We start from the raw sequence: 69,489 nt of genomic DNA, 5'->3' as shown, positions 1-69,489 counted from the left end.
GCACTCAGATTCATCTGAATACTAAATAATCATAAAACAATACAGGCTTTTCATAACACAAATAAGCGACTACCTTTTTGAGAAATACTATACAAGATATTTTCAAAAAATGAATACCTTAGAGTTCTGTAGTTAATGTCTTTTTAGCAAAACTGCTGCAGATTGTAGCACAGTTCAAGACATATGAACATTCACTATCATGTTTAATGCCACAAGAAATGGTTTACTGAAGTTGTGATTTTCTATCAAACACCACAGAAGACAGCAGTATTAATTAACCTTACACATCAGGTGTGAATACATTCCTAATGCTTTGCTTAAAGTTACTCTATACTACTGTAAGTGTTTTGCTATAACTCAATTAAAAATCAAACAAATCACATTTATACTGAAAATACACTCCACTTCAAACACCAACAGAAAAAGCAGTCTGATTCAGCAACTTTTAAACAGTCACATATCAAACATTTCTCATCACAGCTGGCATGACCATAACATTACAAATGCATTGATATTTTTGAACAATTTAAAATGTTTCCACTGAATCCAGAAAAAACAAAAGCATACATTCCCTACGTTTTATAACACCAAAACAATTAATTCAATTAGCATTTTAAAGCATTATATAACATCCCCAAATATGGTGTAAAGATAATTCCAGAAGCCTTTCAGAGCACATTCCTGGTAAAGAACATTACAGCTTCTACTTCTAATGAAGAAATACATGTTAAAAGCATCACATTACAGTCTTAAAATAACTGGGGCTGATTTATCAGGTAATCAAGTTGTTCAAAGGGCATATCTCCATTTTATCTGGACATCAGCAAATTCATTTATCAAAAGTATTTCACTTACCAGTGTTATACTGTGTTAATGCATACATGCACAGCAATTCAGTATTTTACAAGTGAAAACAAAAAACGTCTTTCATGAATACATTTTTCAATCATAAAAATTCAATTCAGTTTCAAAATGCGTTCAGTTCAACACTGTCAGATTATAATTTTCGATCTAAAAAAATCGTACATTTCTATTGGACAGTAGTTGTAGATACAACTCCCATTATATTGATAAGTGCCATAAATTTTAAATTAAATCACGATTGCAAAGAATTTATTAATACCTCACTCACCTCTCTCCTCCACACTCCACCTACACATATCCCAGTAAAAAAACACCAGTTACCCCTAGTCCGCACCCAAAAATGTAAAAACTAAAATTACAATAATCTCGACAATCTAATTAAAATGCACTCATCTTAAAATCACGTCATTTAATACTTAACTCGTTTCGAAATTATGTGCTTTGCAATATTAAAACTGAATGACCTTATCAGCAACACTAATTATTGAAATTAAAGTTAATAATACTCAAAATTTCCGCAAAATGCTGGAAAACCGCTACGCTTATGTACGCATGCTTCACAAGCGCATACTGTCGTCATAATGGGAATTTCAGGTGCGGAACTGAATCGACTCTACCGCGCCCGTGCATATAGGATTGTATAAATGACATGTTGCATAAAAGGAACGGAATCAGGATCCTGCACACTACCTCACTCGGTGGTATGGTCCACGCATTACCAATGAGCCTCACACACGCTTTCAGAATACCAAATGCAGTAGGCCGTCACCATAGTAAGGGGTTCATAGCACTTCCACGCCTGCCATGCCTTTTTCGAATCTGGGCCCAGGCCATCATTACTACACTTATACACACAGGCGTTGTACGTTGCACAGAAACAGGACAATCGCATGCAGTATCGCGTTTTACATTTCATCGTAAGGACTTTTTCCTGGCAACGCGTTTTCGATCGCCATACTTTTCCATACGTTGCGTAATTGTTTGTTTTCAAAGGCTTTTGTAGTTCGTTTCGACAGGCCTATCTTTAGATATGCTAAAGTCAAACTTTTTTTTATAACACCACGAAGATCCATTTAAAATTTGCCCCTTCCAAAACTGCTTCGTAAGATCACAGACGTATTGAAGGTGGGGTCTTATAAATCGTCGTAATAATCTACTTTGTGCAGGAGAGGAACAGATGTAGAACACAGCTGAGGTCACGTGGACTGAAACGGAGGCCTGAATATTCACCGTGAGGTCACGCAATGTGCAGCCTTCAACAGCCATCATTATTGCCATCTCTGGTTATATTTTTATCTACCTCACGCTGGCAACAGTAACATGCAAGAAAACTGCACATACATTCACACGGACAGTATATACAGATTTTACTGTATATTTTACTGTATAAAAGCGCGTCTGGCTCTTTGTCCTTAATGAATAGACTATAGTAACAAACAGTGCTTTGGAATATAAACCACGAATCACTATTGCAAAACCATTAATATCGAAACGTGAAAAACGTCTATTTCTATTACCAACATATTATCATATCATTCTAATTTATTTACTGCCATCGTTCTAATTTATTTAACTCTTTCAGTCATCCAGTCAATGACAACCTTACGTAAACCAAAGTGCAACTAAGTTTTTTATTAGAATGGATTTTCTCATCCATCACCCGTTCATGCAGCTACTTCAGAACTGTGAAATCGTTCCTTTATTTAACGTAAAGGTCTACAATCATGAAATAAAAAATCTGCGCAATAGACAGTCGTAATAGCAGAAGGACAGGGCCACAAAATGAAACCGTAAACACGATTTGGTTATTTTAGAAAATGGTCAAGTATTCTCATGTGCACATTGAAAAAGCAAGTTAGATCTGAATACATTATACATTAAACATTTAATATGTGCTTGTATGGGTGTGAAGATAAAGTTGAAAAAAAAATCTTAAGAAATCAAAAATAACTTTAAAGCGACACAATACTTTTTTCGTAATGGATTCAAAGAAAAATAAAAACGACAGAAATTACTAGAAATAAACACACGTTCCTTTGGTATTTCAACTATTTTCCATAGTGGAAAATAGAGTAACATTTCTAGAAATATACACAAGGCGTTAAAACAGGAAGTGTTCAGTTGAGGTTATTTTGCTCTTTCAAAATGAAATAAAAAATGGATGAAAATGAAAGTGATTTTAAAATGCATACGTTTGTTACAAAATGATGAACATTTTCAGGCCTTTAAATGACGTTACAGTGACAGCATTGTACATGTAAATATTAAAAGAACAAAAATACCCAATGTGCCACTTTATCTCCTGCCGTACATTACCCTTTGAAAGACAGGCTCGACATACACTGACTGAGCACTTTGTCAGAAACAGAAAACAACAGAGCAATATCATTACCTTAGTTTTTTGGGAACAGAGTAGTCTACCTCAATCACCTTCCCGTGTAATTCAACTTTTCCTGTGAGGGGGGAAAAATAAAAAAGCTATAACACTGTCAAGGGGTGGTAAATATTACAAATCTCGCTATGGGCGGACCACATATTCTCGATCTGCGCCAAGCACCTTTAGATAATCATTTATTTTTAGTTTGCAATGTTCTTAAAACTGACATATTAAGGAACTTAACTACATTGACCAGTTAGGAGGAAACAGAGGAAACCCACCAAACCTTTAAAAAAATTACAATCTGTCAAAGATAGGACAGTTTCTTGTTTTTATTTCACCCGCCGAGAGTACAGCTCGTGGTGGTAGCTGGATAAAATACACATTTATATGAAAATGTAAATTAAATTTCAGAAAAGCAGCGCCAAAAGAGCCTGATGAGCTCTTATTTAAAAACTCACAATGAGGATCGGGCAGCCATGCTTTCCACTCCCACAAACCACTTAGCTAGTTGTGGAGAAAGGGTTTTTTTTTTTAATAGAAAAAATATATTGTAAGATCTTAAAGGTAGATCTTAAAGAGTTCAGAGATAGACTCTGCTCTTCGATATCTCGCAGGCTCGTCTTCCTTCCGATGTCTTTTAAACGCTGGGCTTTCATTGAACTGTGTGTGAGGTTCTAAAATGCATTTTCCTTTTCGGAGCGACTGTGTAGAAGTGGCCTGGCGCAGGAGTCTCACCTCGTCCCCCCAGCTACCTGTTTATTAGCACTTTCCCCTGGACCCCTATCACCTACCTACAGGACACCTCGTAAAAACATACCTAGGCATCATAGGAACGTGGATTTGACACATTCTTTTCGGTTACTTTCGTCGAGTCTTTTCAATAAAATCAAGACAAAAAATAACTGAAAAATAATTATGCCTACTCGAGCATCAGACCACCCCATACTTTCGGTGGGCGATTGCTAAGCAACACCCTTCAAAATCCAAATCACTTTACATCTCTAGGTTTTGTGCGTTAACTACTGCGCGACGGGTGTACGTGTTAACATGGAATACACTGGTGAGTGGATATAGTCTTGAAATTGAGGACAGTTGGAGAGTTACTAGCCATCTCAACTCGTGCACTGATGTAACGTTGCGCGTACGCCATCCCGAGCTGAATCCTGTTAAGATTCCCAATAACGTTACTTCTCTTTTTCAAGAATTGTTTCCACATTTTCATCTTACGAGACAAAGTGGTGTCTGCCGCTACCGGGGGATCTCTGAAGTTTAAGATGTACGTACCTGACAAAGTCTCAATAGCTTTTATTGCCCAGTTTTGGTCGGGAAAATCCACGAAGGCATAGCCGGATTTGAGCAGAACCTGGTCGGTCAGGGGAAGCTTCCTCTCGCCAAAGAGCTGCTTCAAGTCCTCGACGGTGACCGACGGGCTCAGATTCCCGATGTACAGTTTGTTCATGATCCAAAAGAAATGCTAATGTGAACATAAAACTGGAAGAAAAAAATCCAAAAGAAAATGCAAAAATAAAATAAAAAGAAAAGAAAAAATGCAAAAAAAACCCCAGCAATCACCGCCCCCCGATCAGTCGACCCCCGGCTCCAACTCTGCTCCTGGTCAAACACTTTTGACTGGGGTGGAAAAAAGTGTCGTTGCGACGCTATTCTGGAACCTACAAGCACCGCCTCTAAATAAAATCTGCTTTAAAAATATCAGAAAATTTGTTTGCCTACCGGACGTGTTTATGGACGACAGCATCAGTGCTCAGAACGAACTGACATGTAGGTGCCAAGCGGCACCAAGATCACCCACCCATGAATCAAGAGGTGGGATGTGGGAGTCAGCAAGGTCGTTCATTCAGACCCTTTAAATAGTAGCAGTAGTGTAGCGCTAATGGGAGGGTACAGTACTTATTCTGGAGTAGTGTTTCCTAGTCTTGGTCTTGGGGACCTAGCGTGTTTGCTGTATTTTATCCCAACTGAGCTCAATTAAACTGGTTCGACCGAGCTGTTAATTGAATACTGATCCGGCTTTCGTATGTCTTGATAGTTATCTATTAGGCCTATTCCTAAAAATCAAAACAAATACAATAATAATAATGAATTTAGCTATATAGGAGACCTGCTCATGCTGATAAAAATGTCTGTCTCGAGTTTTGTTCAATTGTGCCTCGTGACGAAATTAATAATCTGAATACATTGAAGATATTTAATTATCCTATCAAATTAAAGGCCATACAACTAACTAAGCCTAATCAACTGATGCCAGTGCCTATATTTGTGTAAACAGCAGTTATGAATAAAAATAAGTAGCCTACAATAATAGATTGAACTATAAATTTTACGAAGGAGTTACGGGGCACGGCCATAACGGGCGGTAAACCTGACCAATTCAGTCAAACCAAGTTACTTTAGTTCGCCTAAAATGAAAACTAGCATGCACGGTGGATCCCTTGAGGCAGGATTTACGTATAAATTTATATTGAAACGTTTCAAAATTGCCATCCGATCACAATTGGTAAATGGAGAGAAACGACATTACTACGTCTCTCTCCTCCCGAAAACACACAGCTACGATATTGGGGGTGAGAAAATACAACATTTGTTTTAATTCCAGAAATTGCAGGTAACCGTCGACGCAAACCGGCATTCCGGACATGTCTTTGAGAGCGCAGGCCTTGCGGCACCATGTATACAGTTTGGGGAGGAAGGGGGGGGGGACTCCATTTGCCATGATCTTCCCTGCCTGTCATGGCAGCGTACCTCTCCCTGTGCGCCTTTCTCGTCGTACGTAGAAGGGTGGGTTGATTGAAGGATACGGAGGTGGGGTTCCCCGTTTGACTAAGCCCTCCACCATTTACTCCCAGAAGACAAGCGGGCCTTCTCGACGCGAGAAGAACACGCCCCCGTAAATGGCAGAGGAATTGACAGACGGGTGAAGGAAGTCGTATACTGCTGGAGTGTGAGGGGACTGTAGGTTTCAGCAAGGTGGATAAATAGTATATTAAGAGATCGCCAGAGCTGTTAAGTTAGTAGCTCTAGAAGAAATTCAGTTTTACCAAATATGCATATTAGGCGTCAGAATTTATTAAATAATAAAGGCACTAATTATTTAAATTCATCTTCTTCAAAGGCATAAACAAAATTGGAGGGCGAAATATTGTCTGCACAAAATGCACGCGATACGCCTACTTTCTAAAATGAATTTAAGAGTCGTCTGTTTCTTATATCAATGCACTGAATAATCGTTAAGCCTTATCTTAATCCTTTGTCATTTTATTTCTTTCCCCAAGGTAATCTGACTAATTGCAGAATGTTCGAGAGTCAAACATATTTAGACTACATTTGCGCGGATGTCGTTTCAATAAAATGGCGGCGCCGTGGGCCTCAGAATTGACCTGCAAATGGAGCTTGCAGCAGGGAATCGCCGCACCCTCCGCATACTGTTAACATATCGCTAACACATTACGTTTTACGCGTAGATTCCTGTAGGAATTGCACGATGTTTGAATCTTCCAGACTGGCCGCATCCTTTCACTATCCGGCTATTTAAATAAATGTATTTTACTCCGATGCTGCACAGTGAGTTGAAATGTGAAACTTACTAAGATTAACGATTTTAATGACAACTCAGTTTTTTAAACATGACAAATCCATTTCCTTACTTGAATATAATAAATCTGTAGGACTACATGGAAATCTTCATGCTCTTAATCGCACAGGTCTTTGGTAAGGATAAATATTAAAGAACAGGGATAACAGATATGTGTAGTTTGGCCCCTGTATTGCATAAACCCAAATATGAGCATGTAGGGATTTCATAGTAGTCAGAAACCATACAGTTCAACCAGTTGTATAATGAATATTCAGACCTGTACACCCTTACCTGCTTACACAGCTCTAAAAGAAAATGACATGCAATTTAGTCATTATTGTTTCTGATGTAATTGTCACTCTACCACTGCAGGCCATATGCATAATTGCTGTTGTACTTGTTTTATGTACCTTTGCAATCTTTGGCACTTCATTTAAGAGAGTATTCAGAACTTTTCTACAACACCGAATAGCCACTATGTGAACATGGGGCTAATGCAGAAGTCAAAATGATCTTCCTTTTAAAGTTTGAGACTCCAGCAGATTTATATTTACCTATCCCCCCAAACATTTTGTTGCCTCTTGCTTATTAAGACCTTGACATATATAGGTACATAACACACTCTTATGTCATCAGTCTTAGGTATTGGAGGCAGTTTCTGTTATTACTCTGAAGAATGGGGATGTACATGCCAGATCCCAGGGTGCTTCATAATAATCAGTGGCCTTCCCAGCTCTCTTCCTCAAGTCTAGTATACCTTACCTTCAAGCTGTCACTCCATAGCTGGTCCCACTCATCACCCCTCTGCAGGGAGATGCCAGTTGGTGCTTTTCTGAGCAGCGTGACACTGCATTTCCTGTGCTCCACATCTGAGGTCCCTCTGTGGCCGGCCAAATGACTGCTGCATATTCTCACCCACCACCATCAGCTGAGTGAGCAGTTACACCTTCACTTGTGGCATTCACCTGTGTCCACATACACAGCCCAAAGCCACTCCCACCCCCAAACGCTTTCAAAAAGGGAGGTGCTGTGATGAATTTGACCTCATCTGCCGCTTCCCACTTACCAGTATCTGGAGAGTTTTAATACAGGTTGGCGTGCTTTACATTGCAACTTCTAGGCCACAGCTGATAATTAAAGTGTTCCATCTTTTGACACTTGCTGTGTGAAACATTTATGAAGGCAGGTAGGACTGAACATTCATAGTTACCCCAGTAACATGCACGGTACTGGGGCTATTAACAAGACCACCTTGACAAGCAAGCATGGAGGACAGTCTCTAATTTAAGATGTATGACAGTATCACCTGTTGCAAGGTCCAGTCTTGCTTTTAGTTTCAAAGCCAGGTGATATAACCTCTTTTCCTAGCATTCCTGGCTAGGAGCTACTGTTTCACCCACAATAAAACAAGTCTGAGTAAATCCTTGTGAGGAGCAAAGCTGATGCATGTTCTGTATTCTTCAGGCAGATTAGGAGTGCATTGACTTATGGCATGCTCCATTTATAAGTCTGGGCACTCATACAATGCAGTGCCTTTTCAAGCAAGCTTGTGTTTCAGTGGGGCAACAAAACACTCATTGATGAAGCAAGCCAGTATGAATCTTCTGATCACTTTGGGGAACTAACTTAACAGGTGCAAACACTCAAAATACTATACTGGCATGTGTCATTACATTAATTACCTCATTACCCCTTACCTAGACCGACTTCCAAATAAGTGCATCACAATGCTATGAGTAGTTATCGAAAAGTACTACAAGAACGTAACGTTATTGGTATATGTAGTTGCTACATACTGATTAATTAATTCCATTAATTCCAAATCTTCAAAAAAATATATGACTTCAGTACAAGAGAGTAGCAGCTCTAAACACCATTTACATTATCTGCCTGTAGTCTCACCTGGTGGTTCCGTAGAAAATACTTAAGTTTGTGGTGGCAAAACATTTTTCGATAAATGGGAGCAGGAGCCAGGGCTCTTACCACTGCCAAGTCTTTTACAAGCTTGTTACTGTTGACTAAAAGTGGTGTTTATTTTCTTCAACCAAATCAGTCATCATCCTAGTAAACAAGAAATGCAGAAGGATATACAGGAAGTGAATACACCACCACACTTCTGCCAGCATTAGGACAACTTGCCACATATTCTTTTGGATTGAGGCAGGGAGGAGGGTCTACTTTACTCTGACAGCACTAACAGGAAAAGGAGATGCCAGACCAGCGATTTGACTGCAAAATACCACTAACACCTACTGAAAAAGTGAGGGGAACCAGGTCAAAAAAAAAAAAGCAAAACAAGGCACTTGAAAAGAAAAGGGAACACAAGATAGTGTAAAGAAGCAGTTTATTGCTTGAATACTGCTGACTTAAAAGCATACACACACTGTACTGGTCTAGACGAGCACCGCACTTTTACTGCCCTGACCAGAAGCTTGTCGTTTACAAAACAAAAAGGGGGTACTTGCATACATTTACCAATAAAAATGGGGGAGAAAAATACAGCACAGAATGCATCAAATAGATAAACACAGCACATCTACAACCGGGGCAAAAGTCCTGTTGTCAGGTACATACACTAAACGAAGTCAATCCTTACCCAATGTGACCCTTCCCCCTAACCCAACCTCTGCCACCCCACTGAGTACAAACATCTTCAGAGAAGGAAGCTCCTTACGTTGATCTCTTCAGTAATGACCTGCGGAAAGAAAAAACTCATCACACACCAAGGCCTAACAATCAGGATATCCTTTTCATTCAAAATAGCAACATTCTGACTGTATTATTGGGACACTGCAGCAGTGGAGCAATACCAGAACCACTGATCAGCTATACTGGTTTCAACTTACACTTAAGCTGTGTCAGCAGAAATGCTCTACGACATTCCCTCCCCCTCATGAAATTACAAATTAATGTAACTTAAATTTAACGGTTATCCTCAAATAAATTACCAGTCATTAATTACACTTTCCTTGCGATTTCCCCTGCTACGGTATAGCGATCTGTACCTGCGCTCGCAAATAAATCCTTCAGTAAATTTGCACTGAGCGAACTGATGTTTTTAATCACATCAGGTGGTGAGATTAATTCAGCTGTAATGGACACAATGCTATGGCATGAGCCCCTCCCATTACTGAAGACACCCATGCCAAAACCATGATGCATCTAATGACTCTCAGCTGTGCAGCACACAGGACTGCTCCATCAGTGCCACAGCTAGGTACAAGACAGATAACCAAGAGGCCAAACAGAAAGCCAGCAGAAGGATGGGCTGAAACACAGAACTGTATCTGTGGGGGATGGGCTGCGCATGCCTGTGAGCTGTACTTACGGGGGGAGTAGGAGCGCGACCGGGATCTGGATCGGTACGCCCCTCGACTGTAGTATGGAGAGGGGGATCTGCGCCTGCAATCACATTATTACATACAGCTCAGCACTTCAGCAGATAAAGTCCCGATCAAACTCGGGAAGAAAGGCAATTAAACAGGTTTGTGTTGTTGCTTAGCAACGTTACATGCAAGAGGCCCTGCTAAAATAGAGAGGCTGACCGGCATCAAATAATATTGTCTTAACACACACGACTGACACACCAGACAGGAATTTCTAATCAACCAAATTGAAGAGTAAAAGAACTGCAACAAGGAAATTAGTCACCGGACTCCAACTAAGAAATGAGTCACCGGATTAAATCTGTTTGGTACTCAAAGCACCCATCACAGAGCGCACATAAAACTTCCAGGTTCAAGTGCTGGCCTGTTTAGTTGACTCACCTGTAAGATCTGTAGTAGTCGCGGTCGTCATAGCGATCGTAGCCCCGGTCGTACCCTCGGTCATAGTAATCCCGTGAGTAGCGCCGGCTGACGCTGGGGCCTCCCGCACCACCGCTGCACAGAGGAATCATGGGTAGGGTGAGAGGGGCAGCACTGGACATGGACACTCAACTGACAATTTTTACACCTTGCACAGCCTGTACTTTCCTTTAGGCCTTGCAAGAATTTAAGTGCTTTTTTCTTCTGCTTACCTTCAAAGAAACAACAGTACCATCCCACCCACACGGCAAATGCCTGTAATTAGTATTCTTCACAAAACTTTCACTATTCTTCACTACACTTTTACCTACTGTAATAGGGGGGGGAAAAATATTCATCAACCTCAAGTGATCCAGGGACAGACATGACAAACGCAGAGAAATGAAGTTTACGAAGTGTGGCGCTTCTTTTTAAAACTCCTGCGAAAGTAAAAAGAGGACCCACTATGTTGGCCGTCCCATGTAGATGCCCGGCGTGGGGGTGTGCGGCCTCTTTGTGATTGAGAAGTCAACTCTGATCCGCCGACCGTCAAGTTCCATGCCGTTGGCACGCTCCTTAGCCTGAAAACAAACAATGCTTTGCGGTAAACACCAACGCTGAACCCAGGGGAAAAAAACTCAACTCCAAACTGAAAGGGAGAGGGGGAAAGAAGCCTCACCTCTTTGGAATCCTCTCTGTTCTCGAAGTAGACGAAGGCGAAACCCCGGGAGCGCCGGGACTGCTGGTCGTACACGATGCTGACGTCGGTGAGCGGGCCATACTTGGAGAACACCTCCCTCAGGTCCCTCTCGGTGGTGTACAGGCTGAGGCCGAACACACCCAGGCAACAGTTTGGGTCCGGGTTGGCCTATCGGGTGATGTAAATGCAGGTATTTACATGACTGACCTTTTCAAAATCACATATTCCAAACATTCCTCTATGCCGGGAGCCTTGCACCATCAGTGTGAGAGCAAACCAGTGTGCTAAAACTCACTGCCTTATGGGGAAAACAGTTTCAAGACCACTTCCATTTACACATTACAATCAAATACCAAACGCCAATACACCAAGATATTCAGATAGCACACTACAGCGTGTTCTGACAGCTGCCTTATTTCTGAAAGCTGACTGGGAAGAGGAGTTAGGGTTTTGGCAATAACTTTCCTTCCTTATAGCCTGGATATTGAAATGTCTAAGCTGGGGCAGGAAACTGTAAAATGGAAAAATCTGTCACCATCATAAGTTAAGTCTCTGCTGAGAGCTTTTCAATAACGCTTTTGTGGACATATTAGCCAACTAAACTGTACACCGACTAGGTAAATTAATCCAAATAACCTGTCAAAGTTGATACTTAAATGAAAGATCCAACTTTTCCCTTGACATGAACGTTGGATTTGCAATTCAATGTGTGCAGTGGCTGTTTAGATTGATCACTCTGGACTACACAAAACGATTTATTTGGCAGAAAATGAATCATGTACCTTAAGATTCAGTACACCTACTAAGCCCAAGAAAGCATAATGGTGGTGGGCATCATAATTCCACTAGTAACAATTTATGATAAATAGAAGAGCACCTTTATAGACTGAAACTGATGAAGACTTACAATAAATGGATAGTGTTTTTTGCACACACATTTGTTTGACTCAGTCCGAGTTAACTACAACAGGCTGGTCTGATGCCAACATCCATCTGACTTCCCTGCAATTAACATTCCAAGCAACTTCGGCTCATGAAGCAAATGTCGCAAGCAAACATTACCAAGCTATGTAGCTTGAAATACCTTATTGTTCAGCGGTCAATGATACTCTGAGCACGAAACTGAATCAGATTACTATCAAACGTGGTTGCCCAGCTGGGCAACTACTGATCAGTTTTTGGTCGCGCATATGGACAATATGGTTGCTGTGTTCTAACGCTGTCCAACCATCTGCAGCGGTAAACTGCTGACAAGTAAATGCTCACCTGGATCTGTTTCAGCTACAAATAGTCAAATTCAGCTGCAATTTTGATTGTCCTTTTTTCACAGTAGTACACGTGCCTCCAAACTTAAGCAATGAAATATGCAACTCCAGATTGTTTTGGGGGAAGAAAAGTGGAGATCAAGTTCAAATCTCCTTTACAATACAAATCAAGGTGGCAAATGCCTATAACACTGCATTCTGTTTATTACTATTCAGACTTTTTTGGCCATCAGTCTACATGAAGGGAACAATACAAATACAACAATGCCTGAACCAAGCTGAGGGCAAGACAGCTGGCTAGCCACCTAGCTAGAAATAAAACCAGGTTAGTGAGCTAAACAAAATTAGTTCGCTTTGTCACAATGCAGACCAAACCGCCTCTCTTGCTGAGGCAAACCATTGGCACACTTCCTAGCTAGCTTGTTGGCTTTCTCTGGCTAGCTTTGTTAAACTGTAGATGCAACAATTCAACCTCAAAATTACTAATGCAAAGCAATCAACGTGGTACTAATGTCCTAACAAAACGGATTTGAATAGCAAGATATACAGAATAAAATAAGTGTAGCTGGCAAGTACTTGTTAATCACTTGATAAGGCTGAGTTGGTCAGTGGAGCCGTGTTTCATTGAAATTTAGAGTGACACACAGCACAGAGGTATTCTTGAGACATTTTGGCTACTCCAATCACAGTGCTCATGCACTGCTTGGCAGCCATACTATCAATTACAAACTCACTAGATTAAAGGGTTACAAGAATTTTGCATATGCGATTCATAAAGTCTTATGAATGCCACAGTTTTTTTTGGATGAAAATACATACTATCGTGTTTTAAGGAAGACAGGGAGGAGATTTTTTTGGTTTCCTGCAAAGAGATAATATTGTAAAAATGAGCCACCATTGTGGTTTTTACAGAATGTGACTAAACAATATTGCTTTGTTATAGAACTAGCTAGCTATGAAACTGTGGTTGGCCAGCTGTAACAAGTATATCTTCCCATTCATTAGTTCAGAGGTTAGTTTCACAACATTGGCTATCTAGTCAATCTATGACACATATTAGCAAGTCACATTAAAACAGCTTTCATTTTCAGAAATAGGATTATATTGCCATTTCTTTCTTTTAATCCAGATCTATACTTTAGAACGAATTCTATACCAACACACAACATACGGTATTGAGAAAGTCAGATAAAACAGTCAAATTAAAAATCATAACTGGCACTTCCCGAATGGTACTGGAACAGCACTGCAAGCAAACAGACAAGACTTTTCACACAGAAGCACTAAGGGGATGATGAAAGCCCATTCTAAACATGCTAGTCCGAATCTGTGACCGACCTTTTAAGCAGGGCGACAACGACAAGACAAGTTCACACTTGTCAAACGTATTAGCCAGACCTTGATCATCAAGTCACAGAGCAACCACAGAATTCTCTTGAAATGTCAGCCTGACCACTGAACTTTACTCGCTATATCTAAATTAGAGACCTACCAAAGTCATCTGGTATGCTTTGGTAGGCTCTACCGAAGACAATTTCATAAATCCCTTGAAGAGGTGGGAAGCAAACACGGGTAAGAATCGGAACTGACCGCTGCGGTCAGCCGCACTGCGTCAGCCGTACTGCAGGCAGCCGCACCGCATCAGCATGCATTAACCCTTTCGCGCGCAATTTTCTGCTGTGTAGCATGCATGTGTGTTACGTTACATGGTTTTATGTTTTCATTAACGTTAAGCTTCACAGTTTTCACCGCCACGTGTGCTATACTTTAACGTTAAATCACCGTTTCCTGTTTCCAATCTACTGCTCGAATTGCACCGGCTTGACCATCCGCACTAAACGGCTAATCACACCGGTGTGACCGTACACGCGTTAAGCACAGGTGAGAGGGGGAGGAGGGAGGGAGGGCGGCGTGTTTTGGGGTAGGGTGGGGGCGGGGACACTCACCCTGTTGCCGATGTGGCGGCGGCGGTTGGACATGGGCGAGTGGCTGTGGCTGCGGCGGCGCCGGTAGTCCCCGCTGTAGGAGCGGGAGCGGGACCGGCGGCGGTGCGAGCGGGACCGGGACCGCGAGTAGTGCCGGCGCGAGCTGCGGTGGGAGCGAGACCTGCAGGGGGCGACAGAGGAAAAAACCGGGGGGGGTACAGGGGGGGACGTTCAGCGAAACTCCGCACCCGTCCTGTCCGGCGCGCACACACAAGCAAACCCCGAGTCATGAGCTCATTTTTAAAGTGTGCAATTTCAGCTGTGGTTTGGCAGCGCTGCGGTACTGGCTGACATTTAAACAGCTAAAGCCGGGGCCAGCTGTAGAGACAACTTGCAGCAGAAGCCCTAACCTGGCTGGAGAGTTGGGGTATAAGGAAGAAAGACCACTTAAAGATAGAAAAAAAATGGCAGAGTCTGTTGTAATGTTGGTACAATTTTTTTTAAATTTACTAATCACCCTCCAGCCCTTTCTCACCTTACCCCAGACTACTAATTTACTTTCAGGGCCACTGACACACACAAACTACATTTGCAGAAGACACTGACTTCAGATTAGGCGCTCCAGTGAAAATCCATCTGAACTGTCTCTCTCAAGCCTTAAACTCCCATCTCTAACAAGCATCTCATGTCCCCAGCACCACAGCGCGCGCACACACGCGCGCACACACACACACACACAAGATCCCTTAAACGCAGGCAAATGCACTTCGAAGGGGAGCCTCTCACCTGGACTTGGACCTGGAGCGGGACCGGGACTTGGAGCGGGAGTGGCGGGACCCCTCCTTGGATGGAGCCGGAGACTGGGCCGGGGAACGACTGGCCGACTTCCCCGACCCCCTTGGGCTCACACTCCTGGAGGCGGAGCGGGACTCCTAGACCAACCACACCGATATTAATGTCAGGCTCCAAACAGCAGAGAGCCAGGAGCCAGCATGTTCTTCAAATCTCATGTCTTCAAATTCTACTTCATATTACTGTACACCACTTACAGGCTTATCCCATATAAGCTTATTGAATGCTAATAAATTGATCCAACTGCACAGGGTTTTTTTTTTCTTATAAAATCACAACTATAAACAGTATACCAGATGAATTATCTTAAGGCCTGCAATATTTGTGCCAAATGAAACTGTATACTGTAAGAGTATATAATTTTGATCATTTTGCAAAAGGCAATATGGATCAGTGAGTCGATTTCACTCATTTAATATCTTAACATGAAGTACCCTGTGTATGGGTGTTAGATCAGATAAATGCATGCACGCTTACACAGAGAAAGCATACTGGGACATAAACAGACTAGGAATTACTTAGCGCAGTGATCTTATCCCCGATTACTTCTGATCTTAACTTCATAACTTCATAACTTCAAAAACATTCCTTTTCTTCTTTCTTCAGTTTCAAATTTCTGACTTCATTCCTCTTCCCCCATTTCTCACACTGCCAATACACTCTACATGTGGGAACTTCTTTTTCCTCCTCACAATTAGCATGCATTCTCAATTCAGCTTCACACTTCACATTATTCTCATTAAAAACTTGACATTTGACTTCTTCCGCATTTTCCTTCTTCCAACCTTAACCTTAACAAAAAAAGAAAAGGATGAAGAATGTATTTATAAAACTACACAGTCATAAAAAATTGCATCCCCAAGAGCCAGTTATCCTTAAAGCTCCATACGAGCCTGAATAATACAAACAGATTTGGAAAAACAGGTCAAATGAAAACAATGCTGGCAAAACATACAATACTACAAATCCCAAATAATGAGCTAAAACATGGCAATGAAGAAAAGAATTAAATGTCACACTTCAAAGAGGATATTAAATGCTGTGGTCATATTGAGTCCCTCAGGTTATGATGCATGTGCATCCAATTTTTACGGTAATAAGTCTGATTAAACGTTTTATTTCTATTCTAATTCAGTGCATCTCTTCACTGTGAAATTGATAAACCCCCTAATAAGGAAGAAAAGGCTCTTGCTTTGACCATGAAAGCTGATAGATTAGACATGTCTGAAATGGTTCTAACATGGGATTGGCCTCTGAAGACCATGTCGCATCTTCACGTCAATGACCGAGAGACGAAAACTTCAGTTGCTTTGGCATCATGACGCTTCGGGTACTCAAAATGACCATTAAAAAAGCCACTTCTGGACAAAAACCAATCCCCTCTGAATCTGAAAACCAATATAATTAGTTAATCATGACAGTAAAATGTGTTTTAGCCATCACAAATAGGTTGTGAGTTTTTAAAATAAAGGAACTTCAAGGGCAAGGAAACTTTTCTCATCAAGTTCCAATTTCAAGTGTCAACACATTATGCATTACCTGTAACTGAAACAGGCAACAGTTGGCATGAAATACACGAAATTTCATAAGTACATTCTAATCATAGTATTGACCAAGGCTTTTTAAGCGCTGGTCTTCCACCCCATTCAAGACTCGCTGCTTAGTTATTCTACAATACCTGAATCTATCATACTAGCTACAGCCATGATGACCCTAGTACTGTACTAGAAACCTGTGTGATCGCATTCCCCATTACAAATCCAGATTGATAACATACAGGAATATTTTATGGACAGGGGAATGCATTTCCCTTCCTAGACTGCAAACAAGGGCCCTTGAACCAATACATAAATTAACCCTTTTATCTTGCCAGTCAGATTAAATGGCATAATGAGCCTGTATCAGTTAAAGGGAATGCTGTGAAGGTATCATGCCCTTTCAAAAAACTAATTTAACATTTATCTAAAGACTGCCAAACATTTAGTTTGACCTTCTACTGCAGTACAGATATGAGATGTAAGTATTGTTAGCTATATTAACTTAGAGAAAAGGCAGCTATACACATTTTAACTACCACTAATACACAAACAAAATATTTTAATTACTGATCATAACGGCTACCCACCATATTTTGCACAAAAGCTTTAGTATTACTTGTGTTTACTTTAATACTTATGTTGTGTATGATTGCGCGTGCCTTTCTAACCATGCGTTTACATAGTGAGGGCCTAGCTAGGTTTTAACGGGGCTCAGCACAATACGGTGTTTGTGAAAAGGTCCGGTATTTACCACGCCGACCATTCTTCACTTACAAAATCTGCAAAATGGGGGGATAAAACATAACATAATGATCAAATACAGAATTAGACTGAAATCAATGTTCTGATGCACCTTTTATACGGGCGTAGTTCAATGAGTCGCTTGCTGACACGCAACGTTGCGTCAACATCAAGGCCCTGTTTTCAGTTTCACCAAAAACAAATGACAATCGACGATTATAATCGATAATCAAAGTCTTTAGCACCTTTCAATTGAAACCGTCCCAATTTTTTTATTAGTTTTCCCCATATGGCTTCTAGCAAATGGTTGATTGTTATCCACGGTTTTCACGTGGTGCAGTTAGGACAGCGTAACCATAAAGTGGCTCACCCGTCAGACCAAAATACGAAGTTTCTGTTTTGTCTTTGGTACTACAAAAATGCACATGTAGGTTGTATTAAACCATGATAGAAATCAGAAAAAATAAACGCTAGACAGAGCAGCGCACGATTTAGCTGACCAGCTAAATCAGCGAACTCGACGGCCTGGGCTTTTTTAAGTTGCTGGCTACCTGAAAGTTTAATTCAAATACAAATAGTAGAATACAATTAAGAAATAACGAGTGTTACACTGCTATACTACCTAGGCATGCTGCTATTGCAATCTCTTGGGCTGGATCTGTTAGCTAGCCGAATAGCTACCTACACACACTGGCATTGCTTTGTAGTAGCCCCGCAACGACTTGGTTCGGATCGACTAAATATCTTTGAAATGCGTGTTCTTGACCCACTGGGTGTTCATTCTCGCTGTTCGTGGCCATTTTTTTTTACCCGGACCGTGAAAAACACAACGTGTACAGACAGTGAGGAGTAGCTCATGTTAGTTGGTACCTAGATAGCCAGCTAATGCTAATATTGCGTGTAGCGATTGGTTAGCTCGCCTTGGTATTGTTGGGGGTGGGAGGTTATTTACTGGTAATTGGTTTCTAGCTCAAACGCCATTTCGGATAAATTGACTCAGCTCACAAAAGTTAATTAGTCAAACTTAATCTTATCTTTCAGTTAGCTAAAAATACGCCCAATCCGCACTTCCTAGCAATGAACAAAGCAGGTCCGAGCATTGGAATGGCTGGCCGAAACCCAGCGCGAGCTCCCGTGACCGACGGCTGATCCGACCAATCAAAATGAAAGGGAAAAAAACTGGCTCGAGCCGATGAGTCTCGGGCCTGAAGACAGAAATGGCGGCGGCAGAGCATTCGCAAAGGAAAACTAACGACAAACCCTCCTGCTAGCTGCCTTCACACAATCAATACACTCGAAATCCTCTTCATCGAATGCTTCATTTTACGCACCCGCTCAACGAAATCCTTCTCGTTGTCGCTCATATCCTCTTGCGTGAGATTATTTACAATTAGTCTAAATTACAGCGAGACTGCCGTTCTCGAGCTGTCTCCTCGTTGCTTTCTCTTCCACACTGACGTAATGCGTCTGCTGCGGAAGTGACGGGTTAAAATGAATAAAACGCGCGCTGCATCCCGGATATACCCCGCCTTGCACGCTGAGCGTGAGAGCTGTGCATTGGAACTCCTGTGCGTCCAATTGCAAGGCGCTGCACTTATCTGATCACGTGTAGCTATTACTGTATTTCCGCTTTGAAAATGATTAGTCTGATTCTGCATGCGCAGACTGCTGTTTTTGTATTGGATTCCGTTGGAAAAAGTGTCCAACTGCAAATTATGTCACGTTCTTCAGTTTCCCACCCGCTGCATTTCTTTTAGAGTAGATAATTGAAGCGTGACTGATTCCACACGTGGATATTTGACTGTTTGCCTTTAGTTTATGTACTGAAATGAAAGCGACCCCAACAATCACATTTCAGAATAATTGCTATGAACAGGGTTGAGAAAGTTTGGTTTACTGTGCCAGTCACAGGCTTGCAGCATTGTTAGGCTACCATTATGCGAAATACGCGGAACATCTGTGAGACGTTTCCTGTTGGGTTTTAGATGCAACCAAACTAGATCGTTTTACATTTCGCTAATAGAGTCTAGACAACCATGTGCCTGGCCTCTCAGCCCTAGATGCTGCACCCTGACCCAGGTCACCACACAAACATTCAGTGAGCTTCATATCTGGCAAGTGGTGACATCCTGACATAAGCAGTCTGCAAGAAAGACGTTAAATGGTCAGCATAAAGACCTGAGTTCTACAGATGTCTCTGAACTAGTTATTGGTAAGTCATAAATAAACACTGAATCTCCAGAAAAAAATGCCTGACTTACTTAGGAATGGCAGCTACAAAACTGCTTTTAATTACATTATTTTCTTAGCAGACACTCATCCAGAGCAGTTTACATAGGTTACATATTGCATACTTTATATGGCTAGAGTATGGTTAGAGTGCAATAGCAGCACCCAACAAGGGAATTGACTCCACAGCCTTTGGGCTATAAGCCCTGGTCTTTCCCACAACTAACAAACCACCAACCCAAAGTATGTGCAGGCACATACAGAAGCATATGTGTACATATACATGTATTTTTGGCCTGTATGAGGACACATATTTTCTTGCTGGAATGCAGTGAATGAGGTCTCAGGAATTTAATATTATGAATACCAGTTTTACTTATCATGCTCTTATCCAGAGCAATTTAAAAAGTCATTATGGCAGGATACTGAGTGGGTCAGTCAGTCGTCAGACACGCTTCCTACCCGGATGTCATGCTACCAGTGGGAGTTTCTACCAGTTGGTCTGGAGAGGTGCTGCATCAACCTCTTGTAACCCTTTGACAGGAGTTCCCCAGGGGTCTGTACTTGGCCATCTTCTGTTTTCACTGTACACAAGCTCACTCAGTTTCCCATAGTTTTTCATACCATTGTTATACTGGTGGCATTTAATGGTTTTCTCTTTACCCACCTCTGACACTTAAATCCCATCAATCTTGGCTTGCCAGGCTGATGTCTCATTGTGGTTGTCTAATCATCACCTGAGGTTTAACCCAGCACAGACTGAGCTTCTCCACATCCCAGCTAAGTCCTTGTGCTTCTGGTCCCTAACCATCACCCTAAAAAAAAACATTAGAGCATTTTGTACTTGCTCTTTGTGATTTGCTCTGAAGAGGAGTTTCTGCTACGTGACAAAATGTAAATTTAAACATAGATGATAAGATGAAAAAGTGCAAACTACCATTGAACAACAGTAAAAAAAAAACACTACACAAAACAAGTGTGAGGCTAGCTGTAGTTTGCAATATGTACATACGTCACACAATACAATATGGTTAGTTTATCAGCACTCTTTCAAACAAATCACCATACAACAGTAATAATCGAAACAACAGTCACAGTGCAGTATATTAGCTGCATCAGCTTTCTACATAGTCAAGAACAGCAAGAACAGCATCACCAGCAATTAGCATCACCTTTAAAAACATCCAAGAGCATTTGTATTTTTACAGTAAACTTTGTCAACATGTTGTGTTTATGGTATTTCTCATAGGGTAGACTACATTCCAAATGAAAGGTCCCCACACTGTCACTATGCCTGCATATTTATGGGTGTGGTCACATAGCCATGCAACTGTCAAGCTTAAGCTTGAACTGTGGTGAACACAGGGCCCCTGTGTAGTCTGCAAACAATGACTGTGCAGCTGACTCCTCACAGTTGCACTGTTGATCTGGGTATGTTCCAGCCTGATGGCTTTGATGCTGTGGAACTGGCAAAAAAAAAAAAAAAAAAACCTCAGACATTTGAACTTCTCACAAAAACATACTTGCACATATTACCAGCCCACTCTCCATTACAGCAAAAGCTTCATTGCTGGCTTGTCTGTGGATGAAGAACACACGACCAGCCTATGGGCCTTGCAAACCGCAAAGAAAAATATGTGTTCTGTTCAGCCTAGGGGTGTTTCATGGTGCCACAGCAATACTTTAGCTTCCTGAACCATGTTTGCATCCATACTTAACCTGGGCTATTGCCAGACTAATGGCTGGGGTGGTTATGGGGTGAATGAGTCATCTTGGAGCTCAGATGCCATTCATTCAAGGCTCAAGTACTTTCATCTGAAAGCAAAGATGTTCCTAAAACTTTAACATTTTAGTTACTACATTAAACAATATATTTTTTCCATTCACAAGTTACAAACATCAATCCTAGACTTTCAAGATACTTCAAAAGAAAGCTATCTATAGCCAAATTAAATTCTTAGTTATCACCTTTAGTGGAGCATACTAATATTATCTTACCACAGTGTGTACAATAAGAAATCAATCCTGTAATTCTGAAAGTATTGCTTTGGGTACAGGGTTCAATAAGTAATTCACTATTTTCCTTTGAAAAAGGGGCTAACATCTATGAATGAAAAGTTTACCAACAAATAAATGTAACACAAAGACATTCAGAATTATTTGCTGTAAATTATACTGTTTGTATTGTAATGTGCAATGTATTCCAAAGTTTCTGGTCACACAACTCAATCTGCATTGGGCAATCACTCAGTTCTCCAGATGTATCCCTGCTACGAGAAAACATTAATAAACACTTAAACTCAAGGGGAAAAGCCTGCATGACTTGCTTAGAAATTAAGGCTATAAAAATGCTTTACATTATTTTCTTGGCAGTCACTCTCATCCACAGCAACTTACATACGGTACATATCACACATGTTATAAGGCTAGATTACGGCTAAGTACTTCCTGACCCAACAGCAGCACCGTGTGTGGGAATGAACTCAGCTGTCTTTGTGTTACAAGCCCTGGTCCTTCCCACAACTCACAAACCATCAACCCAGGATACATGCAGACATTTACATAAACCTGTATATAAACATACTTGTACATACACATATATTCTCGCCAGTAAAACACATCACCTCTATATTTTCCCACATTTCCTTGAGATGTTGAATTGAAGTAAAAACCATGCCTGTCCAAACCAGATTTGTGGTTTGAGGAGGCATTTTATGACGTGTTCTTTAAAAGGACTGTATTTACAAATAGCTCCATGGCTAGGGCACGTTGATTGACCTTCGCTTGCAAAGTGCCACAAATTTCCCCCGGCCACATCCAGCCACCCACGGGCAGCTTCTTTTTTGAGGCCACTTCACACAGGTTCTGTTTGCTGATCTGGAGGCCACTTTGTGAAGTGACGATATGCGGGAGCGCAGTTGGTGCCCCGTGACTCATCAGCCTTTCTTGTTGAAGGTTAACCAGCGCTGGGATGTCTGCTTTCTTCCGCAGGGTCATTGCGGCACTTGTCCTGTCAAGAGGCAGTTGTATTCTGGGATGAGGGTGCACGTGGGCGGCTCTCCCAGATGCCCAGCCATCATGTGACTCTATCATGAATCAGGGCCACAGACGTCTGAGTGCACTGCCGGACATGTTGTTTCCTTCAACATTTTTTTCGGTGAGCGTAAACAGTTTGGCTTAACTTTAGCTTGTGTGACCACAATGATGAAAGCAGAATTCGCTGTGTCATGATGGTGTGATTTTAATCACTGGTATTAGGTCATCAAAGTGCACCGGGTGACAGTGAGTCACGCATATTGATATTTACAGAAATTTCAGAGCAGTTCCGCGCAATGTGAGTGTGTTACAAAGGGACATTACAGTAATTTCTGTCATGCATATTAGCCATTGGGTGGTTTGCATCCCATGTAAATTCTTCACTTCCATCCTTATTTCGGTAAAACCTGAGTTAATCTGCTTAGCCACTCTCAACAACGGCTGAAGATAAAAGAGGCAGTCTTCTTCAAAACCTCTCTAACAAAAAAGTTTATGTCTGGGCTAATTACTCAGTGACGCCATATGTCATTATTGAGATTTTACGGTAATTCATGGATTAAATGATGTAATGCCGTTTTCTCTAAAAACACTGTTCAGCAAGGGCCACAATTTTCTTTAGATGGATACTGTATTGTCTGGACCGTTGTGCATTAACACTTAAACATGCAGAAAAATGGCCTAATTTGGTGTTTTCTTTATTATTTACAAAAATATGACAAAGGAAATTTCTGCATGAATACATACAAACATGACACTGACTCCCAAGAAAAAGGTTCACTCAGAGTGGGAGTCCAAGTCTTGCATACACTGTCTATACATCACATACAGTATATGGTACACTGATCTCCCAACAAAGGTGTAATACTAACAGGAAATCAACATACTTAATATGACTTTACTTATATATTGAAGAGACAAATTTATACAAGAGAAATATTGTCACTTTCAAATAAATTAAAGATTTCATTTTTAAGACATTCCTGTTTAAAACAAAACAAAAAAAAAAAAACATGGCCCTATCTCTATAATAATGCTGAATGCAAAGGAATCATCCACCAATTCTGTAACTGTACCATGTTCAGGTTTGTTTTTACTTTGTCATCAGCTCATTATTGAACTTCTGTGCCATCAAAGTCCATCAGAAACAAGTTGCATAAAAAAATATGCTTATCTGGACAGAGGAAGGCGGGGGCGACATTCCACAAAAATAGCAAAAATGAGCTGTTCACTAAAGAGCATTTCTCGCTAGTTGTCAGTATGCAGCTATTGCAAAGAAAGCATAACTTGGGTTAATTTCATAGGTCAAACACAACTCAATAGTGAGCAAATGAAGATTATATTACTATTGTGTTTTGAAATGATAAATTAATTTAACACTGAATATATACACAAGTTTATCTGTGGTACAGTTAAGGCACATAAGCCCAGATACAAGTAGAGGCACAAAAAATAAAGACTAAATTTCCAGCTCCAAGGATTTAGGGCTACCAGAATCAAGTCCCACAAGGTCATTCATTTACTCTGCTATTGCTATGTTTGCTTAACCTTTTCGGGGAGTTTCAATGGACAGACGTGATTCTGGTTTTGCGGGATTCCCTCGAAAGACTAGCTACGCTTCCGAAAATGCACATAAAGGATGTAGTGCTCAAAACCACGGCCAGCATCAGGCTAGACCAGCACCATACACCGTATGTCACATTCCACTCCCCAAAAACACAAATGAAGACTCAACTCTCAGCTCTCAGCAAAAAAGAAATTCTGAAGTGAAGCCAATGTCACAATCAGCTTTAAAATAAATTATTATTAATAATAATAGTACTAGCTTATCACTTTCCATGTGTTCGTAATACAAAGACCCTGTACAGTGGTTGACACAGAAAACCGCAGCTGGGTGGCTCTGTGCTTTGGTCACACCGTAATTGGTGCCTGGAATGACCGCTGTCGGGCAGGAACGTATTGCATGGCAACATTCCCTCCTACAACAGCTGCCGGTTCAGGATCTCCCAGATCATCCTCTTCCGGAAGTACGGCATGTGTGACTGAGGGCAGAGAAACAGGAAAAGTCAATCACAGCTTAAAATAACCGATAACTTCAACACAAAACAGCCAGAAGCAATGTTCAGAAGCACTTCACGAACAACAACAGAAGCAAACAAGTAAAAGGCAAACAAAAAAAAAAAACAAAAACTCGTCGCAACTACAATGTAAGCCACTGTAGATGTGAACACATGGTACCTGTGTGAAAGTGAGAGGCCAGCCACGAGCAATGTAATCAGCATATTTACAGGCGAAGACTCCACAGTCACTGCCATTGTTTTGCTGAGGAATTTCCTACCAACACAGCAGAAAACCATCAAGCATCATGGGAAACAAGGAAATTTAGTACAGTTTTTTTTTTTTTTTTTTAATTATTCCAATATATATCTGCACTTACGTTGGACCTTAAACTAGTCACTTCCCACTTGGAGACTTCCAGATCTTTGTTCTTCTTGGTCTTGTACTCATCTTTCAAGTACAGCCTTGGCAAGAGACATGTATCACAGTAACATAAATAAACATAATAAATATATAAATAAAAACATTAGAGATTTCTTCACTGTCAGACTACATTACATCAGGTGCTCCACAGTTACTATCTACTCGAGAATGGACTCGCGTGCACTTACAGTAAGAGTCTGCAGATTTCATCATGTCTTTGGCCCATCGAGTCGTAACACTTCACAGACTTTGCCTTTAAGTCAATAACCTTAGGGATAACAAACAGAGTCAAAATGTGTAAGTCATTGTCAATAACTGTAGTGATTTTTATTACAGTTTATTTTATTTAAAGGAACGGGAGGTGCTCACAGCAAGAGACCAGTGAACTCCAAGGTGCAGTGGCACCAGGATGATGTCATAGACGAAGAGGTCCACGGCCTTGGTCCAGCGCCGCACGGCCGTATGGCCTCCTCCATGCAATTTGGGGAAGAAGAAGGTGCTGAAGGCGTACACCTTCCTGCCCCCCTCCTGCTCGCTGCGAGATGCCACCAGGTTCAGGTAGAAATTGATCACCTGCGAGATACAAGTGGGAATAAAACACACCGGTGAATGAACGACTGAGAATCTGAGAATGCCACAGTAATGATTACTCCGATGGAGAGATCAATTCCTTCCTTTAAAGCCAAATTAATTTGTTTGAAATTACTTTTAAATGCCACCTCTATGTGCTGTCCCGTTTCATCTGAAGCTTTGCCATTTAGTTTATCAGGATGGTACAGGCGGGAGAAGGAGTGAAGCCGCAGGAACAGCAAGTACCTCGTCGTTGAGCCAGCTGCTGTCCCGGAGTGTGGCCAGGTCTCTCTGGGTAATCCTCAGTTTGAAAGCACTGCTCAGAACCAGGTTTGGGTCCTTCTGACCCAGTGCTGCACTCACCTCCTGCAGCATCTCCTGTCAAAGAGCACACAATATGTCAGACGAGAACGTTCATCACAGTTATATACATTAGCTGAATCATAACCAGTCCACAGGCTAATTTCCTTAATTGTTGACGGGTATATCACCTTGTCCTTGGGTATATAACCTTTTTAGTTTTGGTCTAGTTTGTGGAAAAGCAAACAGATTACAGACAGTTCAATGTCAGTTTGTAGAAGCCACACCCATGACTAAGTAGCGCTCACCATTAACATAATGGATATATTTAAGTACATTTGCATGCAACCAGCCCACTGTCCACATACAACCAGTCACTTGGCATCCAGACCAAGCTGAAAAAACAAGACTCTGGATATATTTACTGGGAAAAGAAAACAACTGATAAAATTTCCTCCAATACTGACAATATCCAAGATGAGTAAACACGTGTTGAATTTGGTGGACCATACGTTTAAGCACAGAAAGTGCCAAAGAGGAAAAGGGGCAGAAAGTGGCAGAGGTGCAGGTTGTCTGTGGCAGGACGGGTGGCGGTGGGAGAGAGGAAGCTGGCCTCAGCCGCCCACCTTGGTGAGCCGGGGGAACTCCGGCCCCCGTCCACTGTCAGCCGCCGGCCTCTCTGGGTGGGCTGCGGGTGTGGCGGGGACCACAGGCTCACGGTCCACAAGGTTCAAACGGGCTGCAATTTCGGACGATAGGTCAACGTCCGAGGTCTGCTTCTGAGAAAGAGGAAATGGAACCGCTCGAGACATGGGCTGGGGCCACGGGTAGCCAGAACCAAAGGAACTTTAATCACAATCACGTCAATTATACATCATTATCTTTGTCAAGTTAATGATCAGAGAATCTGATAGTTTTCTGAAATTTCCCACTTCAAAAGCGACTTATGATTGAACTAATTTCTGTCATGTTGCCCCCACCCAACCTCCATCAAGAGGCCACATTCAATATCAAAGTCAACTGATCCAATAGCCAGTCGTTTAAAACCCTGTTCAGGGAGCTACAAGTTATGGGTTGTATGGATGGCGCTCACCAGTACTGCAGGTTTCTGTGACTGTGCTGTCACTTGCAGTGACGTCGAGCCGGAAAGCACATCTTCAGTCTGCAAATAAAGGGGAATGAGTACTGCTAGAGCACTGAGGTTCCACTCAGAAATAAAATCAATGAGACAGAGAGCCTGACTACAGCTTGCATGTCCTCACCTTTTCTTTCATGGTATGCTTGCTGTCCACTTTTCCGATCTCTGAACTTCTGGGTTTACCAAGACTCGTGTCCACCCGTCTGAAACTACAGAGGTGGGATTCATGAAAATAGGGTGGGGAGGTGGGGGGGATTAAGACAGCACCAGTATGATAAAAAAACACCATGCAGATTTTTAATGCACTTTCTTCTCTTGCTTCTCAAAAATTAAAGTCATATTACCTGTCTGTATTTTGTCTTGTAGAGGAGACATCTCTCCAGACTGAAACACTGGGGTTGGCTGTGAATACAAACATGGGCACCATGCAAACAAAATTATTTTTGAGTTCAAAAAGTGCATTTCAGCATTTGGTGACAATTCAAGCCTGCACAAGATTCTGCCTTGCACTAAGAAAAGGTCCCTTACATTTCAAGTAACCAATTTTTAAACATTTTGTAATTTTGTTTTTTCAAGATTGTGCAACCCTGTTTTGAACTGCCACTTAGACTCTTCGTCACTAACTGTGACGACCCCTGCAGTCATGTAAGAATGCCGAAGCAAGACAAATGCGATCCTGATGCCGATGGTTTTCACACTACAAGTCCCACAGTGCACCACAGTGAAGCAGACGCCAACTGGAAGGCAGGCACGACTTCACTGACATCACCTGAGCAGCTCACAGATGCCAGACAACTCACAGGGTCCCTGAGAGCAGTGAGATGAGGTAACCCTCGGCAACCCACCCACCCCTATCCCTGGCAGAATGAACCCAATAAAGTTCCAAAATGATGAAACAAACAAAGAAGTAAGAAAAAATAAAAAGTAAACAAAATATATATAACACAACCATGTTTATATATAACAGGAAAAAAAACTTAGTAAGCTGGTTTTCAGTCTAGAGGGACAACAGACATTGTCTATGGCAAGCAACTCCAGAGCAGAGGATCTACAGATAACAGCTCTCCAGTAGCAGCCCCGAGCCATCTCACTGTACCTTTCATTGGCCCAGGCTTGGTGGTAGCACCATTACAGGTCTTGCTAATTATGGTTGGTCTGTGCATGTCCACTGGGAGAGGTGATCTAAAAAAGAAAAAAAAAAAAAAAAAGAGGTTGAAATCTAAGTAATCCTGCCTGGCAAAAACCTCAGCGGGTAGCTTTTCCGTTCCACGCCCAGGATTCCTAGAATCACAAATGCATGCAGGGCTCTTACTCCAGCATTGCATCAGACAAGCTCTAAACTCGTGTTGTACTATGACAGATTCAAACTCAAGCTGTTTCAGTGAAAGTGTCATTAATTGGTCTGCATGTGAAACATGCCAGAGCTATTGTTATTTGTCAGAATTACTTACAGTTACGCCTATCTAGCAGAAAAATGCAATTACTCCTGCTGGCTTGAAGCTGCTCATGCTTTTTTCATATTATGTTGTTTTGTCACCTAGGGTTGTGTGTGCATCATCAGGTGATCCAATTGACTGGGATGTCTGAGGGTGGTGGATCTGTTGCTTAGTGACAGACATGATTTTACACTCTCAAAAATGAGCTATGTATGAACCTTCCACGGCCATCCTACATAATGAATATATAGATTAAAAAAAAAATCCACTCACCCCTGAGGAGTTGGCCTCACCCTGACACCCACCACCCAAAAATGACAGCCATTCAAACCAGCGCAAACAAAAGTAATTCACATGACACAAAAATATGAATAATGGAAAGCAATGCACGACAAAAGGCCATTTTTTTTTTTTTTTTTTTTACTTTTTCCTCTTTGTTTTCGCAGTTGACATTTGCACATTAGCCTTATCACACTGCGATTAAGCGCAGTGGTGAGATGAATGCATTACAGTGAATTAAGTGCTGATTAAAGTATAGGTGCAGCCCCACTGATGTCATCTGTGCAGCCTATAGCAGCCTGGGGAGTTGCAGGGTTCCCAACAGCAGAAGCTCTAGGTAATCTTGCTGACAAACCCATCCCAGTTTGTTCCGCCACTATGGACCCCAGTCACTCTCAGCTGATGACACAGCTGTGATCTAACCTGGGCCTTAGACAGTTTGTTCCACTGTCATGGGATTGAACCTGAGCTGTAGGGCTCAGCCTGCACTCAACACAAGCGCATTGCCCGTAGAGCCAATTGGGAGCCTCTGCCTTTTACATCTAAACATATGAAAAGCGTCCACAGTTTTGCCATTCTGATGCAGGTTGTTGGAACACTATGATTGACCATGATAGTATTACTTATACCTGCAGATTTTGTAGAGAGGTATGCACAGAGCAGTTAACTGCATTACAGCAGATCTCTTCTGTTTCCCAAAACCATGGTACAGTACTTACACAAAAGGCTTCACTCGTCCGCAGGGCAGCGGTTTCTTGCTGGTGTACTTCTCTGACACCATCTCCACCAGGAGTCTGTAGTGCTCGCGATCACTTTCTTTCAGAGCCTAGAAAATATAATCCCAGTGCATAATTACATTACAGAACAGAAGGCACTTACTTACTCACTCCTACCCCCAATTTCATACCTAGTCATTGTAAACATTCCTTGTTTTCTGACAAATAAGATTAGACTACTTGTCCAGCTGCCAAACTTATAATACTGTAAAGAACCTATAAATATGTGGGGCAAACAAAAGTAGCAATTAGTTCCCACATAACCCTATAGTGTAACAGCAACCTGTCCATCAGATAATAAGAACCAACATCCCCCCTCCCCGTCCCCCTTACACCCCTTCCCCAGTGTATCCCAATATACCTCCTCCACTGCGAGGCGGGGTTTGTGACCCATCCCAACGGCATCCGTGTCAGACGGTACTTTGACACTCGGAGGAGGTCGAGGGGGCAGGAACTGGAAGGACCGTCTGTTGTTCCTGGCTTTCGACTTGTCTGGATTTCCTGAATATGGCAATGGCCCACTGCAAGAGAACGGTTTTTGGATTTTTAGATAAAGGTGCAAAAGTTCATTCCGCGCATGGCTGAGATTAGGCAAACAGGCAAGTCATCAGTGAACACAGACTTACTTGTGCGTTTTGGATGAAGGCTGAGTGCTTGGGTGAAAATGCAGTGAAGACCTATCCTTCGCATTGTTCGCTACATCCAACTTTTTCTCTGGAGACAGACAGCAGCACTCATTAACGTTGACTGCAGTAGATAATTGGTTCACGCTTTTATGGCACAGATAATGGCCACAGTCAGTGGTCTGTAATGATCAGTATACCCGCTTTTAAAAAAAAAAATAGTGGCCCTTTATTATTGCATATCATTCCAACTCTCGCAGACTTGAATCAGGTATCACTTACCAGAATCAGAAAAAAATGGACACAAAATGCCCAAAACACTTAAGACGTGTGATTTACAAATGATTGTACACTATATAATTAACTGTTTGCAGTTACTGCCAAGTAGTAGATCTACCAACTGAAATATCTTTATGTTGTCCTTACCCATCTTCACATCCATCTTACTGATCCATGAGTTCAGACTGTTTTTAGAGACCTCATCAACTCCTATCTCAGGGCAGACCTGTAGTGGAACAAGATTCATTACAAAGATCCAAAATAATACCATTTTTATATGCTAAATGATAATTAATAGCCCTTTTAAGCCAACATTACAGATGTATCACGAGAGTTAGTCTGAAGCAAGGCAGGATCACTGGAGATGCAAATGACACCCAGCTGAGTGTGGACTAGATTACAGTAGTTTATAATAAGCAACACACCTCATTCGCAGTGCAATCCCTTTGGTCCTCAGAGCCAACATCCATAACAAATGGGTTCCTCACGTGAAGAAGTCCAGCAACTCCTGCTACTGTTTTCTTGAAAACACTGACTACTACATCTAAACAAAAAGATACAACTTAGTGATGTTAGCTATGCCTCTGATTACCTTTATCACAGGTATGTGGAACCCCAGACCTGAGCTGGAGGCAAACAGGTTTATTTATATATGAGTTTCTATGGCATCCTTCCAAACAGTGATAGAAAGGTGTATAAGACCAGTTAATTTGTTGGTTTATCCACACAGCGGTAAGTACAAAACTAAATAGACCCATGACTTAATGGTGCAACAACAACATTCTTTTTCATAAAACGGGACTGCTTATATCACCGAAGGCATAAGCAGCCTTACGGTCTACAGCGAAGGGTCATATACGTATGCATGTATTCTTCTAGGGTAAGCATTGAAACTACGCTACACTTGAAGCTAGGCTAAACTTACCTCTTTTGGGTCTTTTGATCTCCAAACATTCAGTTCTGCCACCCGATGCGTGAACACTATAAATAACACGAAAACAAATGTGTGCCCAACGTACCATGCGATTGAAAGATAAGATAACAGAACTTACAATATAAGCAGACAGCAAGCTTTCTTGTTAAAAAGCTTTCTAGCTAGAAACCCACCTCAACGTACAATGCAAAACCCATGCATCAAAGCATTAACTGCAACTTTTCATGAAATAACAAATTAAAGTTTTTGTGCACGTTATCGCTTTCTATTTTCACCAATTAGCTAACATTAGATGGTTTGTTTACTTTGCTAGATAGCTACGTTTAAGTACAATGACTAGCAATCTAACGCGCTGGTTAGTGGCTAGCGGCTAACTTATTCATTCTTCCAAACTCGCTACGCACACGGACCTCTGGTAGTGCCGCTTAGCCGGCCTTGGGAGGATCTCTCGCCGCGGCACGCCACGACTCGCCGAGGATGGTGTCGGTCGGTTGTTACTCCTAGGCCAGCTCGTACACCTTTGCTCAGTGTGAGGTCCGAAAAACGACGATATGCCGTCAACTATCCATTCATACATCCCAGACAACCAGGAGAAAACCGGCACCCGTCCGTCCGTCAATGCCAGGTCTGGTCAGGATTTTTTTAAACAAAACCTATAAGAATAAAATAAACTCGTACCCCAACAAGCGGCAGCGAGTTTGGGATGTTACGTCATGAGCAACTTCCCGTAGAAGCTTAACGTTACAGCCATCAGCAGTAGCAGTGGCTGGTGAAAAACTTCAGTACTTAATTAAGTAACGCTTAACTAACCTTAAGTTACACTGATCGGTTTGACAGAAAGGCTGTGGATTTAGAAAGAAGCTAGTTTAATTGGACCTTGTTACGAAATAACGACTCTAAACAGTTGAACCTCCAGAAGTAGCAGGGCAATTAGAAGGAGATTTTAGACTAAATGAATAGTCTGGCTGTTAACATTACCCTAGTGAGGTACCGATGCCACCTCCGAACCGGTATTCTTCGTCCGTGTCCAAGAACTACTACAGTTGTATTCAAAAAGCACCTTGTCTATTTTAATGACTTGAACTGTACGTTTACTTTTTTTAACATAAGGGGAGTGTGGATTTTATTTTGCAGAACTATCCCAGAAAAAACTCAAGAGACAACAGAGACGGGGGCATCGATTAAAGGACGAACCGCAGGCTTTCACAAGGAGACAGACTTTACTAATTCCCTACTAATCACAGGGAAAAATCGGTTGAGCTGTCGCGGTCTCCATGTTAATGTTTGTGAATTACTCGAATGTAGAGTCAGGAAATGGAAGAGAAAGTATTACTAGCTAACGCTGAGTTATAAATGAAGGACTTCAGCATAGTGCACCTTCGTGCCCCTGGCTGTTACCACAGTTAGGTCTATAAGTTAATCACAAAGCAAATACTGCGGTGCTGTGCTTTATTGTTTACGTGTATGTCATAGGTCAGTTCCATTTATCTCCACCTCAATTACACATTTCGGACCACCATTGGCTGTGTTGTGTTTCTTGAAAGGACAGGCGGAGCCTTTTTATATATACATATTAGAATACATATATAATGCATCCTTATAAATACATTATATATGATGTCAATGTGTGATTGATATTATGTATATTTTATGTTTATAGCGTCAATCACACATATCGGACCGCCATTGGCTGTGTTATGTTTTTGAATGAAATACATTCGAAAAAGGCGGAGCCTAATGCTTGGCGGCCATTTTGAAAGTTACTGACAGTTGGTCAGGGGAGGGGGAGTTGCTATGGGAAGTGAAAAAGCACCTGTACAGATGTCGTTCAGGAATGTCAGTTTATATTTCTGTGTTGTTTTTGTATTGCAACGATGGACCAAGACGAGCGAATAGATGGTGGAAGAGACAAGGTTTGTAGCCAGCCGCGCATACACGAACATAGTTGTTGGCAAAGCCATCCAGGTGTAGATCAGATGAGTTAGTTTTGTGCGTTAGCCAAGTTCGCTAATGTTACATTGCCAGCTAGCTGGTGTAACGAGTATTGTTGCTATTTAGTTAAGGTTAGCTAAACTGCCCAGTTTAAGTTATATCATTAGCTTATTAAACTGGATAGGAAAACAGAGTATCTCGCGTTACCTAGCGTTAAGTAAAATCAGTATGGGTTCACTCTTTGTTCCCTAACGTTAAATTGCTAGCAAACAACAATGCCTTAGCACCGCTCTGCTTTATTTGTTGATAGCATAGCTAACCAGTTCCAAATCAGTCAGACTAACCTTATCTTGCTAGATTTCTATAGTGATTCCCCTCTCGAAGATACATTGTCGTTACTACTGAAGTCTGATTTCAGTGCGCAGAAATGAACGCTGCAAACTACTAGCTCTATAGGGTGAAGTTGCAATGTGAAATCAAGTCTTTCCTGTGTCCTTTCAGGAATGTGATTGTGTCTTCTTGTGCAATCCGTTTGGCAGTTCAGTGCAGTTGTGTTGAAGTCGTGTTCATAATATCATCTTTTTGTTTGGTCAGTATGGTTACTTAGTATTATGGCTCAGGGAAATGACAAGTATTTCAGATCTGTAGCAGGTGTGTGTGACCCATGAGAAGTTGCTATCAGAGAGAATAGAAAGAAAGTTGCAATGGAACGGTTTTCTGGGGACATTTATCTTTGTTATAGTAACTGCCCAAGTTCAGCAGAATTTAATGCCATGACATTTAACCTATTCTTTGATTTTGGACAGAATATACCTTTGACAGTGTGATATACATCCAATAAGTTTATATTTACATTAATAACTTAAATTACATCACTACAGAACCTGGGTATCACAGGAGATGCTGCATCTCTGCTACAGGATGCACATACACTTATGGACCAGGAGGTAGCAGAGCTGGGAAGTGATGCACACACAGGGGTGTATGCGCCGAGCCTAGAGGACAATGCTGACACTCCGCAGCAGAGGCTGAGGGCGGGGCTGGAGGCAGAGCAGGAGGTCAGCCAAGGAGAAGGAGCGCATGCCTCATATTTCCAACGGCAGCCCCTGCAGGACAGGCTGACCGGCCTTGTCCAAGGCCTCCAGCGGATGGTGGAGGAAGAGGAGGAGACAGGGTGGCACTTCAGGGAAAGGTATGAAACAGATGCATCCAGCTCTGAGCTGTGGATGCAGATTCTGGAGGGGAGAAAGAAACTGGATTTGGCCCAGCTTGCTACGGACCACAAAGCAGAGGTGGAGCTCATACGGAAGGAACACAGAGAGCAGGTCTGGCGATTTCAGAAGCAGCACGAGACCAGGCCGGACCATGGAGACCAGGTGTACCAGGAGAGAGCTGAGGACCTAAGCAAAATTAAGGTGCACAAAGGTCGTGTGAACCAGGAAGTGCCCAGCCAGTACGAGGAGGACATGGGCCTGGGAGCCTCTTTCCCCAGTGGTCAAGACCACTTGTTGGAGGAGTACCTCATGTCGGTACCCCAGAGGGACAGCTCATGGGCGATGGAGAATTTGGAAGACAACAGTCTGCTGGAACAAGCTGAAAATGATATGTTTGAGCTTGACAGTGAGGTTGTGCTTGATGTGTCTGAGAGTCGCTTCTCAGAAGAGTCAGATGAAGGCTCAGAGGCTGTTGATTTGAGAAGGACTTTGTTGATACAGCACTGCAGCGATCTGACCGCACAGCTGGAGGATAGAGAAAAACAGCTGGAGGTGCTCCTGCACGAGGTTCACACTTCGAGGAAGGATGTGCGAGAGGCTTTGGAGAAGTACAGCAAAGCAACAGAGGCAGTGGAGTGTGTACAGCAGGAGCTGGAGGCAGAGAGAGAACGGAGGCTGCAGATAGAGGAGATCATAAGCGGTAAAACGCATGAAGAGGACAATCTGAAAAAGAAGCTCAGCCACCTGCAGAGCCAGCTGGAAAACCAAGAGAAATCCAGGGAGGGGACGGATGACCTGATAACTGAGCTGAGGGAAGAGAAACAGTTGCTCCTGGTTCAACTTAGGCAGCAGGAACAGCTGGTCAGAGATGTTCAGGAGCAGAAACTGGCTGGAGACACAGTGACCAGTGAGATGCAAGCGCTCTTTGGCCGTCAGCTGTCTACCCTGCAGACGCAGAGGGATCGCCTGCAAGTTATGTTGGATTCACAGCAAGATAAGAACCTGACTACCTCTGAACTCTTGGGGCAGAGAACCCTAGAACTGGACTCAACTCTCAGTAAGCTCAAAGGCCTCCAGGCAGAGCTGATGGAACGAGAGGAGAGGCTGCAGAAGGTTTGTGAAGAAAAGAATGACCTGGAAACCAGACTCGCCTGCCTTCAGCAGAATCTGGTGAATGTGGAGCAGGCTCTGAGCCAGAGGGCAGAGGAAAAGGCTGAACAGGAGCGAATCACTGTGGAGCTGGAGATGAAAGTCAAGAACACAGAGAACATTCTGGAGACTCTGCGAACGGATTTCCAAAATACACTGAAAGAGAAGGACCTAGCTCTGCAGAGACTGTGGGCAGAGAGCAAGAAGGCTGAGGCTGAGCGCCTGGAGAAGGAGGGTGCTTTGCAGACAGAGCTGCTTGGTGTCAGACAGACCCTGAGAGACCAGGAGCGGGAGCATGCAGAGGCTGTTCAGTCCCTCCTGCAGAAGGAGGCAGAGAAGCTTCACAAAGCTGTGGAGGAGATGGCAGCCCAGCTGAGGAGAGCTCACGAGGAAGACGCATGCACACTGAAGGAAAAACATCAGGAAGAGGTGAGTGGATTTGCCTGGTTTACAATCGTTCAAATTCCATTCAAATGTAAGTACGATTGTGTGTATGAGGGTATAGGCAATTTTTCAGTCTTTCATGTTCAGTTGGAAAATTGCTGAGATTTTGCAGTTGTATAATCCGGTATTGAATTGAAATCCATTGATTTTAATCATTTGTTTTATAGTGATTCTGACTTGAGTGTCTGCTGAGTCTGTTGGGTATATTCTCAGGTGAATTCTTTAAAGGGGGAGATGGAAAGAAAAATATCAGAACTGAGGGCTGTACTGGAAGAAGAACAGAAGAAACAGATTGCACTGATCAAACAGGTAGAGAAGACCCAAAGTCTGATGCGGTGGAGGAGGGGGCTCCAAACTTTTTTTGCTCAGAACTGTTGTCATGGTATGTGTCCCTGCTCAAACATGCAACAAATCGTGTCCTTTGTTTTTTCTTGAACTTTTTTTTTGCTCAAGGTCCATGAGCGTGAGCGCGAACGGGAGATGGCAGAGCTGGCCTCCAGGCAGCAGGAGGCGCTAAGCCAGCAGAGCGTCGAGCTGAAGGAGAGCATGGAGGCCGCCCACCAGGCTGAGCTGCGAGAGGCGCAGGTGAGAGGGGCTTCCGGGTACATGAGCCAGCCAGCTGAGGGAGAGGCTGAGTTAGGGCTGGGTAATGTAGCTGCCGCGATACATCAAATAGCTATTTTTAGTGCAATAACAGCTATCCCCAGCATGTGGCGTTAAGTTTCTTCCTGTATTTTTTTCCCTTTAGTCATACCTGATGCAGGAGCACACCTCCAGTTTTCCAAAGCCATGTGAAATGCTTCCGGGGGAAAAAAACACCACTCGTATCTATTCAATGTTGATATCACAGCAACAGCACTATGCTGCTTCCATGTGGTTGATAGAAACACATGGCTACAAAGATAAAGCGTGAAAACATATGCTATGTATTTTTCAAAGCTAATAGGTAAGTTAACAACATATAGATACAAGTGATATTTTTCTGCCCCGGAAGCATTTCACTGAACTTTGGAGGTGTGCTCCCACATCAGGTATGACTAGCGGGAAAAAAATACAGGAAGAAACCTAACCTAAAAACGGATAGCTGTTATTGCTTTAAAAATAGCTATTTGATGTATCGCGCCAGCTATATCGCCCAGCCCTATGCTGAGTCGAGATTATCGTTTCCCGGGCATGTCCACCTGTCCCAGGCACAGTGGTCCCTGGAGATGGAGGCCTTGCGGCTGAGCCTGACAAACCTGCACGCGGCCCAGCTGGAGGAAGCCCAGAGCAACCTGCAGCGCGAAAAGGAAGAGGCACTCAAAGAGCTGCAGGACAGCATGGGAGCCAAGTGGTCCCAAGACAGCACGGCGCTGCAGGCACAGCACCAGGCAGAGGCAGATAGGATACAAGAACAGAACCGGGAGCAGGCCCGGCGGGTCGACCAGCTGCATCAACAGGAGATGGGTAAGTGGGTCTGGAGAGTGGGGACACCACTTGTGAACCTTTACCTTCAGTATGCTTTAGATAGCAGTGCAGGTTTAGCCAATTCAGGACTCATAATGATGTGGCCCAGCAAGCCCCTTCAGATTCCTAACACTGAGACTTGGAGAGATTAAATTGCTTTGACCAAAATAGCCCTTTGTGTTTAGCTCCATTTGCAGCAGGAATAATGATTAGATTTCTTCTGCTTTCTATCAGTAATCCGGGAGAAATACATAATATCACTGTTCGCCGTTTCCATGAGATCCCATAGAGCAGTTAAGTCTAGGCTCATAATTTGGGGAAAACTGGCTTTGTCTCCAGGGTGAGCTAAAGTAATGTTTTGCTTGATATTGCACTGTTTCCAGACAATCTGAAACATGCGTGGGAAACTCAAATGTCAAAAGAGAGGACCCGGATGGAAGAACAGCATGCCAGTCAAATAGAGGTATTGGCACACTGTGTAGTAACATGTACCAGTCGTGTGACATTGTGGTTAAGGATTTTAACTTGTAACCAGTAGGTTGCAGTTTTGACCCTATGGAGGGATCCAATAGTACTGTTTTAAAATTAAGAAAGATAAGTTCTGGTCACCCAGATAAGAGCGTCTGGTAAAGGAATAAGAGCTATGATTAAATGTTACTGAAGTGCCATTACCCCCGCAGGTATTGTAAAAATTATTGCTGTGACTGAATTGAGATATATTATTGATTGCTATTATATTGCAGTTATTTATGTAACAACGTTGGGCATGAATAACTGGAGGTGCTCTGGAACAGGGATTTTTGCTTATCAAATGCTTATATTTAGATATAGATGCATATTTCAATGGTAACTTGCATTTTAAGATGTTAAGGCTGTGAAAATATGCTCTATGAGAGAGATTGAAGCTAACTGTCCCTGGCGGGTTTGTACTTTACTCCAGGCTCTGAGGGCAGAATGGCAGCGGGAGTCAGAGAAGGAGCTCCGGGGCACCCTGACAGAGACCCTGTCTGCGGTGAGGGCACAGCTGGAGGAGCTGCAGGCATCCAGGGACCAGGAGCTGCGCAGACTGGGAGAGGAGCTGAGCCAGGCGTGTTCTGATCGCGATGCGGCTGCCAGTGAGTCACCATGCAGGCCTGCTGATTATCACATGGTGTCGTGGCGTGGCATGATCACAGCTAAAGCTAAGGGGAGCTGTGATGATCTGACCAGCTCTTTTTTGGTCATTTATGCGTTTCTTAAAAATAACTCCTCCAGCAGCACTCATCTGATCACAGCTAGGTGACTACAGCTCTGGTGGAGACCTGGCAACATCAGCTTTTTTTTTTTTTTTTTTTTTTTAATAAACAAAGTTGTGACTTTTTGGTTGTGACCCCAGGAGCAGCTGAAGAGCTGGTGGGCAGCCACAAGAGGGCGCTGCAAGAGCGGCAGGACCACGCCCGACACCTGGAGGAGCTTAACAGCATCAGTGCAGAGAGGGAGCGGCAGCTGCAGCAGCAGGTGAGACGAAGGGAGGTCGACACGTCCTGTTCAGAAGATACCAAAAGGTTAAGAGTCATGAGTGCTGTGAATCCCCTGGACTGTAGTGGTTATCTTTACCTGTGTCTGTTTCCCCTGGCCCTGTGCTTGTGTGTGTGTGTGTGTCAGGTGGAGAGGTTGCAGGCAGAGTACATGGCCTTGAAGTCGAGCTCGGAGCAGGAAGTGTCCCATGTGCGGTCGCAGCTGGAGTGTATGAAGGTCAACCAACACGAACTGGGAGGTAAGTTATCATTTAAGCATGTTCACAACCTGTTTTGTTGAATTACGTGGTTATTGTTCAAATCATCTGATTAAATGGCTGAAACATTTGCAAAATATGAATCTGAACCACAGGAGAGTAAAATGTCTAAATGGAAAGATGGGCTACTACTTAGATGCATTAGGTTTATTATTAGGTTAGTGCTGCTGTACTTCTTTGAGTGTTTTGATAGTCCACCAAAGTAATTAATGTTGAGGGCTCATATTGAGTGCAGTGCTCCGTTCAGCTCTGTTAACCTGATGATAATTCCTCCGTTTCTCCAGGGCTGAGGGAGCAGCTGCTCTCTTGCCCGTCCCACGCGGAGGACATCGAGCGGCTGAAGCGGGAGTTCTCCGAGCAGAGACAGCACCTCCAGGAGCACAGCGAGGCGGAGCTGGAGAGCCTGCGCTCCTACCTCGAGCAGCGTCTGCGCTCTGCAGAGGAGGGCTACCGCGAGGAGATCGCCCTCCTCCAGACCAAGCTGGTGGAGAGAGCTCTGGAGGAGTCTGTGGTCAAGATGGGGGATGTCAGGTCCGCTTGGACTGTTTCATCTCTGATATACATATTTCAGACATTAAGAGTGTGTTGTGACAACTTCATAATCAATCGATGACTCAGAGTAACGGCCTGAGTCTGAATGCCTTTTTGCACTCTGCAGCCTCCTGCTGGAAGACAAGGTGGATGAGGAGAGGAGCGACCTGCTTGCAGAGATTAACATGAAACTGGAAAACCACAAGGTACTTCAGCTTTGCAATTTAATGCAAGGTTCGGTTTAAAATTGGCGCTGTCAGGGGGTAGTCACATCCAATGCAAAAGTAAAAACGAGGGTGAAAACAAGTGTCAGGATCTGTTCATCTCAGTCAGGTTTCCCAAAATGAGCATTTCCACAGTCAGCCTGAGCTGGTATTAGGCAGTAAAAGGCAGGTTTCAGTGTATTCACGTTTCCAACTTCTCTGCATAAGCAAGCCTGTTAAGGTAAGGATGTTAGCTGCAGGCAGGATGAAAAGTGATAGGATAAGGAATACGCTGAAACTCGAGACATGTCCATCCCTCAGGCTCTGTCTCACTTGCGTACCCTCTGCCTGCCTGCCTGCCTCTCTCTGACAGGAGGAGTTGGATGCTCTGAGGCTGCAGCTGGAGGAGAAGCACGAGCGGGAGCTGCAGCAGCTGCGCTCGAATCTGACCCTGGCGTACCGAGAGGAGCTGCTGCAGGTGAAGACCAGCCTCACTGACCGCTACTTCTCCCAGATCCAGGACCTGAAAACCAAGCATGCCTTGGAGCTGGAGCAGCAGCGGGCCAAACTCTCAGACAACCACGTCAAAGGTAGCGCGTTCTCTACCAATACAAACAGGACTGATTGCTGCTGGCTGTTCATCTTTTTCTTCATGTTTGAGTAATGTAGAATAATGTCAAAGGCTACATTGTCCTGTCCAATACAAAGATAACACATCAGATTTATGTTGCCTATTAGATGTGTGAATAATGTAGAATAAAATGGCCCAATCCCACAAACTGTGCCCAGAACTGGATCTTTTCTGTACATCTTCCGAGTTCATTCTCAACGGCCCCCTGTGCAGTGACTCCGACCCCCGCTGTCCACCGTGACTCTGACCCCCTCTGTCCGCCCTGACAGAGATCACCAGGCTGCGTCTGCAGAGCGCGCAGCAGGCAGCGCGACAGGTGGAGGCGGAGCTCCAGGAGAGGGGCAGGGTTCTGGACGAGCAGCACGCGGCCCGGCTGGCCCAGGTCCGCTCAGAGACGGAGCGTATCCAGAACCTGGAGGCCCAGATGGCCGCGCTGGTGAAGCAACGTGCTGAGGAAATGAAGCAGGTAGAGGAACAGCAGGAGAAGCTCCTCAGAGAAGCTAAGGAGAAGGTGAGCTTTCACTGTCCTCATGGTGATATTAGAACAGCAAAATGACTTGTTCAATATCTAAATCACTTGACAGTAGCACTGCAGGCGTTTCATTTATGGACCTGAAGGGGCACTTGTCATTGGGTTATATAACCAGGACTTATTCAGGGTTCATGAAATAGATAACACGTATTAATTATTGGTTTATTTTTTGTGAAAGGTGAAGCAGGCCCAGAGAGAAGAGAGGGAGAAGGCTAATCTGGAGCGCTCCCGGCAGAAGGAGGAGATGGCCAGGCAGAGGGAGGAGCTCCTTGGCCAGGCGGAGGCTCGGCTATCTGCCCTGACACAGGAGCTAGAGCGGGGGGCTGAGGAAGAGCGAGAGGCTTTTGAGCAGCAGATCAGAGGACTGCAGGAACAGCTGGCGGAGGAGCAGAGACGACTACACGCCCTCCAGGACAGTCTGGGGAACGAGCAGGACCCCCGGATCCTGGTCATCAAGCAGAAGATCCAGGCGCAGTTTGAGCGTGAGCTCCATGTGGCCAAGCGGACCATGGCCGTGGAGGTGAATGAGCTCAACGCAGTACTGCAGGAGCAAGCAGCGGCCAAGCTGCAGCAGGCCCACAGCAGGTGAGGCGTAGAGACTCTCTGGTTTTATCTGCTCCGCGTAGTGTGAAAGTGGCTGATGGGGCCTTTATCAGCATTTCATCAGGTAATTTGTTTTAGACTCAAAACCAGAGTGCCTTTTCTTTGTTCCTGTTCATGTCAGCCCTCATATATCTTGTTGATGAATGGATTGATTTATCTTGGCGCTGTAGTAATGGGGTTATCTGCCACAGGTTCCAGGAAGAAAAGAAGGAACTGCAGGAGAAGCTCAGCCAGCAGCAGGAGGCTGTTCTCTGTGAGCTGGCCAAAAAACACCGGGAGGAACTGGAATCCCAGCAGGCTTTGCTGGATGAGTGTGTGGTCAAACTGAAGCAGCTGGAGATGGAGTATCGGCACCTGGAGGAGAAGCTGCGTCAGAGTCACGGGGCGGAGCTAGAGTCCCTGAGGGCGGGTCTACAGGAGCAAAGCCTGGCCCAGTTGGAGGCAAGGGAGGCGGAGCTTCAGGCCAGGCACAGAGAGGAGAGCAGCAAGCTGGAGGCACGGATGCTCTCCAACATGGATACCCTGGAGTCCGCCTACCTGAAGGAGATCCAGGCCATCCGGGATGAGCGGGACCAAGAAATCCAGGAGCTGAGGGATTCGTTTGACAAACGCCAGCGGGAGAGAGAGGGTGGCCACGCTGCCGAGTTAGAAAGGCTGAGAGCAGAGCTTCAGGAACTCAGGAGAAAACTGGTCCACGAGGACCAATCCTCCACCATAGTCTCTGATGTGGAGGACACCTCCAAGGTGAGGGGAAGAAATGTGGAAAAACAAACTCATTATGTATATGCATATGCTTGCACGTGTCTTCCTGTGTGAATACATTTGTGGATGATAGGGCTAAAATGAGGTTGTCTACCCTGGCCTGCAGGGTACTGCATTTGCTTTGTTTTGTTTTGTCCAGTAACAAAAGTGAAACTGTAAGGGGGAAATTTGCATGGAATTTGCAGTTCTCTCTGCGTAGTTTTGAATCGTTGACGGCAGAGTTTCCCGTGGATGAGGTTATCTGTCTTTCGTTGTGTTTTGCTTCCTGTAGTATTCAGGGGTGTTTTTGCTCTATACTGCAAATTTACTAACTGCTTCTAAAACCACTTGAGAAGTAAGGAAGGCAATTTACCTTATAGTTATTACTGTAATGCAGATACTTAAGCTGCAGTCCTTAAGTCCTGCTGCTCATCGAGCCAAATTAATATGTTTTGCTTCAGAGCCACTCCATCCATGTGAGTCCTGAGCTGCATGTTACCTAAGGACAGGCTTGTGTTGCTGTGCCTGAATGGTAGATAGCTAATATTGTGTGAGTCACACTGATTTTTCTACTGCTGTTGGCTGAATAAGTAAGTATAAATCATATTAAAAAGAGGTGATTTGAGCAGAATCAATACTTTTAAATTGTTGGTAATTAGCACTCATCTTAATATTTATCCTGTCTTCACTTCAAGCTGCTTGAGACTGGGAATTATCTCAATTTTGCCTGAATCTCACCAGGCTCTCCTTGGCTGTGTGCTTTCTCCTGCGGTCATATTAAGACTCAGAGGTAGTCTGATAAGTATCCATACCTCTAAATGTTTGGTAATTAAACACTCATCTTAACACTTATCCTGTCTTCACTCCAAGCTGCTTGAGGCTGGAAATAAGCTCAGTTTTGCCTGAATCTTACCAGGCTTTCCCTGGCTGTGTGCTTTTTCCTATAGTGCATCTGTTCCCAGATAGGGGATGTGTCGGGACCTTAGTTCATGCTGCCCTCCAGTGGGCTGTGGAGCTGGGGACAGAATGCTGGAGCAGGGTTAGTAGAAGACTGGCGGAAAGTTTGTGAGACTCCCATGCAAGCTTGTGTTTCATTTCATGTTGCCATAGTGATTAAGAATTAGGTGCAAGGTATTAAACCATGTGAGCTCCAATGCTGTCAGCTCCTCACTCCCACACTGTTGGTCTGCGCAGTAAGCTCCTAATATTAGTTGCGTCAGCCTGGGCTTCGTCTGGGAATCCTTCCATTTGCAATTTTTCAGCGCTCTTCTGCTGATTCCCCCCAACCATGAGCTGAGAACGCACTGAGTCTGAAAGCAGATTACTTGGGTGCTGGACAGCGGCTTGGCTGTGAGGTGTGGATAATGGCCTGCTGACAGAGTGATGACCGGGTTCCTTTCGCTGGCCTCTCTCCTGTCCCTGTCACAGCGGTGCAGTAGGGCATCCCACCTGCAGGGGGAGCCGGAGGGGAAGCACTCAGAGATGGAAGCCCTGGAGTCACCGTTGCAGCCTGGAGGCAGAGAGAACCAGGAGGGGGGAGACCCGCTCTCCAAGCTGAGGGCTGACCTGAGAACAGCAGCAAAGGAGAGGTGAGGAGTGGGGCGGGTCTGCCAGATGGAGGAAGGGACCAGCATGGAACCAGTGTGTGTAATGGGGGGAAAAAAGAAAAACATTGTAAACGCAATAGAAAACTGAGCACTATATGTTATACCGTCTTTCACTAAGATGATTGGCTGCTGTGACGTGTCTTCTAGAAGGATGCACAACAATTGCTGTCTTTCAGTTCTTGACTTATTCAGAGTGTGAAAGGCACTTTGAATGTGACGCCCCCAGGAAAGACCTGCAGCAGGCCTATGGGCGTCTTCATAAGGTGCTAACGGAGGTGCTGAGACTGACCATGGCCACAGAGGAAGAGATCAACAGGAGAATCGCTGTCTGCTTGGAGCCCAGTGAAGACCAGGGGGCTGAGCCCCATGGCAAAAGACCCTACAGAGAGAGCAGGGACTCCCAGGAGAAAGGTTGGTGGTGCTCCACTTCACAAAATCATGAATCCAGATTTGGACAAGCTGATGACTTCATTGACTGAGCTGTAACTGCGATAAATGATAAAACAGTTATATGATTCAGGGTCACTGTTTAAAATGCTCCCGTAAAAGCAATGTTTTGTCAAGGTGTAAACGCATAAAGACTGGGTACAGCAGAATATATCAGCTGTATAAATGTTCAGTTTAATAAATATTTCGGTATCCTTTCTGTGTTACTCCTCCATGTCTGCATTCTTCCCCAAGGAGAAGAGGAGAGAGAGGCGGTTTCAGACAGCAGCCTGCGGTCAGCATTGAAAGGTGGCGGTGTGGAGATCTCCCATGGGCTGCCGGAGAGCCCGTTCTGCAGGCCGGAGCCAGAGCCTGAGGAGGAGGAGATGGTGCTGAGAGTCTGCGTCCGCCTTCACTCTTCTGTGGACAAGCTGCTGGAGCTGATCCCCTGCTCCACTTTCCCGGTAAGACAGAGACCAGAAGGCATCATGGGAGGATGAATGGAAACGAGGCTAAAACTTTTACTTGCATTACAATACAATACATTATTTTCATTTAACAGATGCTCTTAACATCTTTGCTTACATAGGTTACAGTTATTGTGTGTTACCCATTTATACAGCTGGATATTTACTGAGGTAATTCTGGGGTAAGTACGTGGCCGAAGGTTACAGCAGCACTGCACCAGCGGGGAATCGAACCCGCAACCTTTCAGTTGTGAGCCCTGCTCCTCACCGCTACGCTACACTGCCGCCCCTACTTCCAAATTCCTTTTTCATATTGCCTATACGCTATAGTCCTATTATCTATTGGATTAGTAACTTCTTACAGATAGAATGATGTGTTTCTAGTGCAGTTACTGCTCTTGTTTATCCAGTTGGAGCAGCCGTGGAGATGACCTCTGTGTTCAGTGCCAGCGCTCTCAGAAGGGCTGTGTTCTGCTTGGTTGGGATGTGGAAGATTGCTCTGTCTGCGCAGTGGCAGCAGACTGTAAGATCCATGACGCTGAGCGCAGATTTCCCCTTCTCTCTGCGCAGCTGGAGCAGACTGCTGGGGCACAGGACCGCTTGGAGGAGCAGTTCAATCCCAGCAGGCTGGACTTAGACCTGCTCGTACTGCAGCAGAACCTGCATAAGGCTGAGAGTGAGTATGACCGCTCACTGGCTGCTGGAGCTATAACTCAGTTAACCCTGATGATATGTGGTGAAAAACATCAGGAATATTTTTGGGGCAAATATTTCTGATTGTAGCTGCTCTGTTCTTGTTTTGTCAAGAGAGGAAATGTCATAATCAGGACTCTGTCCCCGTTGGGCAAAGTCCCACACTGACAGTGTCCTTGTGCACTGCATTAGGATAAGTTTTGACCAACACGTGATCATGGTTCATGGGAGCTTATTTCAGAAGAAAACTTTCTGGCAGTGTGTTTCCTTCAGTTTCTTCCTCCAGTTTCTCTGGATCATGTGATTTTTCAGTTAAACATGGGGTTTATGGAAAGTTACTTGTGTGTGTACGTGTGTTCATTTCCTATACACTTGTATCTGTCCCTAAGGGATGATGGAATACTGCATGTGTGTGTTCTTAGATAAACATGTGTACTTGCTTCTCAGCATTGATGGAACGTTGCAGCTGTGTGTGTGTGTGCGCGCGCGCGTGCGTGTGTGTGTGTGCGCGCGTGCGTGCGTGCGTGCGTGTGTGAGCTAAACCTGTGTACCTGCTTCTCAGCATTGATGGAACGTTGCAGCTGTGTGTGTGTGTGTGTGTGTGTGTGTGTGTGTGTGTGTATGTGTGTGTGCGTGCGTGCGTGCGTGTGTGAGCTAAACCTGTGTACCTGCTTCTCAGGCTTGCTGGAAAGTTACGACGCAGAGAAGGAAGCGATGGAGGAGGCCCTGCGGCAGAAGGAGTCCCGGGCACAGCGGCTGGGAGCAGAGCTTGAGGGGCTGCAAGTTCAACTCCAGGAGCTCAGAGAAGAGCAGACCCTGCTGCTCCGCCAGAGAGAGGCCCTCACAGGGGGGCTGGGGGACAGAGAGAAGGGTGAGCTGGAGCGGGTGATGGGGGGGGAGTGCACCTTGGTATAAGGTCACGTTTTTGGTTAAGAGATTGAATCTTGCCTTTGTACAATGCCTGCACCACAGCAAACTCAGGCTGGCTTTTTATGACACGCAAAAGAGCTGTCTGCCCAATGGAGACCACGGGAATGCTGTCTCATGAAAGAGGTAAATGCCACGAGGGACCTTGTTGTTGCCGTTTTCTTACTATGTAGGAAGGTCTGATATTGCAGGGGGTGACACAGCATTATGGTTTTGATTGTTCTTAGTGGATGGGTTTGATGTGTTGCATCAGTGTGGAGGCCAGTTATTCTATCACTGCATTTATATCATTTTCATTTTCATGATGGTCATAATTGAACATAATCCTTCACCTTTAAAATGTTTTAAATCTAGTCTGACTGCAGACTGTGTATATAATAGAGATGGACATATAGAGTAATTTCAGTACTTGTGTTCTCTAAAGGGACACAAAAATGGGTAATGTAAAAATCATTCTTGTCCCATTACCACATGTGTCCACTAGATGTTGCACTAGCACTCTCTGAGGTCTACACTGAACAAGTCTAATGTATTAAAGAATGGTGGTGTGTGTTAGCATTTGCACTTCAGAATGTTGCAATCTCCATTTTATTTATAAATGATAACAACTGCTAAATAATGCAACAGTCGTAAGTTACTGCTGCAGTTTGATAGAAGCACTTTCTACCCTTATCAAGTGATCTTGGATCAGAATCCAAATTTGATACTAAATAGTTGTGTTTTAGGACTGGCAGTGGGTAGGATGATCTTAGGTCTGTTGTCAAGAGCAGGATGCACTGAAAGCCTGTGATTTCAGTCCAGCTGCAAGTGGACAATGGGGGTATAAACTGCATTATACATGACACATAAAATGGTTTTCTATGGCCCGATGACGTTGTCAACAGGTCCATTGTGCACGTCACTTAATTAATATGCCAATATCCTGTATTTAAGCTGTTTTTTCAGGGTTCCTGCAAAGGACACTTGTCGGTAACCACTAATCAACTACCCATGTCCATTGTGTGTTATCAGACAGTTATTGCGGTTTTAAGTTGTTTACTCCGTGCAGACAGAATGTTGAGTCCATTTGAGATCTCTTCCATTAAAATCTGGCTGCAAATCCAGAGGCAAAAACTTACATTAGCAGAATAAAGCTTAAATGGCATGAACAAAAAAGTCAACATAAATGAATGTAATTTAACATCATCAGTTCGCTAATCTATAATTTGGGTCGCAAATGGCCAAAAATTGCATTAGCAGAACTTAGCTAAGAAATACTTGATTTTAAATGTCAGCGTACGTCAGTGTAATTTAATATCACAAGGTCGCTAATACAGGTACAATGTCATTTTCATGTTAGCCCTGCTATTTTTACATCTGTGTTCTGGCATGTGTACTGAGGCTGAGAAGTTTAAGGGGCTGAATGGTCCCTTGTTTGTGTTCTGGTTGTTCCACTCACCACATGTTTTGTGAAAAATGAGGGTGTGTTTAGGTTGTTGAAGTTTTTTGCTTAAAATCAACTATTAATCATCAAAACCTACAGGTAGTCATCTCACCTTGATGTTATAATATCTGGAGACTGGTAGATACACCTATTTAATGCAATGTTCATACACAAACGCTTTGCACCCACACATGAATTTGTACTGTGTTTTTAATGGGGCTGTCTTGAGGAGACAGGGCTCTATGTGTGGGAGATGGAGCCATCTTTAAGAGCTAGGGCTCTGTTTGTGGAAATAGTCCTGTCTTTGGGAGGCAGGGCTTTATGTTTGGAGATAGTCCTGTCTTTGGGAGGCAGGGCTCTGTGTTTGGAGATAGTCCTGTCTTTGGGAGACAGGGCTCTGTGTTTGGAGATAGAGATAGTCCTGTCTTTGGGAGACAGGGCTCTGTGTTTGGAGATAGAGATAGTCCTGTCTTTGGGAGACAGGGCTCTGTGTTTGGAGATAGAGATAGTCCTGTCTTTGGGAGACAGGGCTCTGTGTTTGGAGATAGTCCTGTCTTTGGGAGGCAGGGCTCTGTGTTTGGAGATAGTCCTGTCTTTGGGAGGCAGGGCTCTGTGTTTGGAGATAGTCCTGTCTTTGGGAGGCAGGGCTCTGTGTTTGGAGATAGTCCTGTCTTTGGGAGGCAGGGCTCTGTGTGTGGAAGGCGAGGGGCGCTGATGGTGACTCTGCTGTCCCCACAGCCCTGCTGGAAGAAGCTCAGCGGTTGATGGAGGAGAAGCTGGACGTGCAGCGGCAGGCGGAGAAGGACCAGAGCAGGCAGGCGTCCCAGCTCAGGCTGCTGGAGATGGAGCTGGAGGAGCAGGAGAGCTGCAGGCAGGAGCTGGAGGAGCAGCACAGGGCCCAAATAGAGGACTTCCAGCTGCAGATCCAGGCCCTGGAGAAACAGCTCAGACACCACCGTCAGTTTATCGACGTAAGTAGCTGCACTCAGACCCATGGCTGCTGGGTCATTACAGTAATGCTAGTGATGCTTATATCCCATTTCTACTAATACAGATATCACGTTATATGTATTTGCTGAGCAGATATTCTGCCCTGTTCACACATTACCCATTTATTCAGCTAGATATTTACAGAGGTAGTTGCTCAAGTGAATAACAGGAGAACCCCAAGTGGGAATTGAACCTTCAGCCTGGTTACTAGCATTGCTGTGTCTGTACATCATTAGGGTAACTTCATATACCTCAGCGCACGCACACATCTGTATCTGAGGTCTGTATGTACTGGGAGGAAATGAGCTCTATATCTGACTCAGATGCAGGGCAACTGTGCTTCCAGAGAAAGAACGCTTCCAGTAGCCAACATTTTCTGGTTAAAGGAGGCCCAGAAATCCTGATTTGCTCTTAGAAAAGATTATGTGAGCGGAGTTCAAATACCAAGTGAATAGGCAGTTTAGAGGGCAGCAGTGCAGCCGTGGGGGGGGGGGGGTTGGTTTGTAAAGTGTAGGTGTGGAGCGGGGGGTGTCCCCTCTCCGTGTGTGCAGGAACAGGCCGTGGAGCGGGAGCATGAGAGGGACGAGTTCCAGCTGGAGATCCAGAAGCTGGAGGCCCGGCTGAGACGCCCGCCCAAGCCTGGGCAGGCTGCGGGCGGCAGGGGACAGAAGGTAGCGTCCTCCCTCTGCGGGCGTGGCTGTGTGTGCGCAGTGTGCTGGGTGTGTGTGTGCTGCGCGTGTCCACAGGCTGCCAAACAGTGAACCTTACTCGTTGGTTATCATGATATTTTTTGTGCTGAGATGATTGTAGAAAGTTCATAAATGCGTGATGGACTAAAAGTACATTTGATATTGCAAGGGATACATGTAATATTTAACTAACATTATTGAAGACTTCAGTTTTTATAAAGCAATGTGGTCTTTTCATTGTTTTTTTTTTGTTTTTCTTTTTAAATTAAATGTTATAGATTGAGGACTTGGTACTCCAGGTATGGTAACTTAGTTTTCATGAGCCCTTAAATGCTTTTTTGCATGACATGCCTAGTTTCTGTTTCACCTGATTTTTATCTCCTGTCAGATAAAATTCAATTGTGTTGCATGCGCTGATGGTCCTTTTCATTAACTCTGTACCACTGGCTTAGTCTAAACCAGTACAGTTGCTTTGGGTCTTCTTTTGCCATCCATGGGGTTGTGGAGCTTGAAGCCAGACTTGTTTTGCTTTGGGATCAGAGCTTCTGTAGAATGCCTGCATCCTGCACATCTTGTGAGATTGACCTTATGAAGCCAGTGACTAACAAAGTTAATTTAAAGAGACTGATTTCCACCTACTGCTGCAGGTAGATCCTGAATGTAATTAACTGTTGGTTTTGATGCCTACTTTGTACACTTCTATGGAATGGCTTAGCTGAGTAGTTTTAGTGGCAGCAGCCCTGGTGTGGCTCCAGCCGTAGTTTTTTCAGCTGCTTTGCGTCAACTCTGCCTTTCTCTTTGTGAACATGTCACCTGTTCCTAACTGATCCAGTAATCCCAGGATGTCCAGGTTATTCAGGAGGGAAGTAAACAGTTCTTTAGTGTAACTGTCACATTTTTATATGCTATGTGTATTGATTAATTATGAGATAAAGATAGATTCTGTAATGTAGACAAGAGTATTTCAGGAGTAATATCATTCAGATGATGGTGTGTGAGTACAGTAAGATTGCAGATTGCATGCACTAAAAATGAACCTGGCTGTAAGATCCTAAACTGGACTCTGGTTGCTGGAGACGCCTTCATCCCATCTCGAGGCTGTGTAGGACCGTAACTAATCTCTGTTAACTGCAGGTGGAAAGTCTGCAGACAGTCATCAAGGAGCAGATAGAAGACTACAACACGCTGTTGCTGACCAAGGAGCAGTACCGGAGCAGTGTGTCTGAGCAGAACGAGCAGATCGAGAGGATGGCCGGCAGGATCTGCGAGCTGGAGCAGGCTCTGGTGGACAGGACCGAGTCCAGGCAGGCCCTGGACCAGCTGGAGCAAGAGCTGCAGGTGGCCAGGACGATGGCACAGGACCTCCTGCAGGTGGGGCCCCACAGCAATAAATACCTAACAACATGTTGGTCAGTCTGCGTTCATGCTGGACCTTCGGGCCTTCTGCAGATTGCCACAGAGAACAGTGCTGTTGGTGTCTATGAATGCATTTAGAAGAACCATGTGAGATCAGGTATTGGGATGCAAGTGAATTCATAGCCCATAATGACCCAGCACAAAGGTGACACCTCAGACACATGCTGCATAACGCCTACAAATAAAGTAACTCCTCACAAGTTCAGCCATGACTACTGTTTTGTTAAATGGTTGTGTTCCTCATGGTTGTTTTAATCTTCCTCCAGGACAAAGAAGACCTCCAGCAGCAGCTGTCCTCGGCCTGCCTGCAGATATCTGCTGTACAGTGTAAACAGGGCGACGGCCTCCAGCACATTCCTCAGAGTGGAGCGTACCAGGCCCTGAGAGAGCAGCTGGAGTCTGCGCTGCAGTCGGTGACCAGCAGGGACGAGCAGGTGAGCACTGATCTTAGTACAGTATCTTGTACCGTCTGTACTGTGTATCCTGTTTGGAATTGGAATCGTAACACTCGTTCAGTTCGGAGTGTGAACATGTTATTCTGCGCTTCTTAATCTGTCAATGAAGCGGTTCTGTTGTTTTGAAAACCAAACTAAAGATCTGTCTGGAGGTTGAATTGTAATCTACTGAGTGTTCCACAGTGCCTGGAATAATCAATGCAAGGAAATCTGTAAATGTTACAGATGTTCCAGTTTAAGATCTTCTCCAGTGTCAGAAGCTCTTATTACATTTGAAAATAAGAAAGGCTTGCTATTCCTAAGTATAGTACCACTTACCTCAAAAGTGAGTGCACACACATCTGATATTTCTGAGGTGCTGAAGTGATCTTTTCACTTATAAACATATTGATAAAAAAGGAAAACATTTCTGTCCAGCTGGAGCAGGTGCAGAGGGACATGTCTATGGAAGAGGAGGAGCTCATACCACAGAAACTGGCCAATCAGAGCTCCATCTGTCTCTCCCAGATGCAGAAAGAAATGGATTCTGAGAAGGTAAAACTCTGAAACCTTTACCATTTCCTTTGTCAGTTACTCATGAAAAAGGGGGATGGAATATGCTACTTACTCATAGTTAAATCTCATTAATATTACAATGGTCTCCTTTTCTAGGACATTTCTAATCTCTTGTTGGCTGAGAGTGATTCAGGTTAAAATTGCTGTGAGCTGTGCTGTGAGGTTTGCTGTGTGCCAGATATGCCTGGATTGCAGCAGAATGATGCCAGTGGCATAATTACAGTTTGGATGCGTTTCATTGTGGATAAAATGTGACCTGCATCCCTGTCCCCTCAGGGGACTGCCAGCACTCTGCACAGCCATCGGGAGGCGGGCCGAGAGGAGAGCCGCGCCTCCACGCTGCTGGTGCCATTCTCCAGGCTGGAGGAGAAGAACAGGGAGATCTCCTGCCTCAACGAGGAGATCCTGCGTCTGCAGCAGGAGGCAGACGGCTCCAAACACAAGGTGGCCGCAACGTCCCACCAGACTGGCTTTCTTCTGAGGCAGCTGATAAAATCTGGGAGTTAAAATATCAAAGGAGTTTGAGTAGGTGTGTCATCTGTTAAGATGTAAGAGATTGGGAGCTGTGTGTGTAAACTGTGTCTTTCCTTCTGCCGCTATAGGCTGTGGAGGAGAAGCAGGCTGAGGTGGAGGAGCTGCGCTCCCAGGTGGAGCGTCTCCACGGCGACCAGGCCCGCCTGCGCCGGGACAGGGAGGAGGAGGTGGAGCAGCTGCACGAGGTCATCCACAAGCTGCAGGAGGAGCTGGCGCAGATGGGTCCCAACCGGCACGAGGTCAGCAGCTCCCCGGAGCACAGCCCCGCTCCCGGCCCACAAGGCCTCTGGCCCCCCCATGGCCGGGAGGGCAGCCTTTGCCACGAGCTGACCCCCCACTGCCCGCCGCCCCCCCGCGCCCGCCTCAGAGACCTGCAGGAGCAGCTGGAGCAGGCCGTCCGGGAGAGGGAGGCCACACAGCGCCTCCTTCAGTCCCAGGAGGAGGCCTTCCGCAGCCAGGTGGAGGTGCTGAGCTGCACCCTGTGGGAGGAGCAGGAGAGGCGGGGCCAGCTGGAGCAGGAGTGCAGCAGGCTGAGGGTGCGGCTCTCCCAGCAGCAGGGCGGGGCAGAGGGCAGGGGGAGGCTGCTAGAGGCGGAGCTGCTGGTGAGGAGGGCGGAGGAGTGGACAGAACAGGGCAGGGAGGCGGGGCTGGAGGAGGAGCTACATCACATGCAGGGTGGAGCCCAGGAGCTTCTCCACTCTCGCAGCGAGGACACGCCTCTGGACAAGCCAGAGAGGGAAGAAGAGGGTGTGGCCGCAGCAGAGACACCGAGGACAGTGGTGAAGGAACAGGGGGCCCAGGTCCAGGAAAGCCAGGCTGAAATCCACAGCCTGGAGACAGCGAAGGAGGAGGTAACGAAGCTGAGGCGGAGCGAGGGCCGACTCCAACAGGAAATTCAGAGGCTGAAGCAGGAAGTGATGTCAAAGAGCAGCCACATACAGGAGCTGAACACCCAGCTGGAGGCTCAGAGAGAAGTGCTGGTGAGTCCATCAGTCGCTTTGCTGAGAAAGAAGTATAACAACTTCAATATAGCACACAGGCAAGTGGTTTATGTCTTTTCTTTCATTGTACTTCTAGGCTTAGTGGCCTCCACTGTTATTTCCCTTCCACTTAACCCTTAACTATGTGTAATGGATATGGTATGCCTAGATCTGTTTAGGTGAATTAATGTCATTAATATGTGTTCTCAAACAGTGTTCTGACAGTGCAACAACAGGATATTTAATTGCTCTTCCAGGTAAAAAATTTAATTAAAGCCCTGTCTCATGTTTATTCATCATATCCTTGCAATCTAATTAAGCAGACATGAATGAATCACTCCTAATGTTCATATGAAAATGAGGCAGTTAGGTACAGTAGACATATTTGTTGAAATATTCCAAACCTTTTTTATAGAACGAAGTCGTTTATAAATAAGGCTTTCAGGGTCCCACAGCACCACATGGTGGTGTAATGAGCCATTGCGCTAAGCGCTAAGGCCTTTAAAATGCCCGGCATTGCAGCTGCTGCTGGGTTACATGGAGCATTGGCTGCTCGGCAGTGAGCAGCAGCAGACAGGATGGCAAGGACTCCTCTCCCCGCAAAACGAAGCATATCCTAGAGAAAGAGGTAGAATCTGATGCATCTCTTCAGTCATACAGTATTTCTTACAGCTTAACTTTATTTTTGGTGGTGAAAGGAAACTGTTTTTGCTTCATGTTTTCCTAGAAAGGGGGCAGGGTAGCTGAACATTTCCAGGAAGAGAGAAGCAATTAGGAGCAGATCGGAACAGGGAGAGCTGAAGAGCTATGGATGGATGGATGATGATGACGATGTCTGTGTGGATGATGAAGATGTGTTGTTTCCGGCAGACGTTCTCCGAGGAGACTCTGGCTAAAGCAGGGGGAGTGCTGAGGGAGAACGAGAGGCAGCTCGATCGGCTGGGGGCGGAGCGTGATGCCCTGAGGGCGGAGCTTGTTGCTGTGAAGGCGGGGCTAAGCTCCAGCGCAGAGAGGGCAGAGAAGTTGTTGGAAGAAGGGCAGGTACTGTGCTTCCCTTACTGTCATTCAGCCGCACATCACTCAACAGGGACGAAACCCCATGTCCTATTGAACATGTAACTGTTGCTGTTACAGGTTTACAAAGACATGGGGCTAATAAACCTGTTTATAAACTTGTTCTTTCTGTGAACAACCACACGTTGCCTTTTCGTTTCAGTGGGGACTTGATTTAATGGTTTAGCTCACAGCTTTGAGGGGAGTATAGCAGAATTGTTGTTGGATTGTCAGCTGAATGTGTGCCTTCAACCTGTCTCTCAGACAAAGGACAAAGCCCTGAGGGACCTGGAGATCCACAACCACCAGCTGAAATCAGAGCTGCAGGGGCTGCAGGAAGGCCTGGCTGTGCAGGAGGAAGAGCTCGCCCACCAGCAGAGGGAGCTAGAGCTGCTGCAATACCACTGCAGCGCGCAGGGCTCCAGCCTGGATCCCAGCACCCCGCACAAAGCCGAGGCCCTCCTGTCTGCTCTGCCCTGCGAGGGCTCCCAGTGTTCACCAGAGCTGCTGCACGAACCGCTGGCAGCCGGGGTCCACGCTTCACTCCCCCCGGAGCTCAGCACCCAGCACATGAAGGCCTCTGGACAGGCCAAAGAGGGTTCCCAGCCCACTGAGAACAAGCCCACCCCGCAGGAGCGACCCAGCACCCGCTCCCCAGGCTCCGCCTCGGCCTCTGAGAACCTCTCCGCTCTGCATCCCTTTGATGCTGACAAGGTGAGTGTGCAGGGCCGGGAGAGCATAAGAGCACACCATCGTAGCACAGAGGGCAACGACCTTGGCGGGCTGTTGCTGCTGTGAAATTACCCATAAATCAGTGCATTTTGTATAAGACGATGATGAACGCTTTCAGGTGAACGCACTTGGGGATGTAGACCTGACCAGAGCGGAGCAGTGGGCCGGAGATGGAGAGTGCAGCAGTGAGTCCAAATTCCTGTGGCAGTTTCGTTGTGTTAGCTTGCCTTGTGTGATATAATGTGCAGTCTGTGAGCAGGCAAGCTGTTCTTTGCTTCTGTTAAATGTAACCAGTGAAATTAGAGCTACAGCTAGCACACATCATGTCACAGTGCATTATTCTCATTTAGCAGACACTCATATCCAGAGGGACTTACAAAGGTTACAGTTTTATCCATTTGTACAGTTAGATGTTTACTGAGGCAACTGTGGGTTAAGTTCCTTGCCCAACAGTACAACAGCAGTGCCCTAGCAGGGAATTGAACTGAAAACCTTTCAGTTACAAGTCCTGCTTGTACGTCACACTGCTACTCACACACAGCAGTCTGCTTTGTGTATATGTTCCAACAGATTGAATTAACCACTGCAAGCGTTATTGCTGGACAGAACTACACCCTTTGACCTTAGTTAAAGCATATGTGCAGACTGATGCCTGTATGTTTCAGCTGCAGATGTGAGCTCGGAGCTGGGCGGCAGCCTGCAGGTGGAGCTGGACAGGACAGAGTGTCTGAACGCCAGCTTCATAGAGTACCTGCGCAGTCGTGGCATGGCCGTGGCAGACAGCAGCGACAGCACCACAGAGAGCGTGGACCAGTGCGACGAGCTCCTCTCGCCTGAGCTGGAGGTACAGGGATTTTCACTTACCCACAGCCTTTTAGGAGCCGTTATGCTAAACCTGAAATGGGCTCACGGCTTGTGGTGCTAGTCCAGGTCTGTGTATCCTGAATGACAGCGGAGAGGTGACTGTGATTGTGATATGACTCCTGAGGGGGGCGACAGACACACTGCAGAGCTGAGGATAAGACAAAGGTCCTCGAGCTGAGCCTCCAGCAAGGAACCACAAGGGATACAGTCTGAGGAAAAGCTGTGTGCTGTAAAACCTGTTTGTGTCTGTTTCTGTGTCTGTGTCTGTCTGTATATGTGTGTGTGCGTGCTCCTCCAGGGCCTGTTGAAGAGGGTGTACCAGGAGGGGTTCAGGGTCCTGTCCCTGTCCCACCGCCCCGCCCCCTCTTCCCTGACGCCCCCCACCTCTCAGGCTCCACCCCTCACCTGGCAGACAGAGAAGCGGGCCCTACAGGAAACCGTCCTCTCCCTCAGAGAGCTGCTCTGCAAGATGGCCGACAGAGAGCACAAGGTCTGTGCAGCTGTGTGTGCACCCACAGGGGCTCTGACACCTTCAGATCTCTCACTCCAACCTGGGGATGCTCACTATCTATTGTTTAAAGGTTGAGACTGTCACAAATGGCACCTTAACTGTTGTCAGTTTTTCATACAGTTTCATACTGTTAAATCATTCTCCATTCTCTATTCTTGAGCTGTATGCTTGCATTTTTACTTAATAGGGCAGTCTTCTTATGCAGCGGTTAGAATGATGTCCCTGACATTATAAGGTTTTGTATGTATAGTATTTAACATTAGGATGCTTTTGTAATGGTATTTTAATGTGTATGTGTATAGGTAGACAGCAGGGAGGCAGACTGGCGCAGGGAGTTTCTCCGGGAGGTTCGTAGTATGTGTCACAGTGAGACGGCCAGGCTGTCCTCTGAGCTGCAGTCTGTCATCAGCTCGCTGCGAACCCAAGACCCTCCGCTCATGGACCAGCTGGAGAGACTCCTCAAACAGCAGGTAGGCCTTTTTACAGTGCAGGCCTTCCTATACGGTGGTGGATGGAGCGAAATCAAGTGATAGTGGCAAAAATAGTGACATTTTAGTGAATACTATGTGGAATCTGTGCGTTCCCCCACAGAGTTAGATGTGATAATTATTTACCACATTGAGACTGAAGTTTGAGTTCAAAATCCTTAACAGAATTGTTGCATGTCATTCTTTCCCTCGCCTCACGGGTACTGCCTTTGCAGTTCGTCTGTCTGTGAGTACATGTCCGAAAAGAGTGATTCCTTTCTTCTCATGCTCTCACACAATGAGCAATAGCCATTCCTCAGTCCCCCTCAACGGTGGTCATTCATATGCATCTGATGTCTCTGTAATGACTTTCTGATTGAAGTGCACCTACGCGTATATGAAACCGAGTCTTAATGAGCGTGGGCTGTAGTTTCAGCAAACGGCCACTATACACTGGTTGTGTATAACTAAATTGAATGAAAGCGGCTGTGTTTCGTAGTCTCTGTTACATGCGTGTTGATCTCCGTCCAGGAGGAGCAGCAGCGCCGGGCCCTGGAGCAGCTCCTGTGTGCAGATCGCCGCAGTCTGCTGGAGGAGATGCAGCAGCTGCAGGCTCTGCTGCAGGCCTCCTGCCTGAAGAACCAGGAGCAGCTGCAGCAGCTGCAGGCCTCCCTGAATGCAGAGGCAAAGGGCAGACAAGGTGAGCGCAGGGTTCAGAGTTCACCGCTGGGCTTGAAACAGGCCATTGCCTTGTACAGTTTCAGGCATTGAGCCCAGCATGTATTCCTTTTGTATCAAATTGTTCATGAAAGTATACCGCTATACTGATTTCAAGAATTGTATGATGTTTTTTTCTTTATTCTGGGCAAATGTTCGCTTATTTTGTATGCTCTACTGTTGAACATTAGAGAATCGACTTCTGTAATCCCCTGTCAGGGAAGGCATTCATTCACTAAGGGCCTAGGGAAGAGACCCACTTTTGTACTCCACTTAGATGCGCAAATTATGAGAAATGTGGGAATGGTGGATGCAGCTGTGTTCACTGTAAAGTGGCTGTCTCAGTGCATTTTGTCTGCCCAGTAGAACAGCAGCGGGAGAGGGAGGGTCCCCTGGCACAGAGGGCAGAGCCCAGGGGATGTGAGGATCAACTGGCCCTCCTGAAGGTGGGGCAGGGGGAGGAGCTGAAGAAGGGGGAGGGGCTAGAGCAGCAGGAGGAGGATTCTGGGCAGGATGACCTCCACTTCAGCACTGCCAGCAAGACCCAGCAAGAGCTGCACAATGAGAACTGCAAACCCAGGTACAGTCCTGCCCATCACACCTCTCCTACTGTGCACCTGGGGCATTGCAGTGCGTGGTCACCGAGGTAGAAGTGTCCATAGAGAGTCATGCTGGGTGTATGTGTTATGTTATGGGGAGCTGAAGTGAAAGTTAATCTCTTTGGCTGAATCTCATAACATGCGTGAGCAAACCAGAGGAACATCTCTCACATTCTGTATTGTACTCCGTTTGACTCTGTGTGACTCCACATGTTCAAAGACTGTACAGCAATATCATAAATACTCTGCATGAATGTAGAAGTATCATAATGTGATGTGCCTCCTCCCTGCAGGCTGGAGAGTGAGGGGGTGGAGCAGCGGGACCAGGAGAGACTGCGCAGCCGGAGCAGACATGAGCAGGAGGAGCAGCAGGTCCAGGAGAGACTGCGCAGCCGGAGCAGACATGAGCAGGAGGAGCAGCAGGTCCAGGAGAGACTGCGCAGCCGGAGCAGACATGAGCAGGAGGAGCAGATGCACCAGGTTCTGTTTGTACTGCGGTCTTATTGCACTGCACTCATATCCCCTTGTTTCATCACATCACATTACACTGCATTCCTTACCAATGAATGAATGTAAAATGAATGCGATGTAATGTTTCACCCTCTCACTAAACACCCAGTTCACAGCATGCTACTCGTACTCCTCCCTCCTGCTGACCGGCCTGTCTTATTATTGCTTACTCATTCTATATCCATCTGTTAATCTCCCGTCACTTCACCAGTCACGTCTGTATTACTCCGTGTGCTCCCTGTCTGTCTCCCTGCAGGAGCTGCGGTTGGAGGAGCGCGCTGCTCGGAACAGGCAGCTGGAGCTGTCCCTGGAGCAGGAGCGTGTGGTGAGCGCTCACCTGCGCAACCAGCTGCAGGAGGAGAGCCAGCGTCAGGAGGAGGCGGCCTCCCAGGACAGGGAGCTCATCGAGGAGCTGCGGGTCCAGCTGGAGCGGGAGCGCGTGCTGAGCGCTAACCTGCGCAACGAGCTGCAGGAGGAGCGGTCTCACAGCAGCGCGCTGCTCTCCCGGGAGAGGAGGCAGCTGGAGGAGCAGCTGCAGGAGGTGACCCGGCGCCACGAGGCGGCGGCCTCCCAGGACCGGGCGTTCATGGCGGAGCTGCGGGCCCAGCTGCAGCAGGAGCGGGGGCAGGGGGAGGAGCTGGCCGCTATGCTGGAGGGCGCGCAGCGGCGGGCCGTTCGGAGCGAGCGGCAGCTGGAGCAGGAGGTGCAGAGGAGGTGCGAGGCGGCCCGCAGGGAGCAGGAGGCGGCCCGCAGCCTGGAGGAGGAGAGGCAGAGAGCCGCCCGGCTGCAGGCCGAGCTGGACGCCCTGGCGGAGGAGCTGCTCGCCCTGAAGGAGGATCAGAGGGAGACGCAGGAGAGAGAGCGACGATACGCCAGCACCTGCCTCAGACCGGTGAGCTACGCACCAGAGGAGCATGGGAGTTTCTGTAGGTCTCTCACAGCCACATCTCTCTTCAAACTCCTGTTCAGCTTCGTTTCATGAGAACAAGCTTTTATGGGAAAGAGATATGTTTCACAACTCATTTAGTGTGCAAAAATATTATAATAGGAGAAAAATTTTGTGTTAAGTCATGCATAATGTGTATGTGTGTATGTATATATATATATATATATATATATATGTGTGTGCGTGTGTGCGTGCGTGCATGTGTGTGTGTGTGTGTGTGTGTGCATCAGGTGGAGTGGCAGCAGCCTGTGGATGTGGCTGTGCTGTCAGAGAGGCTCTCCTGGCAGAAGGAGCACGCTGCCCTGCGGGTGGCGCTACAGAGGACTGGGTCTGAGCTCTCCCAGAACACGGCCGAGCTCGAGAACAAACCCCTCACCGTGGCCTCCAACAGCAAGGTGAGCCAGCCCTGTCCCTGCTCTGTCTGTTTAATGTAGAACTACAGCTTTTTCCCCTCACACTTTACAGAAAGTCGCAGATTACAAGTTTGATGTAGCTACACACATTAAATTTTTACCGTTTAGAATTGCATTACAGCAAGCAGGCCCACATTCCAGATCTAAGCCTGCATCCTCCTTACCTTGCTCTCACTATTCCTGCACACTGCCACTCAAAGCGTAAAATGTATTATTAGTAGTAGTAGTAGTAGTTTTAGTACTGTCCCTTGGTTTACATGACCCATGTAAGGATGCTAGGTAAGGATGATTACTAAAGCAGTTCAGGTTAAGAAACTTGCTGGGTGCAATACTCAACAATGCATTGCCCCACCTGGGAAGTGAATGTACATCCTTTGGATTACTGGCTCATCTTCTTAACCACTACACCAAGCTGCCTGTCTGAAGCTGTGCTCTGCACTGCTCTCACCATTGGCCAGGCCCAGCGCATGTACAGGAAGTACCTGCGTGCAGAGAGCTTCCGGAAAGCCCTGGTTTACCAGAAGAGGTACCTGCTGCGACTGCTGGACAGCTTCCAGGACTGTGAGAGAGCCATCCTGACTCTGACTGCCCGCATGGGGACATACCCCTCGCCTGGAGACCCTCAAGCCCCTTTGCCCTACCCTGTTAATCGCTTTAGGACAGCTGTCCATGTGGTCATCGCCATCTTGCGGTGAGACTGGCGGCCATCTTTCACTTCACACACAAGACTATATCTCATAATGGTGACCACCCATTTGCTGCTGGTTGTCCTGATGGATTGTGGATAAATATCTTCATCCCTCTCCCACAGATTGGCGTTCCTGGTCAGGAAGTGGCAGAAGGCCTTCAGAATAGGTCCAGCAGCGACGACCTCTATGAGAGAGCCTGGGCATGGAGCTGGTGAGATGCTCATCCTGGCATTGTGTGGTTTGAGTGTGAATTTTAGTTGTTCTTGTTGTAAGCCACTTTCTCCCACAGGCTCCAACACCAGAGCTGAGGGGTTGAGACGGCAACAACTGGGTGTCATCAGCTCCCTGGCCACCTGTGACGCCCGGCCTCACCCAGAAGGGTGTGGTCTTGAGCCCACAGTAACCCATCCGTTCCCTCTTCCAACTGCACGGCAGGTGACCTGTTTGAACCATGCCAGTATTAGCTCCTAAAAAATAGACCTTGGTGACCTCCTTAAATGGTGGGGCTTGGATTTTGTCACGGAGGACTCACGCTAACACATTGTTTAAGCAGTGCTGAGGTTTTCAAAGCAACTCTGATGTATCATCTTGAAAAAAATGGAATCACAGTCTGTCAAATGTCTCCGTTTGGTAAATATAAGATCTACTCCGCAGGTTGTGACCCCATCCTGTCCTGATTCGTACAGAGCGTCTCCTCTGACTGTACCAGGATCAGGTCCCGGGGGGCAGCCAGCAGCGGTGAGGGGGACTGCAGCCAGGTGAGGCGAAGGAGAGGAACACCCCTGCAACCCAACAGGAGTGTCCATTGGACACGATGGAGAGATGAGACAGGCGAAATATTTCTGCACAAATGTACTAATATATGATATTGTGTAATTTATCAGAAGGTTTCTGATCTCTGGTAAAAGTCGTTTGTGCTCCGTTTTATTGAATGAGATGGACTATTTTGCAGCTCTGTTGTGGCCATCAGTGAGCTGTCAGATCAGTCACCTAGCTCTCAAGTCATCAAGCTTTACTGATTGAATAAATAAGTAATGTACAAACTTTTGAATTTTACTTTTGGAGCTGCTTCTGAGCTTCCAGGGAGGAAGTTCATCTGTAAGTGTGACTTGTGAGGTGTGAATGGAGAGGTAGGAGATGCCTGGTCTCTGCTTTGCTTGTGAGAATATTTGTTTTACTTTTTTATTTTTTCCAGGATCACTGGCACAACCTCAGACCATAAGGAATGCCTCTGAATGTCTCATTTGTAAGATGATATCACTGACTGCTTCACAGTGTGTGTGTATGTATATTTAATGGGAATAATGAGTTTTTGTGAACAGTGTAAATAATTTTTAAGAAGTGTAGTTTTTTCTATGCAGGATTCTGTTGCCAACACCAAACAAGTTGTCACTGATGGTTTCAGTTGAATGTGTTTGAAGGAGCTTTTTATAATCATTTCTTTTTTGTATGTTTTGTACATATTTTACAGATACGACAACTTGTTTTATGTGTATATAAACATTTGAAGCAATAGATTTTACACTGGGGGCCAAGATTAAACATAGTCACACGTTAAACTCATTGGACAACACAGGTTTCTCAATTTTTTTCTTGTTTTTTATTTCTGTAAACCAAACAATACTTCCATCATCTAACCATAACAAGTTACAAAACAGACCATAATATATTGAGCAAAAAAAAAGATTGTGGCAGTTTTTAAGAGCTTATGTGGGGAAGTTTTTGGAGGTCTTGTAATTTGCAGTTAACAAAGTCAAATAGTTGTTATGCCAATGAAGATGTGCTATCCAGCAACAAGCGGAGGAAATATGCTACTATTTTAAGGAGCTGTTTGCTTTACTGAAACAGAAGTTTTACATGATTTCACTAAAGGAACATGGGCTGTTAAACTCAAGCTAGAACGTGATTGAACATTGGGCCAGTGGCATCCTCTTCCTCATCCACCTTCATACCAAGCCATCTGATGGGGGGGAAAGGGGGAAAACAAACCGTGTGATCACTTCATCAGCGCTGTTTGTGAGACACGAGCGCAGAGGACACTGAAATATGGACGTGTTAAACTTACTGCAGTTGTAGAGGACGTTTATCTTCTGGATGTCCGTGGGGCTGGGTCCTTCACGCTGGCCGATGGGAATAAACGGATCTGGTTTGGGGATGATGGTCGGGTCGCCATCCTCGGAGAAGGCGTACCTGGATCAGAACGCAGAGCAGTTGGTCATCGTGCCAGGAGGACTTACAGCTGTTCTGTAATATCTCAGCCCAGCGCTCACCTCCCGTAGTGCATGATGGAGTTGTAGTCATAGGCCGTGTTCAGGTTGTTCGTCTTGTACTTCTTAAAGTTGTGCACCTGATCTGTTGGGCGGTCAAATAGTGAGAGAGATGCCCTGTGAGTAGCTGCTAACCACTGTGCACCAACTACCATTTAGTGGTAACTGTGGTGCCAAATAAACACACTCATTTGTGTGACCTCACAGGCCTGGGTCCTGTGGTTTTACCTTTGTTTACATTGTCTCTGTTAACATGGGGGTTTTTTTGGGGGGTTAGATGGGGAGAGGGTTTCTCTGCAGGCGTCGGACTTACCTTGCAGGATGTTGTCCCACAGAATGGTGACGTAGCGGTCCCTGTCGGAGCGGGACTGCTCGTGCACAAAACCCAGGGCGTGCATGAGCTCGTGGGAGGCCACTCCGGCCCACATGCACCCCGGGGTCTCCAGGGAGAGGATCTGGGCTCCCCCGGTCACCCCCAGAAAGGACCAGCAGCTAGGAAGGGGGAATTGAAAAATTTGCTTTTCATGAGCGGAAGTGAACCCATCTCAGAAAATGGGGTTAAACTGTCATACATAGATCCTCATGTATTTTATGCGTGTGTATGAGATCAAAGAACTGGTGGTCATTTGATTTTGGCCTGGAGGTGGGTCAGACTCACCCTAATTTGGGCTGGATGTCCAGGAAGTTGGCCTCGTGGCTGCGGGGCACAAACTTCACACAGGTTCCGCTGGAGATGTCCTGCATGCCGGTCTCTATGGTCATTCTGTCCATGTTATCTACAGAGACAGTCAGACTGCACTCATCTCCCAGAACCTTCCAGAAGCATGGCTTCTGGGCAAAAATGTACCTCTGTCCTTAGACTGTTTACTAGGAACCTGCTGTTTAAATTCACATCGACTTATTGTGATGAAATATAATGCTGTATTCAAGTACATGGAGTTATTTCCTTGTAGCCCAGTTACGTTGAATGAAAGAAGTTGTGCCTTAACGTTGATTTATTAGATATGTGAAGTATGTGCTTTGTTTCAAATTTTGCCTATTTAATTCTGAATAACTCAGATAATATGAAGAACTCTTATGTCACCATGTACATACACTTACATCTCTGAATGGCTCCAGCTCATTTCTGTGTTAGTTGGTTTCAGTGTCAGAGTTATCACCTGCAAGGGAATTGCCTATGCCTTGCTTTGAATCACCTGTTTTGGCCCTAAGTAGCCTTTTTCAGGGATGGTATTTGTATGTCATTGGAAATAAGTGATTGAGTTGTGAATGTATGTGGATGTCATTCGGTTACTTCATTACACAATCCTATATGTGATAATCAAGCAGACAACTGAGTTATTCTTGTTGTCTAGTACCTGATGGTTTCTCTGTGGTTTGAACTTGTGTCTGTACAAAATGTCTACAGCTAATTACTTCATTGTTTAGTCATATAGGTCACTATTTTATAATGAATATGCAACAAAACATGAAACTGTATATTTTGGTTTTTATTTGCTTTTGTATTTTTTTGTTTTATGTAATGTACAGAAGCATTTGGTTACATTTCCACAAAGAATTTCCCCTCAGGGAAAGTAAAATCTTATCTCATCTTGCATCTTGTGTGTACAGTTACCTAAAGAAGTGACATGGTGCATGTACAGACTGTGTGTGCGTGCATGTGTGTGTGTGCACGCGTGGATGTGTGCGTGCGTGTGTGTGCGCATGCCCACACGCTCACCGTACTGTGAAGAGATGATGTAGGGCACATATACGTAGCCGTCCACAGACTTCGGCCAGAGGCAGCTGTTCCCGGTGCAGGTTATGGCGCTGCGGACGCTCGAGCGTGCGATATCTCCCTCCTTCAGGGTCAAGCCTGAGAGACTCCTCATCACTGTGGGAGGGAGAGAGGGGGTTATTCCTCCTCTGTTTTTGGGGAGGTGTCACCCCATTTTCCTTTGATAAACAAAGCAGTGACTTTGCTTGCAGCTGGTGTGAAAGAGGTGCTGCACTCACTCCGGTTAGCCTCCAGGATTCTGTCCATTGCGTTCATGTTGGTCTGCCGCCACATCTCCTCTGTAAGAGGGAGAGAGGATCAAACATCTGCATTTAAGCACAACCAGCCATTTGGTACATAATTCAGCACGTGTTAAGATAATCACAGTTTTGTCTTAGTAGATTCCTCCTAAGCATTAATGGATGAACCATTTTAGTGAAGGTCCCTACATAAATAGTCTCACATTCTAAAATATTTAGCGAATATCTTTGAAATTTTACCTGATATTTGCCTTCTAAACCGGAGTCTGGCTTCATGTGGTGCAGAAATATTCTAAAGAAGAAACAACAGACAAAGTTAAGGATGGAAGGGGGGAAAAAGTACGAAGGCAACAGCAGTGATGTTGCTCGGAGTTTACCTGGACTGGAAGTGCCCAGGTGTGGGCTGCCAGGCCCAGCAGGACGAAGATCAAAGAAGGGTCCATCATGCTTCAGCCAGGTTTCTCTGCAGGTGTGCTGCTGCTCCTCGCTGCAGGTCCAAACCCTGAAGGGACCTTTATACCTCCCTCACCCCTCAGCACAGCACGTTGAACCAGCTGACTGGACAGTTGCCTGGGGTGAGTCACTCCTACCCCCCGGAATCACACTCGCTACCTGGTTCTGCATTGTCCCCAGGGCCTCTGTGACGTCACAGTGTCCTTAACAAACCCTCGTAGGAGCCACAGCAAGTGACAGCCAGCTCAGGCCTTCACTGTAACCTGTATTTTTGCAAGGAGCGACAGACAGGCTTTGATTAAGGCAGGTGAGGTGGCCTGACACAGCAGTCTTAATGATTCTCTTGATCCTTGTTGATGTGCTGGATCGCGTGCTCTGTGTAAACAGGCAGTTTGCAAACTGGCTTGTGGTCACGTTTACCCACAGGGCACAAGGGGATCAGCTCAGAGTCCTGTCACAGATCTGGGTTCAGCGGCATACTTTCTGATTTATTTACAATTTCAGTTAAAGCAATCATCTGAGGGGCAAAGGTCATTAAAGGTTTTTAGAAATGACTCAAATATAAAAAAGTAGTTTATTATTCAGTACACTGCACTTTATTCTTATCTGACATGGAGCTTGCGTCATTCCTCTCCGAGACACAAACTGCTATTATGAAGATTGTGCTATCATAAGAGTGTTATAAAAGGTTTCTGCATATGGCAAATGGTATGGTTGTCATTTTATAAGATATTTCATTTATACAGTGGATTAATTGCTCAGATACTGTGATGGGGCAGTATTAGTATCCCTTTGAGGACTAAGTTGAATAAAACTGGCTGCTACTGTTGTAATAAGTTTCTGTAACTGAGTTGCATGCTGACCATCTGGGATGTTATCTTTGCAGAAGCTGGACTACAGTACAGCATGACATTCTGGTACACAGCAACAAACCACAGGAATTTGGAGTGGCCTACAGGGAGAGGGTCTGTACCTTACACCCCCAGATACAACCATACAACCTGTGCCACACAGCACCATCAGACATGTCAGGGAATACAACCAGATCAGGGAACAGAAACAAACGAAATGCTTCTGGAGCACAGCCAAAAAAAAAAAAATTCAAGGAAATTATTTTCAATTGTTCCTGACTGTAAAACATTCCATACTTGTAAATAACATATAAGCTTCAGTTTCAAGAAATTTTCATTGTAAAATCCACCTTATTTTTGACAAACACCTATTAAACTGCAATAACCAGCAAAGCACCTAAAGCTCTTTATGCTGAGCTAGCTAATGAAGTACTGGAATGTCTTGCAATATATCATGATTAAGAACACCAAAGTGAAGCCTAGACATATGACATTTACTCAGATGGATTATCTAAATTCATTTCAGAAAAAATGATCAAATTTGTGGTTTGTGAGTCACTTTGGGGGAGAAACTTTAAATAATAGAGCATATCATTAAAAAGATAATAATAAATAATATAAACTGTCTTCCATTTAAACCTTAATGTTTTTTTGCATTTTACGTATACACATTTATGTTAGCAGCTTTATGAAGAAATACAAACATTGGACAAATGTGAAACAATAAAAATGTAATAATTTTTTCTAGGTGGTAAGGAATTTTAGTTGGTGCCCAGACCACAAAGAACAGGATAGAAAGTAATTTTGTCATCAGAAAGAGTAGTTAAGAAAAGAATCAATCTCTGTTCACTGGTAGGTGCATGCCTCTTCAACATTGACTTTTTCGTATACCCAACGCACAGTGACATGTGATTTCGTTTTATTGTGATCCCATATAGCGGTAGCTGAAACTGCCAGATCACGCAGAAATAATCTGGATGTATACTGGTGACACCCTCACTTATGCTGTACCTGATTACATCTGATGACAACTTACTGCGCCATGGTTTAGATAGACTGCAACCTGCTGCGTACCATGTTTTATATCCCTTTAACTACCTGGTTTTAAGGTGCAATAACTAACACCAAAACATTGCACATCTTCTCTAATAATCAGTAAGCTAAATGCGGGTTTTGCGGTAATCGAAATTTTTAAAACAGTTTTGTTATACTTTTATAAGATCGCGATATATACCCTGGTTAGAAACATATAACGCGTGTCTTTGCTTTAAAGCGAGAAGTGCAGCACAAAGGTGAACTGTACTGTGCAACACAGCACTCTAAGCAGTAATTGAAATTACAGATCGTTTAGGTAGTATACCGCTACAGATGGATTGGTTCCTAGCGCACACACGTCAAAAATGTTTACAGTTCAAAAATTCTTCTAAAAAGAAAGAAAAAAATACTTCGCCCGAACAGGGACTTGAACCCTGGACCCTCAGATTAAAAGTCTGATGCTCTACCGACTGAGCTATCCGGGCTCTTAGAAAGTACTTCTCCATAATCTTACTCATAACTAGTAACATATCATAGTATTTAAAATTTCAGAATATTGATGTTGAATGTACTCAGGTTGTTCGTGGCTAGTATTCACTTGAACTACAGTATCAAGAAGTAACGACGCATGTAAAAATGCAGCTATGCGAAGCATGCTTCTTTTATTAACAATGGACAGTGCTTACAGCGTCCTGCCCGAAGGCAGCCAATAGCAGACGAGCCCTTACCGAGTCCGCGGAAGCAGCTGGAAAATACCGCGAGAGTTTGAATTTGAAATCTCAAAATTTCTCCTCAAACTGCTGGGCACTACACGGTAAAATTAGCCACTCAATCTGAACACATTACGATGGAAAAGGTGGATAGATTAAACACACTGCCTGACATCGAGATTTCTAATATGAGCAACAAAGAGCTTAAGGTAGGTGGAAAATCCTTGTTAATGCGTTGTTTTGCGGAAATGTGTAGTCTTACCTAGGCAATTCAGAGTCTAGTTGGCTAACGTTATAGCTACATTGTCTTGCGAAGTTAGTGTTATGTGTATGTGGGATGGACTAATCATTTCCATGTCATGGATGAATGGCTGGTTAACGAAATCATATAAAATATCTAAGATAGAATCTCTGTTGTTGAGTATTGCTAGCTACACGATAATTATATAGGAGCGCTCGAATCCTCCTTAATTACTCCTGCCCATTGTTGTTCGTTTTGCGAGGCAACCTCTCGGCAGTTGTTGTAATGGAGGTTATGTCTGTCTATAACATACATTACTTGGCAGTTAAGATG

The 69,489-nt window shown here is 44.9% G+C and overlaps 5 protein-coding genes and 1 non-coding gene across 8 annotated transcripts in view; 1 reads left to right on the top strand and 5 right to left on the bottom strand.

The window, feature by feature from the left end:
* Positions 1-5,061, bottom strand: part of igf2bp2a (insulin-like growth factor 2 mRNA binding protein 2a) — a 61,767-nt gene extending 56,706 nt beyond the window's left edge. Inside the window, exons 1-2 of the mRNA XM_036540907.1 lie at positions 4,529-5,061; positions 3,257-3,317 (exon numbers count right to left, since the gene is read on the bottom strand). Coding sequence (XP_036396800.1) covers positions 3,257-3,317; positions 4,529-4,703 — 236 coding nt within the window. The 5' untranslated portion in view covers positions 4,704-5,061. The remainder of the gene's footprint in view (positions 1-3,256; positions 3,318-4,528) is intronic.
* A 4,130-nt stretch (positions 5,062-9,191) lies between these two features.
* Positions 9,192-19,090, bottom strand: tra2b (transformer 2 beta homolog). Its single transcript, XM_036540478.1, has 8 exons — positions 18,974-19,090; positions 15,298-15,443; positions 14,533-14,692; positions 11,301-11,489; positions 11,087-11,202; positions 10,604-10,717; positions 10,165-10,238; positions 9,192-9,531 (listed from the first exon to the last, which is right to left on the bottom strand). Exons 1-8 carry the CDS (start codon positions 19,004-19,006, stop codon positions 9,521-9,523), a joined length of 843 nt encoding a protein of 280 aa, XP_036396371.1. The 5' UTR covers positions 19,007-19,090; the 3' UTR covers positions 9,192-9,520.
* Positions 19,091-23,926: 4,836 nt separating this feature from the next.
* On the bottom strand, positions 23,927-32,878 carry senp2 (SUMO specific peptidase 2). Of its 3 annotated transcripts, XM_036540899.1 has the most exons (20): positions 32,699-32,878; positions 32,131-32,373; positions 31,712-31,767; positions 31,212-31,330; positions 30,934-31,012; positions 30,511-30,598; positions 30,246-30,405; positions 29,828-29,934; positions 29,103-29,123; positions 28,490-28,575; positions 27,738-27,795; positions 27,518-27,602; positions 27,349-27,417; positions 26,882-27,034; positions 26,202-26,333; positions 25,755-25,958; positions 25,574-25,653; positions 25,342-25,426; positions 25,143-25,238; positions 23,927-24,946 (listed from the first exon to the last, which is right to left on the bottom strand). In XM_036540899.1, the coding sequence occupies exons 2-20, from the start codon at positions 32,295-32,297 to the stop codon at positions 24,884-24,886; spliced, it is 1,908 nt and encodes a 635-aa protein (XP_036396792.1). In that variant the 5' UTR covers positions 32,298-32,373; positions 32,699-32,878; the 3' UTR covers positions 23,927-24,883. The 3 variants fall into 3 exon arrangements, with proteins under 3 accessions (XP_036396792.1, XP_036396791.1, XP_036396793.1); XM_036540898.1 differs by lacking the exon at positions 32,699-32,878 and having other exon boundaries at positions 32,131-32,439; XM_036540900.1 differs by lacking the exons at positions 29,103-29,123; positions 32,699-32,878 and having other exon boundaries at positions 32,131-32,439.
* Positions 32,879-33,504: 626 nt separating this feature from the next.
* Positions 33,505-62,361, top strand: LOC118785381 (A-kinase anchor protein 9-like). Its single transcript, XM_036539998.1, has 43 exons — positions 33,505-33,633; positions 34,534-36,444; positions 36,673-36,768; positions 36,913-37,044; positions 37,650-37,905; positions 38,289-38,368; positions 38,846-39,020; positions 39,281-39,402; positions 39,550-39,661; positions 39,964-40,210; positions 40,338-40,416; positions 40,787-41,003; positions 41,314-41,555; positions 41,755-42,161; positions 42,371-42,923; positions 44,349-44,509; positions 44,754-44,938; positions 45,209-45,417; positions 45,991-46,096; positions 46,793-46,984; positions 49,202-49,434; positions 50,005-50,124; positions 50,421-50,441; positions 51,277-51,513; positions 51,825-51,992; positions 52,431-52,547; positions 52,845-53,012; positions 53,171-54,082; positions 54,953-55,123; positions 55,400-55,849; positions 55,986-56,052; positions 56,533-56,711; positions 57,030-57,221; positions 57,545-57,712; positions 58,241-58,409; positions 58,793-59,006; positions 59,319-59,505; positions 59,792-60,427; positions 60,712-60,876; positions 61,353-61,585; positions 61,706-61,794; positions 61,873-62,018; positions 62,238-62,361. The coding sequence occupies exons 1-43, from the start codon at positions 33,595-33,597 to the stop codon at positions 62,343-62,345; spliced, it is 10,671 nt and encodes a 3,556-aa protein (XP_036395891.1). The 5' UTR covers positions 33,505-33,594; the 3' UTR covers positions 62,346-62,361.
* A 1,159-nt stretch (positions 62,362-63,520) lies between these two features.
* LOC118785380 (high choriolytic enzyme 1-like) lies at positions 63,521-66,490 on the bottom strand. The gene is made up of 7 exons (XM_036539997.1): positions 66,457-66,490; positions 65,846-65,905; positions 65,571-65,723; positions 64,509-64,626; positions 64,164-64,342; positions 63,854-63,935; positions 63,521-63,773 (listed from the first exon to the last, which is right to left on the bottom strand). The coding sequence occupies exons 1-7, from the start codon at positions 66,488-66,490 to the stop codon at positions 63,530-63,532; spliced, it is 870 nt and encodes a 289-aa protein (XP_036395890.1). The 3' UTR covers positions 63,521-63,529.
* A 2,127-nt stretch (positions 66,491-68,617) lies between these two features.
* trnak-uuu lies at positions 68,618-68,690 on the bottom strand. Its single transcript has one exon. It is a non-coding gene; the product is annotated as a tRNA-Lys (tRNA).
* Between the last annotated feature and the right edge of the window lie 799 nt (positions 68,691-69,489).

This window comes from Megalops cyprinoides, chromosome 11 (assembly GCF_013368585.1).
Source record: "Megalops cyprinoides isolate fMegCyp1 chromosome 11, fMegCyp1.pri, whole genome shotgun sequence".
NCBI classification, from domain to species: domain Eukaryota; kingdom Metazoa; phylum Chordata; class Actinopteri; order Elopiformes; family Megalopidae; genus Megalops; species Megalops cyprinoides.
The sequence above is the reverse complement of the archived record's forward strand: the minus strand, read 5'-3'. Positions and strand labels throughout refer to the sequence as shown.

Coding starts and splice junctions, on each gene's coding strand:
- tra2b (XM_036540478.1), bottom strand. CDS start 19,006: ATGAGCGACAACGAGAAGGATTTCGTTGAGCGG. Junction 11,490..14,532: donor GCCGCCACATCGGCAACAGG/GTGAGTGTCCCC, acceptor ATCACCCGATAG/GCCAACCCGGACCCAAACTG. Junction 10,239..10,603: donor GACTACTACAGATCTTACAG/GTGAGTCAACTA, acceptor ATGTGATTGCAG/GCGCAGATCCCCCTCTCCAT.
- senp2 (XM_036540899.1), bottom strand. CDS start 32,297: ATGTATGAATGGATAGTTGACGGCATATCGTCGTTTTTCGGACCTCAC. Junction 28,576..29,102: donor GTGAGGCCAACTCCTCAGGG/GTGAGTGGATTT, acceptor TTTCTTTTTTAG/ATCACCTCTCCCAGTGGACA. Junction 27,418..27,517: donor AGCATACCATGAAAGAAAAG/GTGAGGACATGC, acceptor CTTTATTTGCAG/ACTGAAGATGTGCTTTCCGG.
- LOC118785381 (XM_036539998.1), top strand. CDS start 33,595: ATGGACCAAGACGAGCGAATAGATGGTGGAAGAGACAAG. Junction 36,445..36,672: donor AGGAAAAACATCAGGAAGAG/GTGAGTGGATTT, acceptor GTATATTCTCAG/GTGAATTCTTTAAAGGGGGA. Junction 60,877..61,352: donor CCGTGGCCTCCAACAGCAAG/GTGAGCCAGCCC, acceptor ACCATTGGCCAG/GCCCAGCGCATGTACAGGAA.
- LOC118785380 (XM_036539997.1), bottom strand. CDS start 66,490: ATGCAGAACCAGGTAGCGAGTGTGATTCCGGGGG. Junction 65,724..65,845: donor AATCCTGGAGGCTAACCGGA/GTGAGTGCAGCA, acceptor TCCCTCCCACAG/TGATGAGGAGTCTCTCAGGC. Junction 64,627..65,570: donor CATCATCTCTTCACAGTACG/GTGAGCGTGTGG, acceptor CTGTCTCTGTAG/ATAACATGGACAGAATGACC.